At 37.6% G+C, this 72,089-nt stretch overlaps 2 protein-coding genes and 1 non-coding gene across 3 annotated transcripts; 1 reads left to right on the forward strand and 2 right to left on the reverse strand.

The window, feature by feature from the left end:
* Window positions 1–34,639: 34,639 nt before the first annotated feature.
* On the reverse strand, window positions 34,640–34,711 carry TRNAP-CGG (transfer RNA proline (anticodon CGG)). Its single transcript has one exon. It is a non-coding gene; the product is annotated as a tRNA-Pro (tRNA).
* Window positions 34,712–39,323: 4,612 nt separating this feature from the next.
* Window positions 39,324–54,167, forward strand: LOC108760913 (knirps-related protein). The gene is made up of 3 exons (XM_018507193.1): window positions 39,324–39,978; window positions 48,142–48,219; window positions 52,345–54,167. The coding sequence occupies exons 2-3, from the start codon at window positions 48,142–48,144 to the stop codon at window positions 53,494–53,496; spliced, it is 1,230 nt and encodes a 409-aa protein (XP_018362695.1). The 5' UTR covers window positions 39,324–39,978; the 3' UTR covers window positions 53,497–54,167.
* Window positions 54,168–60,638: 6,471 nt separating this feature from the next.
* Window positions 60,639–64,011, reverse strand: LOC108760973 (uncharacterized). The gene is made up of 7 exons (XM_018507301.1): window positions 63,936–64,011; window positions 62,636–62,829; window positions 62,307–62,524; window positions 62,057–62,239; window positions 61,449–61,527; window positions 61,204–61,382; window positions 60,639–61,116 (listed from the first exon to the last, which is right to left on the reverse strand). Exons 2-7 carry the CDS (start codon window positions 62,765–62,767, stop codon window positions 60,915–60,917), a joined length of 993 nt encoding a protein of 330 aa, XP_018362803.1. The 5' UTR covers window positions 62,768–62,829; window positions 63,936–64,011; the 3' UTR covers window positions 60,639–60,914.
* Between the last annotated feature and the right edge of the window lie 8,078 nt (window positions 64,012–72,089).

The raw sequence follows: 72,089 nt of genomic DNA on the forward strand, positions 1-72,089 counted from the left end.
GCGCAAAATGTATCACGTTTACGTCAGCGTGAGCACAACTGCAGCGTACAACTCGTGCGAGAGAGCTTGTCGATGCGTATCCGACTGTCCACGTGCCGGGCGTTGCGTGCGACACGCCCAGTGCGTGGCTCGAGCACCGCACGCATATACGTGCCGCACGGACCGAGATTTATGCCATTGGCTGCGAAGTGTACATCGTCGCGTTTATCGGCGGTCGACCGTTCCACGCGTGCGGATCGAACGAACGCGCACCGTTCGCTCGTTCGACCCGACACCCCATCTCCCGATCTATCATGCGACGTACCGCGAACGAGATCGGTGATCTTTCACGCCGTTGATCACCGCCTTCTCGATCAACGTGGTCTTCTTATTGTCTATAAAAGCTACGAAACTCGACATCTCAAAAAGAAATTATAGATTTTATTAAAATTTCATAGAGAATATATATATATTTATTAATATTTGTGCGAGTATAGCAAATTTAAAAAGAACAAAAAATTTACATTATTTGCTGTTTACTCAAAAATAATAGAACTATAATAGGCAAATAAATAAATAATAATAATTTTGTCTACTCTTTTTCGAAATTTGAAAGATATCTCGATGATATATTCTCTTGGATCTATTTTTCAAAATAGTATTTTACTTCTCATATTTCGAAATTATGATTTTTTCGAGACAATGGCCGATATTCGTAGTCGCGGTTCTTTAAAATCGTCTCAAGCATATAATATTAAGACGTCATAAATCGGGGGACTGTATGTCGTAATTATCAATTTTCGGGACTTTGCATGTTCATCGATAAAATCAAAACCAAAACGTTTGCTGCAAAATAATAAAATATTAAAATAAGCTATTATTTCCTAAATATTAAACTGACGGAAACTATTTTTTATTGTATAATTGTAAAACAAAGTTAATACAAAGTGTTTATTCGTCGAGATAGAAAACAAGACAGCCCATTCTTGGCAACTGTGAATAGCGATTCGTACAAGCATTCAGCGTGTTTCGATTGCATGCAACCGACGCGACGAGACGACGATTGATCGACGTGAAATCCGGTGACATACATTAGAGCGGAATGAAAAAAGAGGGGAATGAAAGAAAAGGACGAGCCCGCCAGTCTCTCGGAGCGGCGACGACTCTCTTTGTCGTCGGCGTCGTTCTGCACGGGCTTGCCGGATACGCGCCCGCTGCATCTGTAACGAGGGATGCGCACCTCCGATAGCCGGCACACCGCGCGCGCGTTGCATAAAACCGCCGGGCGGTTGCATCGGCAGTCGCGCTGGTTGTCGCGCTCGCAATCTCGCTCCCGTGCTCGCGCGCGCGCGCGCGCGCGTTACTTATCCAGCCCCGGGCATTGAAATGCAATCCCTCGCGCGGATGATTTATACCTCGCCAATGCCCGCCCGCGGGGCAGGATGTCGCACGTCCCTTCTTTATGTCTTTATCGCCCGTCTCGAAAATATCCCGCAGCGCGCGAGAACGAGCGAGCGAGCGAAGTTTGACACGTACGTATTCGCGCCAGAACGTCAACAAAGTCGACGATGATCATACTCTCAAAAACTGTAAGAAAGTATATTTAATCTTCGATATATTGGTCCTTTATTTCAAAACTCACAAAATTAAGTTTTCTAAAAAAGGGGAAAAATTAAGAGAGCGATCTTGTCTGATCTTTTATACATAACCCTACTAATTTATATAACTCATATAAATAAAAAGTAATTTATGTGAGACTTTTTGAATGAGTGTTTTATTTAAAGAAGTTATCTCACTGACAGATTCTCTAAGTATATCAAACAATTACTCTTTGCGTAAAATCTATTTGCCATGTTGTGTTTGTATTTCGGACCATATCATTTTCTGGCGTTCTACGCCAAACCATGATTCTAATTGACAATCATTTCCTTTAGCATTCCAGTGCTAAAATTTCAGATTGCATTTAGCATGCCGTGAGAGATTGAAACGAGATCTATGTCGGAAGAGTTCGTTGAGGATCAAGCTAATAGCGCTGAAGAATTCGCCGACTAAACTCGGAGAGAGAAAGTGATGTAAGGAGACGATCATAGAGGAGGCGATGGTTCCTTTGTTACTAATCTAAGATCACTGCCTAGCGGGCGGAATCACGCGATATCGATTGGATAAGCACGCGGAGAAACTCAGGGCGTCGTCCTAACGCGAATGGATTTCTATTGCGAGCTAGGGAGCCCGTCGCTCTACATCCGAACGCACTGGAAACGCCCGTGCGCGTAATAAGCCGGGACTTAAAAATTAGCATCTGTCGAGCCCGGAGACAATGGTTGATTTGAATAACAATGTTCGCTACCGTGTGGGCTTCTAACTCCTAACTATAGGTTCTAGACGCGACGCGAGTCCGTGTATCGCACTCTGTTATGCTGCGCGCCGGCGAGGCACATGACAATGCCTGGCTCTGCCTCCACGATTTCCTCCCGCGGTTCTATGTTCCCCTCGAGAGGCAAGCAAAAAGACGTTGCACAAATACGGGGAAAATAGCAGGCTTTCCACCTTTCCTGCGACGCACAAAGAAACGCAATAAATAATAATCAGTGTGCGTTTGTAGCGGAATATACGCGGAACATAATAAAGACTACCGTTACAAATCGACATTAATATAATATAATTATCACTGATTCTTGTGAGCCTTTGCGTATTTTATCTACCTTATCTTTATAGTTTTAAATACAATTCGGTGAGACAAGTACATGTTATTACAGTTTACTTGCTAGAGATCAGGTAGTATGATAGTATTTTTTTAGTATACACAAATTCATAATGTCAGATTATACTCAATTTGAGTTATTTTTAATCATTTCTGTAGATGATCGTCACTCTGTGGCTCCTACTTAATTCACATGTCGTTAATTTAAATAATATATTGAGTTAAAAAATGTATTAAATTTGACTTAAATTTAGTTTATTATTTACTAAGTGCATTCGTCAATATGTTGATCTTCGAAATTAAACATAAAAGTGGATTACTTTACATCCTAACACATAGGAAAATGGAAAAAAAATGTTGTTTATTTCAAGGGATTGGATTACCAGTGCTCTTTCATATAAAAGTGTATGAGTAGTGAATACTGATAGTCCTGGACATTTTCCTAATTTTTAAATAGTATAATGATTTTCTGTTTCACAATCTTATTTTCAATAGTTTGTTCTATTCATGTAAGCTAATTATCGTACTATATTTATGCTAAGTTCAAGTGTTGTAACTTTTTACACACATAATTTAAAGTTTTAAAACTTCTTCTAAAACTAATAGCAGAAAATTTTTGTGAGACTCATGTTTCTTTAGCGTCATAAAAAATATACGTGTTCCTATTACGGGTTAATAACACCGCGGTACGAACAGTTACGCGTAACTCACGTGTGGTATGAACTTATACGAAAGGTATACGAGGGCCACATATCGATGCGCGAACGGTTGACCCTGAAGTGTCTTCACCCTCTTGCTGGCGAGTCTTCTTTATGCTCGGTTACGCGTTACATACGACCGAACGTTCACGGTATACTCGTGAGACAAATATAGTTTGTGCGTGACCAGGGCGACAAGTATCGCATACCACCGTTCATACTCAGTTAGCCAATCCAGTCAATTTCGCTATGAAACACAACTCGTGTTAGCATCAGGTTTTTATTTGTAATAATTTATTATAAAATTAACTTTCGCAAAAATTCTGCGTATTTCTTTTTTTTTAAATCACATCGTGGTACCAAAAATATAGAAAGAAAAGTTTATTTTATTTGCTCGTAATAAATTTTTCGGCACATTCACAGATCGAAATTCGCGGTGAGACGGACCTAATGGATCCTTGAAATCTTTCAGAACACAGGTACCGACCAACAACGCCGACTCGACCCGATACGTGGACGCGCGTTTCCAAGCGCTAAAAACCGATCCTAAACACACTACTTCAACAATAGTCCGTAATCATTCCTTCTCGACCGCCGCGCTCACGGGCGGGCGGGCAGGTGCTCGCCAGCTTCCTCCTTGGGGCTATAAAATCCGGACTCTTCGACAGGTAAGAGCAGATAAGATAGAAGCGGACGACCTCTGTGTTTGCGGCACCGACGAATCAATTTGAGCTTCGACTCGTCAAGGGTTTATTGCGGGCGGGTAGATTGCGGGCGGATAAAGTTACAAATGTCTCTAACGAACGCCAAAAGAACGCCGCCGGATGTAATTTGGAGTAGAAATTCTATTGACGTTATAGAAGGATCGCATTGATAGGATGGGTCCCTTTGGTGAAACCGAGAGCCGGATTCGGGATAAGTTGGCATAATCGTAGCGATACGTCTTGTCGACGTCGTAGACCACGTTGTGTTTCGCGAACCTGCTCGTGGAGTGGGAGCGTATCACCTTACCTAGACCGTAGATCGTGCTGCTCGCCAGCTCCTGTTCAAAGCATTTTCTTCTTATTGGCCATGTACTGTCGATTTCTGGACTACCTAATCGTAAATCACGGCCGAGACGGCACACGGCGTGTACATACCTTGCATTCTTGAATATACACGCTGTAACTCGAGACGGTTGGCACAGCTGAGGACTGAATATGATAAGAGTAATTAAGGTCAATAATACATAATTTCTGTTCTCAAATCGGAAAATTCATTTATTAATCAAAATTTTTATTTTCTCTACTAGAATTATAACATATTCAACTAGAAAATTCTATCAATACGGTATTTTTTAAGATCGTATTGTGAATACACAACTAATCAGAAATAAAGGCCCTAAACGGTCAACCTGGACCTTTAATATTTAAATAATTCCGTATGAATGTATATACTCGTATCCAATCCTGAAAACTGCGCGCCGAATTTAATTTTTAAGTTGAAGCAATCCTAACAGAACTAGAACAATAATATTACAAATTAAATTGCGAACAATTTAATAATATTGATGCTCATAAACATCTTAGAAGAAAATTCTGATTTGTTTTTTCAACCGGAATTCCAATTAATGCAATCAAACTTTTTCCAGTGTAAGTTTTAACGCAGGAATATTTGATACTTTGAAAATATTCAATTGAAGAGGGCTCAAGAAGTACAACAATGGATTAACCTATATTTTCTCTGTTTTTAGCGATGTAAGTTAGCCCACTCCAATAAGTCTTTCAATTATTTGTCGACCTTCTTTTTTTTATCACGTAACATGCTTTTATTGTGATTAAAGCTGCATGTATAGTAAGTAGAAATTTTGAAAAAATACTTAATTAAAAGTTTTCATTGTTAACTCATGACACCGTTATGTTAAGCGACAAGGATCTCGTGGCGTTCGCTGAGACTTTAATTCTCCTCGATAACCGCAATGAATGCAACCAGCGCGATGACCCCGCCGCTTCTCGAAGAATGGCGCGCATTTTCGCCTCGCTCTGCCGAGCAACGAGAGAGCGAGCGGCAGGTCTCTCAATCTCGATGGCTGCAAAACGGTTTCAAGGTTCCCCCTAAGAGCTTTCCGCGCGCGAGGTAACGAGGGCGCGATGCGCGTCTCCGCGGGGCACAGGTAGGTCAAAACACTTGCACAAGTCGGTATCCCCGTTCGCCGGCGCTACGACACGTCCGGACGAAAGGAAAAGTGTAGATCTCACAAGACAGAGCGCATCGCTCGCCGGAGGTGTGTGGAGGAGCTCGTCGAGAGTGAAATCGTCGGAGAGGAGAGGTACCTACACAACAACACGGAGAAGAAGGATCACTGGATTCGCCTCGTCGCGTCGCCTGACGCAAGGACCCACGCCCGCATTGTGTTTTGCGTTCAACTTGTGCTCGCTCTCGCCCGTTCATTGTGCACAGGTCTCTTCTTCCTCGTGTTGCCATCTCGCACACCATTATCCTTTCCGTTCTCGTTCGCTCGCTCGCTCGCTCGCTCTTCCGTCCAAGTGGACGTGGCGAGCGAGCGACGGGCGAGCGGCGAGCACCGGATTAGGTGGGTAGATGCGTATGAGTCACTTGGAGCCGCGCGCAAGCGAGTGAGATTTTCTTGCATGCTCGTGCACGCGGAGAGTCGACGCCCTAACCCACATAAATCCGTGGCATATTACCCGTCCAGGAAAGGCCTTTTCTCGCGGCACTCTCGTGCTCACCGAGGGCCCGGCTGAACGAACGCGGCGGGCCGGTGGGAGGCCCGTCCGTCGCCCCTTTGTTCGCCCGCGGCGGATGGAATCTCGTCTGGCGTAATCGAGATTCTTTTATTAAGTCATTCAGCATCGATGATGCACGAACGAGGAGGCGTTACATTATATGCGTTCGAGTGATCGAAGGCGTTGCACTCACATTCGGCCGAAGATACCGCCAACAAGCGAGAACGGTAGCGGGAAAATCGTTACGAGCGCGGCCGGCAAATGTGAATCCTGGTGTTCGTAGCAAGTACATTTTAATCGATGCATCGAGAATCATATTCGATCGGCGAGAATTCATATAGATTTTAATATCAGAATAGCCAGTATTTCGCTAAAACTAAAAATTTAATTGTATTTATAAAATATTAAGTGTTACACTATAAAAAGAATTTGATTGCATTAATAAGAATTCTAGTTGAAAATGAACAAATTAGAATTGTCTTGATTGAATCTATTATAATTTTAGTAGAAATAACCAGAATTCTGACTGATATGACAGTATCATTTCTAGTTCGTTTATTTTCAATCAAAAATTGTCCTCAACGTAGGTATCTTGCAAGAAAAAAGAATAGAAACATATCTATCATATATTTCTGCAAGAATATACTTTTTTACATTGCTAAATTTCGAAACTTTTCAAGAACGCTGAGAAGTTGAAATATTCAGCGCGTCTTTTATAGATCCATGTTTGCAATTCTAGGATTAACAGTAGAATCACCGATGGCATCGCACTAGAACAGTCGACGGTGCCAATTTGATAATTTCCTATCCTTGTTTTCACTTAGAGAAGAATTATTTTGATATTATTTAGAATTATTTGCATATTTAAGTATTTTTAAGATTCTGTACTGCATATAACACAAAAAAGAAAAAAATTGAAATGATTATCGGAGCCAAAATGGCACTGTCGATTGTTCTAGTATGAAATAAGCGTGGGTGCTGGTGGCCGGATTTTTCTCTTCTAATTCGATCTATTCACTCCACGTGGCAATGCTCGACTTTTCGACGAGCGTGGGCCGCATCGCTTATTGCAATATGATCGATCCATTAACATGATAGAACATGATAGAACACCACTGATCCTCGATTGAAATCACGATAAGATGTAAATTAACAACCTACCTAGCTATTTCCCTCAGGTAATATCGTATTACTTCTCATCCTAGTCTTCAATTAAACATTTCAAAGATCCAAGTTTCTACAGGATGCCTGAAATTCTTTCCAAGGTAAAAAAAGGTAACTGATCTTTTGCACGGCAATCTAATCGCGCTGTACGAGCGTACGAGCGATCGCCTACACCGACGTACCTATCTAGCGCAATCAAGCGATTCAGATCCGACCGATCAAAGTCGGAACGTAGGTCGGCAAAGGGAGACAGAAAGAGAGAGGAGGATTGCCACAAGACGCGGGGTGATGCGGCGAGGGAGTGCGTGGAACAATGGGAACCACTGTCTGGGCATTGCCTGGCTGTGCCGCAACTCGCACAGGAGATCCGATAAGATAGGGAGAGGGTCTCTGTATCGCTCGTAGCCACTATTCATCGGCGCCATCGTCGTGGGCACCTCTTTACCCTTTTCACGGCGCGGCGTATTAGAGCCATTGTGTTATCTGTCATGTCGGAGATATCCGAAGGGCCAACACAGCCGGGACACAGTGCCCCACCAAAGGAAACTAGTCGCGTCAGAGGCGTGAAAAGCATCTCGCGTGGGTGGCACGAGGCCCGGTGCTTCTTTCAAGATCAAAAATCGATGACTGCGCGGCCGATCAGGGCATGTGAACCCTATTAATTCGCTTAACAACGATCCGATTATAGTTAATTAAGTTTGTCCTACAATCACAAGCGATCTTTCGTAAAAATGATCGGAGGTTGAGTCACCATGCCGTCCATCTCCCACGCCGATTACGTACGCGAGACTCGTCTAACGGTCGCGCACGATAACTCTTTCATCATCGGAAGCGATTGTTACCCGCGAGCGGGTCTCGCGAGTGAGTTCGTTTCCCTAATCGCGCTCCAGTAAGAATTGATTCCTAGGTGGCAGACGTGCGGCCGTTCGTGTATGAACGACGAGGACGAAGACACGTTGGGAGGAGCGCCTGCCCACGTGCGTGAAGAGTTATCTATTCATCCGTTCATCCACCTACCTATTTGACACCTACCCGCCAATCTGTCCATCCTAACGTTTAATGCGCTCACGCTGTTACTTTCGCGCGCCCCGAATTATTGTAAAAGGCCGCGTAACACTTGCAACGAGGCTCGCGCGACCGGGTCGCTCGCCCGAGTGACTGCTGTCGTGCAACAATGGCAGTGCACGCTCTGGCGTTTCTCATGACGATTAATCCGCGGACAATGCGCGGTTGCGCCACGACAATTAGCGACAACACTTTTGCCGACCGGCGAGACGGGCGAGAGTGAATTGTTGGAAGTGCGAGCGAGCGAGATAGAGAGCGTCGCGTGAGCGCCACACGCACTCACGCACGCACGCAGCCACGTATATACGTACGTGCTCTAGCGCAGACGCATTCGTGCACGTTACGCAGGTAGTCGCTCGTGTGTGCGTTTGCTTACGCTTACCTACGCCTCGCCGCTCGCGCGTGCCTACCGCGCTTTGCGTATGTAGAGCATGGGACCGCCATTGTCTATTGTTGCTCGTTTTATTATCCTCGGGTCATGGTCGCTCGCGCCGGCTTGGCTTGGCCAATCGAAATCGTGCTACCATCTAATTCTATTATTTTAAACAAGTATGCACCTTCAAATGTCTCACAAACCTGCCGCCGTCATTTAGATCGCCAATCGCGTAATAAAGAAAGCGATTACATTTTTAGATATTGCGCCTTTCGTATATAAAATTCTCTATATTTCGATAGCGTTTAATAGAATTATTTGGCTGCTGTTGTGATATTCTATACATACTTTCAATTCCTATATATAATTATGTAGTTGCATCCAATAATACTAATGTAAATATCATCAAGAAATAACGTCTTAATAATCAAAATTTACGTTTTTAATTTATAGCTTCAAAGGACTCTCACTGTAGTAAATCACGTCGATTAGAAATGAAGCAGATGAATTCGCTTGAGACATGTTTATTCACATCAAACATCCTACTATTACTAAGCGATATAGCTTCGTTCACAGATAGTTTCCGTAGCAGGAGGAGGACACGCGGCAAGGAAGAGCAAGATAGAGAGGTAAAAGAAAAAAAAAAGAAGGGTGGAGGATCCTTATAGGAAGAATAAAAGAAAAGGCGAGGGCGAAGAAGGCGTCGGAACGGTCGCCCGCAGTGCCGCTGACTATTTATCATAAGATCGATCGGTATCTCGAAACGATACCGGTCCGATCGGCGTCGTATCGATTCTTCTAAGGGCTTCAATTAACGTTATTAAAGCACCATTAATCTCCGGGTCGACACGATGTACGGTATGCACGGCATGCCGCGTCCTGCTCCGACCTCCTGCGATCCTCTCCCTGCATCCAATCCCGTAGGAAGATGCACAGATATGTATATGGATCGATTTCTGAGCTCGATCCATTTATTCTACGATCCCCTATCGCGACGAATACGTGTCAAATAGTTGAGTCTGCACTCACGTTAAAGTAGAACAAGTGAACATAAACTATCTAAACCATTCTTTTTGAACTTATGCATTATAAATCAAAGTATAATAATTATGTGACCAACCCTTAAACTTTTTTTTCTTAAAAATCTATAGTATACCTAACTTTTTTACAATACTTTTTTACTGCTTATAACTTTTTTTTATTGATAAAGGTATATACGTATATTTGCTTGTTTCTTATGGGCTGGCTTTTTGATTGAAAAAAAATTTGTTTACAATATATCTATTTTTGTAAAAGTTGCAAGCAATTGAATTGGGTCGCCATACATCAGTGTGTTGTTCTCGTAATGATGTTTAAGGATTAAAATTACTAGCATGTTAGTTGAGAAAAGTAAGTTATATTCAAGAGTTAATAGTACTACAACAGTGTTAACATTTTCTTATTTAATTCGAGTTGCGCGATTGTAGATATATGTGTACATTATCGTTGTGAAAAGATCATTATAGATCACGTGGGATTTTATTAAGAAATACTTTCCATGTAAAAGATACAGGACATCGAAATCCAATATTTTTGTCAGTGGCACAACCGTCACGCTTGGCGTTCTCCCAAATTGCATCCGTTGAAACGATAGCCATTAAGAATCTCCTTTTTTTTTAAATAAGAACTGTCGTTATATGAATGCTGTAATATCATGCAAGTGCCTGCGATTATAGTGCGAGCACCTACTGAGTGCGTTTGCGTAAATGTAGAAAAAGAAAAAGATAAAAGATGGATTTTACGAAAACTGCACGATTTTTTAATACTATTAGCATTATTTTTTACATCTTTTCATTAATTAAAAGATTTATCAATAGTACGATAGTAAAGAATTATTTGCGGAAGATTTTCACCGATTTGAAAACGGCTTTGATTTGACAAATAATCTGATATTGTATTGTGGAAAATAATTTATAGCCTTTTTTGTAAGATATTTTTCTCTCATCTATTACGTGTTACTTGTATGATTAAGAAACATGTTAACTTGCTAAACAGCTACTACAAGAAAATAAAAATTCCGCGAAATACGCTTTTGTATATTCTACATGGATCTCGCAACGTAAAGGCAAATGATTTCTTGTCTCAGTCAACGTACCAATATGACGGCGACACGCGGGCATAAAGTCGTGCACGACTAGCTTTCGGTGTCTCTCCTGTTGTATGTAAAGTCGCGTTAAGCGCGTATACCTACTCGCTCGGTCCGCGCTAATGAAGTAGACCAGACGTTGGGGCAAGAAGCGTGGTCCATACCGCACTACTGGGGCGTGGCTGCATACATGAATACGAAAAACGTGGTTCCCGAACGAACGAATGCACGAGGTCTGAGCGCTCTCTCGGAAATAAGGGGGTATAACGTCCCTCGGAAGGCGTCATCATGATGCGTTCGGTGAAAGTAAATCGCGCCTACGATCGCACAAGAACCAGAAGGAGTAGCTCGAGAAAATAGCATTTGTATGCCAGGTTTCATATGTATAGCTATAATAAATTGTACATGTATAATTTACGAGATATATCGCGAAGATGCGGCATTCTTCGCTCATGCGTCAGATTGTGTAATTATTTTTTTTTTGTATACTTATGAACATTTTGTTTTTCTGTCACTGATAATATATATCATGTTTATTTTTTTCTTTTTACTTATCGCCGTTAAAATCGCAGCATCAACATTTATCAAATGGATAATCACACATCTCATTAATGGAATAGATAATTGAGTTTGTCGACTAAGCTTGAGCTGTCTAGCTTCATGTCCGCTTTTACATTACGAAAACATAGTCTAAGTATATTGTTAAGAGCGCATCGTCGCGACAAGTCGCACGGGGTATTCGTGTGCTACGAGCCGCGAAGTTCCGTTTCCAGCGGTCCCAGCACGTAAAAGAAGAAACCGCCAGCTTGTGCAGCGAAGGATGCATCTGGCGCGAGGTCCCGGCTCGTCCTTGTCGATTCCGTCGCCGGAAACGCAGCCTCTTGACCCCCCTCTCGTAATCCCATGTGCGCAATACTTCCGGCAAACAGACAGATCACGTTTAGAAAGAGCTCGGATTCGTCCTGCTAAACAAGATCGCGATGTCTAGATAAAATTACAATTAGCCATGTGTGAAGCCTAAGCGCTACGAGCGTAGCAACATATTCAAAACATATCGCTGCTTTGATAGAAAAGTAACACATTTTAAAATCAAAAACTTTTTAGGATAGCATTTTTTTAAATTCTAAATTGGAATAACGCTTTAAGGAAAAATGGCGTAATTCAAAATAAGATATTTTTCAGTATCGACAACACTTCTTCTTCGGTACTTCACTTAGAAAATATCTCTTTTCTATAAACAATCATTGCAAACTTGACAAATGACACTTCTCTAGTTACAAATATATCGTTTTTTCAATAAAAAAAAAATATGTCTCTAGAGTTGATTTTTTCTGAGATTTAAAAAAATGCTAATTTTTTAGTTACGTTACTTTCCTATCAAAACGGTAAAGTTTTTTAATTGATCTTACTTATGTAAGTTTAAAAAAATTCTTTAACATATTAAAATAGATTAACTCGATATTGTCTGAGAGAGATAAATTTTTACAACACAAAAAAATGTATAAAATGAAAAGAAATTTTTCTACAGAAATTAGTTTAATTACATCCTCAAATAAATCCGAATGATAAGCACATCTTAAAAAGATCGCTTAATCCACATGCGCTATTGTACTTAGAGCCGGATTTCGCTTTGTCTAATCGCAATTACATCGAGCATGTCCTTCGCCGGAACTTTCTTGCGATCGCGATCGCGGCACCTGCCGCGGAGTAGGGATCGATCGAGAACGAGACAGCGGGACGACGTGGAAAGGGAGACGAAGCGGGAAGCAGAGAAGCGCGAGGAGAAGAGGAACGCGAGAGAGGATGTCCAAACGGAATCAGGATCGGCATGGGCAGAGAACCGTGCACTAAGCAGCCTCGTCGACATCCTGCCTTTGCCAGGATTGCGACATTGACTCCGTGGCTCGCGCACGGAAAACACTGTGTCTCGGGAGCGGAAGCAGATCTTGCGCAATCGGGCCGCCCATTGTCTTGAGATCCACCGCCGCGGCCGCGCGGGATCGACTTCGGCTTCAACATCGACGTCTTTAACGCTGCTCCGTACCAACGCGAACATCTCGTATCTATCGGGTCACGCTCGACCTTACCATGAAGCGTATCGATCGCATTTCGAACGAACGCGTTGCAATCACTCGGGGTCTTACATTGATTTCGTCTCGGTGTTTCGTCATTAATTCCCTCGACCGAAATAGTCTTAGTGCATTACCTCTAAAGCAATCGTGTAATTGCATTCGCTTGCACACGGCATCAATGCTTTTAGAACTTCGCCGTTGTTTGTTCCTAAAGGACTCTTTTATATTTCTTTTAATTGCAGGTGTTGCGCTAATATCGTCTCACAAGTAGCCGCAATTTACGGTGTCAATCAATCTCGCAGTTTCCGCGTAATAAAGTGCTCAGGTAATTACGATCACGAAGAGCGGAGACCGAGCGCTATACGACGATCTACGTACAAGTACGCAATTTTGCGAAGGACGCGTAGGCATAAGGTAATGCTCGCCAAGGTGTGCGGAACGATTGCTACACTATTTCCTCCTCGCGCAATTTTACACTTTGCGTGGTGCACATGTGGCTGTATAGCCGCTGAGCGCGGCGTGGGTCGGGCGCCAGAAAAGCCGCGCGTGTGAAATCTATGAATCACCATCGCACCGGCCGATACGTACACAAAGCCAACGAGTAATCCTTAGACGCGTCTCCTCTTCGGATAATTCCGGCGAACCGGAACGCGTTTATCGCGCCGCGCCAATTACTCCGTCGTGTGGGAGGATTATGTAAAAGGCCGGCCTCGGGAATGCACGCGAGAGAGGCAAAATAGGTGAAAATGTTGCACGACTACGTGCGTAAAATAGCAAAATATTTTTACCAAGTACTAACGAAAGTGTCTAATGAGCGGTTACTATTTTCGTCACGCACTTATCGCCTTTCTAACGTTAATCGTTTGTTTTTTTTTCTACAATCGTTTCTATACAATTACACGATTGTCGTTTCTTGCATTTCCTGTCACTTTGATTTTTTTTGCGACACTTTCTCCAATCGAAATGTGAATCCGAGTCGGCACATCGTTCTTGGAACGTAGCCGTCGCGATTAATTAAACACGTAGAGTCGCACGAGCGCACTTATCGCGAGTACAAATGGCAAGGCGGATTAAACTGACGTGCCATATTTTTTTTTAGAACCACTCCAAAGCAGTCGGGTGGCACGATCATAATCGAGACGAGCTTCATCCGGCAGTGCAGGTTGCTGCAGATGCGCAAGGATAAAATATTACGCGAGTGCTAGATTTAGAATGCGATAAGGAGATTGTTAATCTCCAGGAGGACGTAGGAAGAGAAGACGCGCGTACGTTTGTATAGCATTACATCGTGTTTCTGAGTGAAATCGTGTTAAAAGTGAATGTCAAATCCCGTTTCAATAGTAACTTACGCAAATGGTTAACATTGAAGTCTTAGACGACCATCCATAATGCAAATATCTATTTTGAGAAAAAAAAATATACATATATGTAATAATTTCAACTCATTCTTCTCTTTCATCGGTTTCACGCATTGGATCACCATTCCATATTAATATGTAAGCGGATCACTGTGACACTGTCACCTTTATTCTTATACATATATGGATGAATGAGCATCGGATTCGCGTAAAGTATCAATGTTAACGCATGAGAGAGGAGAGGAGAACTTGACCCTCTTCTCGTGCGCACATACGCATCTACATTAACCCCCTTGCCACGAGATCACATTGCGGCGCAAAGACGATTCTATTTATGCGCGCAACCGACTCGGACCTGGGGTTAATACGATGATATCACTCACGGGATATACTTACCTACTACGTAAGTCGATTAGCGCAGGAAAGCCGGAGACGAGTTTTGCGGTCGAAACTGAGCACCGTGGACCGAAGTGTATTTCCTGACGTAAAGAGGGTTGGATGATGGAACGTGAGGGACAAAACGGGTGAAACTAGTTTCCTAGCTCTTTCACAAGATCTAGATATTTAAGCTTTTAATCCGCTGTGGAAAAAGTCCATTTCTGATACTATCTGCAAGTTGTACGCATACGTATCGCGAATTAATCTGAGAAGGACTTATTCTTAGCAGGTATGTATATTATGTGTGGTTTACATCTGGACCAAGCTTAATAAAAAAAGTAATCGAATAAATTCAGGACAATGTTGACCACTTAGTCCAATAAACGATATACATCAGCAGTATGATAAAGAAGACGAATTTTTCTTCTTCCTTAATGTATTTGCCATTGATTTTTTGTTATTGTAATAATAATTTTATTATAAAATTTTATGTCCAATAAAAAAGATGATTAATTTATGAATATAGAAAAAATAAAGTGGAAAAACAATTTCAAGTCCGGATGCGTGGCTTTGGATCCACTCGTCTATAAAAAAAAACGAAAATCCCAAACAACTCTCGCATGATACTCACGAGATCAGCAATAAAATATATCTCGCTACATCGTAATTATACCGGCGAGCCCTAAATATTTCTCTCCGCGCCTTCCTTTCGATCTGTCGGAATGTGAGTCGCTCCTCTTCTTTCTCCTCTCCTTCTGAAAGGTAGTGCACGTTTCGCGCGATCACTCTTTCTTCCCGCTTACCCTTAACCTTTTTTTTCTTCCCTCCTCCCTTTCTCCTCGCGCTGCCCGACTCGTGAATACATCTACGAGTTAACGAATTTCGAGGCGCGTGAACTGGCACCCTTCTAATCCTGTGACTAACGTCCACGTCGAGAACAGAGCCGGCGCGAGCACGCGAGGATGCGGAGCGACTAGAGGCTTAAGTCTTAGAAATCCGCAGGATCTCGACTCAACCCTGTTTCAGAGATCCCTCGTAGGAAGGGCGCGGGATGCGCTGGACGACGTCTTTATCGTCTCGCATCCACCTCGTTTCGCTACAGGTTAAAATAACGACTCTGGCATTTCGTTATAGTCATATGTTTCACACGCAGTTATTTTGCAAAGAAACTTGAACATTTTAACTGATATTATTAATATTATGATATTATTCAGGCAACATTAATAAGTTCCTGTAAAATTATATTTCCAGTCATCCAAGTTACAAGTTTCTTTAATGAAACTTTCAACATATCAAATCATTATCATAACTTTACTGAATACGTATAACATCATCTGAAATATTCTCATTTGACAGTAATGAGTAGAATTCACTCACTTAGTTTATTCGCGTACTTTCTCTTAACTACAGAACTAGACGAAAGAGCAAAGTTGTTTTCGACTTGCTGTCTTTTAATCCATTAATTTTTACAAAATTTCATCTTCAATATATGTAAAGCATTTAATTACAACTCAAAAAAGTTAAGAAAGTATAGGCATGAACGTAAACTTGGATCTACGTTAAAAGAAAATACTGCTCCAAAATACTCCGAAGCGTAAGTAGCATCCATTTGAAAGACATGAGCTACTTGAACGAAAAAGCTTAATGACGTACTATTATTAGTCACATTGACAAAGCGTCGCGAAGCATGGAACGAGCTGAGGGCTCGTCGGCGTCGAGGGCGTCTCGTCGAAGCGGCGAGACGAGAGACTGTACTGTACCGCGTTGCTCTCTTTATTTTTCATCCTTTCTCTCTGCTTTACATACGCTACATAGTTACGGTGGGGCCATCGTCCTCCGACTGCTGCTGCAGCATTGCAACGATTATTGTGCCCTGCTACCTTCACACGGTAGCAACACGGTAGCAACAAGCGACTTCTTTTGTGTGAGGATGCTGCGCGGATGTCTCGCGGCGATACAATGGCTCGTTTCAGCAGCGACCGGATTTCGGAGTCCAGAGTCACTGAATGGACCATTGGACTGAAGGGCAGACACGGTTGCCAAAGCCAATGAGGTACATCACGGTAATAACGTGCATGGGTGTTAACGTATTAGAAGCGATTTCCGTTACATTGTTGACTGTTCCTGAACGTCGTTTTCCAAACAGAGCGAGCCAGACTTGCGTCTGCATTGCCTTTGCAGTGCTGAAAGATTGCAAATCATGTATATAGATCTAGACTGAACGTCGTGCTTTGTTATGACTATTATCCAACTCTTCTTCGATCTCTCGTAATATTCAATGCGATTCATGTCTCACGGCCGAAAATACGGGCAAGTCACGAGGCCGACTTCCTTGAAGGAACGTCCACGCCAATTAAACGAGCCGATACATATACTTGGCACGCAGACGCTACGTAATGGCGATTGCATTGCGCAACCTTGATTTCGCTCGTGCGTAGAACTATTGTCTGTGGACGATCGGCCTAGCCGCTTAGACAAACAAGTCAGCTTCAGCGCCGGTACGCAGATTCGCAGCAAAGGTAGTTAGTTCGTGGTAGTCGACTAAAATTCAAGGCCTTGATTGTACTTCCGCGGTCAAGTTTCGTCGACAGGCATTAGTTTATCCGAATTTCTTCAAGGTCGTGGCCACATGTGAGGACGATGTTCGTCGATTTAAGAAAACCTGTTCATATGGTCGCTTCGCACGATACATATTATATCTATATAGTTAACGCTCGTTTCGGTAATTTACAGACTAGTCTTGAGTAGCACTCATGTTGCGATAAGCGATTACGCAAGGCAGTGTGCTATGCCGCATTCATTGCCGGAGCCGCAACAAGGAATCATTACGTGCAGCCGGGCGTTACGGATATATAGAGCGGTATTTTACCGGCGTTTTAACAGAACGGTCTTTTCTATTTTTCCTACTTCTTTATGATTTCAATAATAAAAATCAGTTAAAGAAATTAATAAGTGAGTATATTCACAGTATTTTCGAAAGAAATATAAAGTAGAAATGTCGCATTTAAAATAAGTTACTAAAGAAAATACATCAATGTTCTTAGAAAAAATGTTGTTTAGAAAGTTGGTAACAATTTTAAGTCATTTTTACAGAAAATTAATTTTAATTCAAGTAAATTTATATAAATTTATATAGAATTTTTCCATTTTATTTGATGATATATTGTGTGTAAATACTGTTGCTGTAGTCACATGGACGAATTACGCAAACGAAATTGGATGATAATAAGGTATGGAGATAAAGAAACAGGAGAAGAGAGATGGACAGCAAGAGGAGGCGTAAGGAAGGAGAAAAAGAAGAGAAGGAGGTGGATCGTAAAGAAGGCGCGCGAGATCGCGGTAGCAATCGGCGGACCCATCATTAAAAATCAGTTAACCTCACAATTACCGTACGAGTCTCAGCCTATTAAGTGCGCGTAATCGGAAGAGGCTTTTTTGGAATAATCGTTCATGGCGAGCACACGGAGAAACGAGCTCGCACGAGCACCCGTCGATTATGCGACCACTTGGCGGGAAGGAAGCGCTTTGTTTCGTAGGAAAGGCACGAAGGCAATGGCTGGAGACGAATGGAGCGAGTCTGCTTCGAACAGCACATTTGCGAAATACTGATGGCTTTGTGCAAGCAACGCTTGATAAACTCGCTCGAGTCACGACAGAAATTTCCGACACTTTTCCGATGGCATATCCATAGTCCAGAAAAATTCCGACAAAGATGTACAAAAGGTGTCTTCTTTTTTTAGAGGCTTTCCCACTAAGAATCAAATAAATCCATTAAAAAAAAATTTAACCCCAAATTGTTTATCAGTAGCATTACATTGTGAACAATTTTGTTCTGGCTAGAATGAAACAGAAAATGGAAAATATAAGAACAAAGGATGTTTTTGTTAAGAGCAATTTGTAAAAACTTGTAAATAAAAAGTGTAAAAATTATTGCTTTATACAATACCTTAAAAAATATTTCCTTTTTAACTTTTATCATTATTAATGTTATAAAAAAAGGTAAATGTAAAATATGAGATGTAAATAGATAGTAAATATGAAACTTCAACGAACAAGTCCAGAGGCTTTGATTTTGTTTTTCTGGGGTCCTCAAAATGTTAATCTATAAATCTAAAACTTTATTCTTACATTATACATCCGGAGAAAAATTATTATATCTATTTATACAATAAATGATTTAAAAATAACAAGTTTTCTGTTTCCTGAAACTTTTACTTATTAAACTTGTTTGGTTTTTTAAAACATTCTTTAATTATTAAATCGATTTTATTGCAACCGATTCTTGTTCGATTTTCTAATCAATTTTTTTTCTTTTTCCATCGATTAAAATCATGTTTTGGTAATTTTTCGGTTGAGCATCGAAAGTACGCATGAAATAGTTAAGCGAGGAAGCTTTTATTTAGCGGCCTAAGTAGTCACTTACAAGTCTATAACCCTTTCTTTACGTACGTTACTGCTTCGTTAAAGCGTCATTTTCTTCTCTCCTGATTTCCAGCGTTCAAGATGCTCGGTAAAAGGCTATTTGGTGGAGTTATGCCCAACCCCGTTGCCGCAATAACTCCGTACCATATAAGACTACCGGAAGAGCCGTTTGCTCTCGATATGTTCGGTCGCTATATCGAGAACTCGAACAGGGCAAGAAGAAAACGGAGCGAGGGCCGATCGGCGATGAGTGGTTACGAGTTACAGACGAGCTTGTCGGCACTTAAGTGGCGCCGAATAGGGACGTGTAAGTACAACCTGGCATCGGCATTGACGGTGTATATACGTACATATCGCGAGAACTGACTGTGCCAGCAACTTCAAGGTACGAAAAGACGCGTTTAAAATCTACTTACCCAGCTTCAATTGAAGTGGAGAATCCGATACCTTAATCAATCCACTGACCTAACAATCTCGATAGCGAACCTGAAACGTTAATCATAACATATTAACTCTTAAACGTTAAATAGCACTTATTCTACTCGTTTTACAAAGCATAATTCTACAAAATAAAATAATGCAAGCTAGAAACGAATATAAAAATTGAGATACTGTTTAATACAATATGCAATGCTGTACAGTAAAAAACATTTTATTATGTTAAAACCAGTCCTTAAAATTTTTTAATATACTTGAGTGTTAATTTAACGTATTATAAATATTAATTTTAATCAAAAAATGTGCTTTCATTTGTTTCTAAATTGTATCAAAATGTTACATGTTAAATTTAATACTTTTCAACTGTGTACCACATGATCGAGATATTATATCGATCGTTTAACTAAACAAACCATTTAAACATGTATTTATTGAAAACGCTTTTTACAATTACTTCTCTTAGAACAATAAATTATTTAATTTTTTTTATAACGCTTACATTTCAAAGTAATGCAAACGTATTTTTATCGAAGAAATATTGATCTTGCATGCAATCTCGATAAGAGCAATCATATCATGTCACCCGCTTTTGTTAATCGCTCGCGATGGCAAGACAGACCAAGCGAGTCGCATGGACCAACAAAGTCAGAATCAGCTTGTAGGCCTCGGTTGTATATGATTAATGCGACCCACTGTGGCGAACGCAATATAGAACGACGTGCCTCATTTGCATTTGCGTTTCGAGGACCACCGTGTTTGACGTCGAAAACCTCTTAACGAGAAATTATTAAGGAACAATTAAACTCTCGACGAAACTTACAGTGTACACTGCCAACATCTCGCAAAACGAAAAACGTCCAAAGAGGAAATATTCAAGCGTCGTTCTTAATCGGTCTTGTGTTTTATCTGATGTTTCCTAATGAGATGTGTTTATTTTTCTTACGACAGTTTAACAGTCGAGCAACATGTATATCCATGTCCAATTTATCCAACTTTATAAATTGATCTAATTATTTTTTACTTGACATATATATAAGCTAAACAGAAATATATTTTATAATTTTCTGTACAATATTTTTTTATATATTGTTTTATATTGTCTAAATAGCTTTTTTGTATAGCTTATATTCTAATTATGCTAATAATAAATAGATACTTTATAGTCACACTCTTGTCTGAAAAAGATTTTTGTTAAATATTAATAAAAAGAAGAATTGAACTGTTCCTTATGAATTCTTCGTTTGTTTCGGAATTACTAAAATTGCTACTGCCCATACGGATTTTGCAACAACGTCGCAAGAGTGTTCCCAAATTATTACTTTATAAGAATAAGAGGTCTCGTAGGAAACTACTAACGCGCAAGCAGCGACACATATTCGCAACCGCGTGGGCGTTTATTGGCGACCCGTTTAACACAGGCGACAGTTAGTGGATTCAATGATCGTGTAATTGTCAGCGAGAAACCGGACTACCTCTCCTTCGCTTTGCCCGCAAGCTATTTTGCAAATCTTACGATTACTCCAAGGTAAGATGAAGTATGAGAATTGATGGAATACCACTAACTTCTTGTGCCAGTAATATCATTTATTGTCAATTCAAATTTATGCAAAACTGTTTCATAAGCATGGCTTAGCGCGAAAGGCAAAAAGTAAAGACATGTCGCAATATTTTATTGAAGAGTTCGCATTTTTCTACGATTTTCATAAATTACAAAGAGGACCATTCACTTAATGCGTTTCCTCAAATAATCCGAGTAATAAAGTTGAGAAAAATATGCTCGAATCAACCATTTTATGTAACGAACACTAATAAAAAGATTTTATATCCTCCGCGAGATCTCTCTGACTAGATTACCGACAATTTTCCTGCGATGTATTGACGATTTTCGCGTCACTCGGTAATCTCGTCAAGGCATCATAAAGATGCTGCTTCTCCCAGCTGGAAACCGTTTCTCACACTTTCCTATAGCTTTCCGCAACACGATAAGCGGCCGCCAATAGATCCGCGAGCTGCGGATAAAAATGATGGTCGCTCGTACGCTCAGAGATCTTCCGCGAGAAACCGCTCTTCCATAGAGATTCGCGTACACCCACGCGATGGGACACGCGCTTCCATGCAGGTGCATGCCCACGGGTTCGCGGGGGTTAATGCGTCGAGTAATAATTAAAACGCCATTTCGCGCACACGGCGGAGAAAGGCGCGCGATTATAAAGTCGCTGCCGCGCCTATCTTGTAACGGTTTGGTAAATGGACCTCTCTGTGGACGGTCATATTATACATATTGCGTCGTGTAGCGTCCGGTGAACGAATACGGAGAGGAAGATACGACGATGAGCGCGTAGATCCAATGGAGTCGCGGCGGAACGCTTCAGAGGTCGTTCGCGACCTCTCGAGAGACCCGGAGATTTGCCTTTTTTCTCGGATACTAGAAACCATCGACTTTCGGTCTAGTCGGCACTCGATCTTCCGTCGGTATCGTGCGCACGATCGGAGACGCGACGTTTTATTAAAAAGACCTGCGATTATATGTGTGTGTGTATATCCCGGTAATCTTAATAATGGCATCTCGGCCAGAGATATTCTTCGTAACATCCGACGCGCCGAGAAGGAAAATTTTTCAACTCGTATCGGATCATTTTGCATGCAGATGAATATACACGCGGGGGGCTGGTCATACGCAAGTACACATTATAAGAATGATCTTGCGCGGGCGCGCGAGCGCAAGCGCATGTCGCAATTAACACTTACGTAAGAAGTAATTGAGAAACCGCGCAGCTGCTATCTCGTGGGCAAGATGTACGTATTGAGGAGGTTTATAATAATTCGGTGCCGCCACGACGATCCTGACGCTTACATAGCGTTCACTTTTAGCGTCTACGTTTAATTTCTTAGCAACCGGCGCGACTAGCGTGATCCTCGTTCGATTCAACAATCGATCTTGTCATATCACTCGTTAAAGTTTCCATAACTCATACGTGTGTTCCTTCGGTAACGTAACCGCGCGTAAAGCGTTTATCTTGTTCCAAGCGATTTATCGACGCGCACCTCGTCTTCGTTGATGGAAAAATTGCTCACCTTGTACTTTTTCTGTTAGTAGACGTGGAAAGACGTTCTGCGTAATTTCCATAACTCATACGTGTGTTCCTTCGGTAACGTAACCGCACGTAAAGCGTTTATCTTGTTCCAAGCGATTTATCGACGCGCACCTCGTCTTCATTGATGGAAAAATTGCTCACCTTGTACTTTTTCTGTTAGTAGACGTGGAAAGACGTTCTGCGTATATTTTATATGCAGGTGCATTTAATGCAAGATAATTTGATATGTGTGGTTTGTATGTGTATTAAAAGGATCTGAGATCATTAGGTAATTATAAAAAGATTAATTGATATAAAGGTAAGAAACGCATGAGACGATTTAACCTTTGGATCAAATTTTCTTGAACAACGAGTAAGCTGAAATGTTGGTAAAGATTGGCAAAATGAAAAAAATGTCGAGAATTAATGAATCAATTTTATATATGACAAAATATCAAGATTACAGTAAAGTCTTTCTACCGATGCGAAATAAGACAGAGTCTCGTAATTATGAAACGTATTAAATTTAGTCACGATCGACGAGCGACAGCCGCGCCTCGGACTCTTCGTCCTAATCATAGGCGATTAGACGCGGTGAAGCGTTCACAAGGCATGACAAAGAACGAAGTGTCGATTCTTGCCCCTCGCTGGCAATTATTAATCGCACTTAGCGCTAATGACGACCGCGCGGCGCTCGTATATGTATGCTAATGAAGCGTTCTTCTATTTTCCATGAGGATAATATAACATTGGACGCCACAGTGATTAGCATCGGCTCCGTGGTGTTGGCCCCGGCCGATGAGGCGATTCCTCAGGACGGTCGAGTGGATAAGTGCAGAGGGGAATATTCCTCAATGTCGCATCGAACCGATGAAGACCTCACCTGGGTCTCACCTGGACTTCACCTCACGGGGGTGGCCGCGGGAGCCTTGACCGCATGCCGCTAGCTTAATCCCGTGTTTTAAGCACGAGAAGGCTTGATCCCGGCCACTTAAACGAGCGGTCAAAGTGCGATATCCGGTTACACGCTAACCGGCGTCAAACCTGAGAAATATTACGGCGCACGTTGCTTTTTCATATTTTCATGCATTCTCATTTATTTTCTTGCTCGTAATTCATGGCATCGTTAATAAAATGAGTGTTCTATTAGATCGGCTGTAAGGAAAGAGCAAAGTGTACACGGAAAAAAAAGATTAGTTGCAGCAATAAAAATTTGCGTGTGGTAGTTAAATTCCAGTTAATAACATATGGATACCTAACGTCGTATCTGCAAGGTCTAATTTCCATTAGCTGTGAGGCCTAAATATTATCATTGTAACAGACAAGCATTTGGCTATTATGTCAATCTATTGATCATTGCAGCAAATGTTTTCCGTGTACCAGACAATTTGGTAGCAAGTACAGTTTCAGCAAACCATATTTAGCTGTGATAGAGACAATTTTCTTTTACACGGACATATCCGATAACTATGACAACTAACTTCATGCTGCTAAATAATTGATGTGTGACAGACATACATACTTTGCTATCACGCCCTTATATTAGCTACAGCAGCAAATCCTTTGTATGTATTAGCAAATTTCATAGCTATAATAGCTAATGCAATTCAGCTAATTAGAATTAGCTGTAGCCAGCAACATTTTTTTTCCGTGTAGCAAAGTACGATATATGTATATCCTTTATTAGCAATTATGTTTATTGTAATTTAATATATGATCTTAATATAATTTATCAGTACATTTTAATGTATTTTGTAATGCCAAGCCTCTCATCCCCCTCGTGACACGCACGTCTGGAGCGTACCGCACGAGTCGCGTAATAAGATGAATAATTAATGGCATTCTCAGTAAAACAAACTGGAATAATTGTACACTTCAAATACCGATTAACTACGTAAATTTATAGTCCGTTGCAACGTCGCGTTGTACGACTCGTACGGCTCGCGACACGCGTGAAATTGATTTAATCACAAGCGTGCGACTATCAACGATGAAAAAATTGAAGAGACGCATTACGTTAAAAGCATTTAACCCTAAATGGCGAAACATATTTTATCTGAAATACGTTTATGTGAAAAGACATGGGAAACACCAATGCGCTCCTTCTAAATACTGTAAATACTCATTAGTTCGCTTTCGTTATTTTTTCAAGAATAGTCAGCTCTAGGATGTTTTTATATCCCAGTAACGAAAAAATGTGAAATGAATATTGTTTTCTTCCTTTTTGAACATTTTTCTTTCTTTTTTAACAACTTTCTATTTTTTATGAACCTTTAAATGTGCAATTATATCGAAAATCCGTGATAATAAAACATTATATATTAATTAAAATCTTTATTTTTTAAAAAACAATAATATACAATATATTGTTAATAAAAATAATCTTAATTGATGTATAAAAACACTGTAATTGTGTGTTTATATAAAAAATAAGATGACTACTCTCGGATTGAAAGCTGAGATTTTCGACGTTGGAGTATCGCATGAAACTTACTACAAAATGATTAAAGAACGGCCGGAAACTGTGTTGCCAAATATCCGCGGTGTACTATTCGTGAAGATAGTTATTAGCAGTGACACAAGACGCAATTAAACCGCGCGGACGAATCCCTAAGTACGCGATGCATCACGCATCAGGCGGAGCATCTCTCCGTGTTTCTCAGATGTCTCGAAGGTGAATTCATATGCGGGTGAGACGCGGACGCGCGTATAAAGGTAGAGAAAAATACATAATTACGAATAAAAGTTTCAATTAACTCCCGACTTAACGTGAGCGTCTCCGCTTGTGATTCATAGGCTATATAACTGTGCGCATCGTAGAATAAGCGCATACGGCGTGTGCACCGTCGAAGGATGGTGCTCCTTTCACTTTGTTTTCCCGGATGCCTGACTAGATATTAACCTCCCCGACGAAGACGATCCTTCTCCCTCTGATCGCGACATCGTGGCTCCATGATTACCATCGCCTAAATTTTCGGGACCTTCTGCGTTAGGTAATTTCAAAGAGACTACAATATGTATCCATTCCTTACATTTATCGATAATACATGCATTTATTTCTAAGATTCTACGTATATGTAACGTAAACTGCTGTAACGTATATGCTAAATATGTTCATTTATCAATAAAAGTGAGGTGTGAATATAGACCTAAGTGAAGATTGATACAAAGCCATCATTTAGTTATAAACTCATCTAATCATAAGATATAGAGTATATGATAATAAATTAATTCGTTAAAAAACCGGAGTATTTTGTATAATTGTTATTAAAGATAAGAGAGCATTTTAGTGCTTGTAAAAAGACTGGAGTAAAGCGCACTAAAAGATGGAACGAATCTCGGTCTGAGTGGTTCTCGCATTCTTCTAGCAGCATCCTTTTACTAGAATTTTATCGAGACGTTCATTACTCGCTTACAAGCGTAATTCGCGCGTCTTCCAGTACCGCGGTGTCCGGTCTGTGAAGCCGCGTGTATGACGTTAACGAGCGACGCGACCTGTAATGGGATTACTTTGCGTAAATCATGGAACTGCCCGGTTGGTTCTGCCGCGTGTCGTATACACCTATTACAACATGCCTTCGACGACTCGCCCCTTGACGCTTTGAGATACATCGGACGTTTAACCCTGAGGTCCGCGTCATTCTGAAAGCACCCGGACACTATGCGACACGCAAGTTTACCAACTCGTGTTGGCAACTTGCATGTTGCCATACAAAATATCAGTTGCAAAAGAAAATCATATATAAATTATATCAAAAAATTTCTATAAATATACTAAATATTATGTAAGTTCCTTCTTCCATTCAGCTTTAATAACAAATTTTAGAGCACTACTTAAGTATTATTTATAGTATTATAATAACTATTATTTACTTCTGATGTTTTCATTTTCTTCCTTCGAAAACATTGTCAGACAAAGATTATTGAAATGGAACCCATAAAGCAGAAGACAGGAAGACTAGTAACTACACTAACTATCTAGAAAAAGACTATTTTGAATGAAATAACCAGAAAATTGTGGAGTCTATTAAAATATCTCACTAGACAATATTAACCCTTGAACACCACACTGGGTTACGGTAACCCAGTCCGTTTGAAAAAAAGCGCGGCGTTTATGAACAGTCAGAAGTGTGGTGTGGGAGCAATGGAGGGAAAAAACTTTCTTTGCATTGATGCATTAAATCCCGGGATAAAAGCAGAAGAAGACTCCAGGGTTACCGTAATCCATGTGTGGTGAAATCAGGTGGCAAAAATAGTGTGGTGTTTAAGGGTTAAATGGTATAAAGTTCTTAAAGACTTAAGTTTCAGCTAGCAACAGATTTTTTATCTTCTTCTTCTTCTCGTGCCTCTTCTATCGAAGATTGGCGATCATTATGGTGATTTTTATTTTGGAAACAGCAGCCCTAAAGAGTGACCTCGTGCTCTGTCCAAATTCTATTATCTCAGGTTCCTCAGCCACGAAATCCTGCGACGTCCGGGAGTTCTCTTACTCTCGATTTTTCCTTGGATTATGAGTTGCAGGAGTCGGTATTTGTCGTTCCTCATAACGTGCCTAAAATATTCTAATTTTCTCCTCTTTTCTGTTGTAAGCAATTGTGAGTTGGTATTCATTTGTCTCAGGACTTCAGTATTCGGGACACGGTCTCTCCAGGGGATTCTGAACATTCTACGATATACCCACATTTCAAAGGCCTCTCTTTTATTTTCTAAGGCTTGAGTGACGTCCATCCTTCCATGCCATAAAGAATCACCGGGAACACATAATAGCGCACCATCCTTAGACGAAATTCAAGTTTCATATTTCAGCATTTCAGCATTTTTTCCATCCTATTGAACATCGATCTGGCTTGTTCAATACGACTTCTTATTTCCTGACACATCTCAATTGACAAGACATCCAAGGTATCGATAGCTGTTACAACGCTCTATTTGCACACCATTTAGGATCAGTTGTGCAGGGACATTTTCTCTTTTGCTGATCACCATTAACTTCATCTTTTTCACATTCACGGTAATTCCTGCTTCTCTACAATAGCCATATTGATTCTGTCCAATAATGCCTGAAGATTTTTTATATTATTTACTAAACTTATCTCAATCAATATATATACATATCAAATCAATCTTTTTTAACTTATATTTTTAATTTCCGAAATACTCAACATTTATTATAATTTTACTGAAAATTATTTAATATAATTGTAATTGTAATTAACTCATTATCAATAGATTTTTCTTTCCCATTTTACCAATCCTTTAATAGCAACACAGAAACTGGAATAACTTGCACTCGCGTAAAAAATTATCCTTATTGCTATTATTCACGCTTCGATGGTATATCGGACAATAATTTCACGAGCCGGCTAGAACCGTAGCTTATACATAAAGAAAAATAAATTAACGATTTGGTCCTAATTGCACGTTCAGATTTTTACGAGCAACCCTGTCGTACGCGATGCGTGCGAGATTACAAACACATCGAGCGAAGGAGTGTGAGAGAGGGGAAAGCATACGACATAGGGCTGTAATTACTACGAGCTTGCCCTCACGCGCGGTAAAAAATTGGGATAAAACAGTGCCTCTATTAATTACGTATTACTTAATCGCTGGCTTTTTCTCCTACCTTCTTCGTCGAGTAAAAAGCGAAGAAGAAGTGTAGAGAATAGAAGCACATTTACTATCTTCGACTGTCGATATGAAAGAACTTAAGTTCAAGAGATAATGTCCTTCTCTATATGAGTATGATTGCGCGAACACATTTTTGCCGAAACGTTCGTTTTTATAAACAATCGAGATAACTCCTTTTGTATTAACAACAATATCAATGAGCGCTGGGAGATGTGTCAGGAAATAAGAAGTCGTATTGAACAAGCCAGATCGATGTTCAATAGGATGGAAAAAATGCTGAAATGCTGAAATCTGAAATTTGAATTTCGTTTAAGGATGGTACGCTATTATGTGTTTCTGGTGATTCTTTATGGCATGGTAGGATGGACATCACTCAAGCCTTAGAAAATAAAAGAGAGGCCTTTGAAATGTGGGTGTATCGCAGAATGCTCAGAATCCCCTGGAGAGACCGTGTCCCGAATACTGAAGTCCTGAGACAAATGAATACCAACTCACAACTACTTATAACAATAAAGAGGAGAAAATTAGAATATTTTAGGCACGTCATGAGGAACGATGAATACCAATTCCTGCAACTCATAATCCAAGGAAAAATCGAGAGTAAGAGAACTCCCGGACGTCGCAGGATTTCGTGGCTGAGGAACCTGAGATAATAGAATTTGGACAGAGCACGAGGTCACTCTTTAGGGCTGCTGTTTCCAAAGTAAAAATCGCCATAATGATCGCCAATCTTCGATAGAAGAGGCACGAGAAAAAGAAGGAGAATTAGTAATAATAAAAAATCCAAAAAAACACAGGACAAATGAGAGTCAGTGTAGCAGTTAATACGCAAGATGTAATCTTAAATCTTTATTTCAAAAAATAGTACGTTTCGGTTCACTTTGGAACCATCTTCAACAATACAATTTCAAAATATAACTTCCATCATGTCCAAGGAAAAAATTACCATCAGATTAACAGATTTGAGGTTGTAAAATCTAATCGAAACATTAACATAATTGTATTATAAATATTTCATAACCATATTCCATTAAACAAGTTACAAATTAAAATTAAAAAACCGGTGACTCACCCCAAAACATAAAAGAAATTCGTCTTAACATTGGATAAAAAAACAATTAAAATTTGTTACCACTACACGGAGAAAATTTTCTCTTAGAATTTAGCCTGAAAATCATGATAATAGTGGGACAACATAGTATTTCAAAGAATTGTATATGAGTTTCTTTAATTTACTAATATGTGTCATAATAAGATATGTAATATATTTTATTAATTTTACTAAAGGGTATAGTATTATAAAATTTCAACATTTTAAAATATGTTACGCAGTTTATGATTCTTTATTATTTTAAAAGAATAGATACTACAATAAGTTGTCATGAATATATAAAATAGCTTATACAATTTTTACCATACAGCATGATATTTTTAATCTGATTTAGTCGCTTATAATTTTATCATGTAACATAGTAATTGATCGACTGTAATCGATATTTATCGGTTATTTTCGTTGTCGAGTGTGTCTCTGGCTACGCTAGAACTTATTTCAAAACATTTTACAATCTGCATTATAATTTTTATACACATATACTACATCATTTATAAAAAGTCTCTTGTATATTTCAAAAAATCTATCGTTACTGATAATATTTCATTATTGTCAAGTTGTCCCAAGCTTATTATCAAACATGATGAAATTTGTAATCAATTTTGCGGTAAAAAATAACGAAAAATTCTCTCCGTGTAGAGAATATCATGTTTAAACGCATATTAATCGCAGCTCGAAAGAAACATGACTAATACAATTTAATATAATAAGTAAGACGTGTCAGATCAACAAGGAAAATAAAAAAGAAGAAAGGACGACGTCAATACATAAACAGTGATTTGTATAAATCGACAAAACACATCTATTTAATGTCTTTTAAGAATTTTATGTAAGTGTGATGTATACCCCCACCCTCTGTATCTGAGCGTAAATTGAGACTTTTATTGCATGAGTATATAAAGGCACTCAGATATTAATCGTTTATTAAGAAAACGCTCTTCATCGCGTCATTCTCCCAATCGAAGTCATGCTCAAATTCAATCCGATGTTCTGTGATCACCGATTGGTTGTTACTATTCCTGTTAATATGATTTCGATGCTCAGCCAATCTAATTTTAAGTTTTCTTCCTGTCCAACATATGAGGCATCGCAGGATTTACATGAGATTTTATACACAACATTTTTTCTCTCTTCTCTTGGGAGGATGTCTTTAGTCCCTTAATCAAACTGTATAATTTATTTAAACTCGTAAAAGCTAATTTAGTGTTAAAGATTTTACTAATTCTTTTGAATTCCTCTGAAATTGAAATTTTTGGAATATAAGGTAGCACAAACCAAGAAGTTCAATCCCTCTTGATTTTATCATTTGATTTTTTCTGTCGTATCGTACCTTTATGAATAAGAATTTTTAAACGTGCATTAATAGTATTAAAAATTAAATCAATCGGATAATCATTTTTTAGTAATGTACTGATAATGTGTTCGAAATTTTTTTTGTAATATTTAGGATCCGAAAACGCTCTATCTGTCGTGTCTATTATCATGCCCCTTTTTTATGAGAGTGGATACGATGATAAAAAATTATAAGATCTTCCCGAATATGTAAGTTTATGGTACCAGTCAAACTCAATTAGATTGTTATTATTAATAATAATAATATCAAAAAAATTTATTTTGTTGTATGTGTCTTTTTGTATCGTATGATCTCACGATTATGCAAAATTTTTTTTTCAACTTTTTTTAATACGTTCGACACTGTCTATCAAAAACTTTCACCCCGAATTAACTACAATTGTATGACTCTATAGATCCATGAGTCGCACAAATAGTGATGGCTCCGAGGTTTGTGAAAGAACAGGTCCGTATGGAAGAAAATATATGTTCTTGAAATTGTAAAAAATTGATAAAATAAATAAAGCTAAAGCAGAAATATTACGAAATAGAACAGATGAATGTAAAATTAATGTATGATACAAGACATTATTTAACATTTCTTAAACTTAATTATGCCGGCCTATAGAACGGTTGATTTGTGATCAAGAATCCAATAAAGAAACCAACAAGGCAAAATAAAGGAGAACGGTCGCGCAACAAAATGCCTAAAAAAAACTCACGCATTATATCGCATACATATTCGTAACGAAAAAAGATATTAATGGTCCAGGCTCCATTTTTAACGCGCCAACGGATGTCGCTTCTCGCATAAATCATCGCGTTTCAAATATATTTCCCCCCACGAGTGACCCTCACAATTTTGGACGTGATCAGGTATGCGTGCACAGTAGCGGACCGGACATTTAAATAACCGAAGTTTACGATCACGATGCGTCCCGATCTTGCGAAACCTCACGTGTTTGCCTGCGTATATATTATTTGGCGGAATTTATTATCACGATAAATCGCGCCGAGGCTCACTTCAACGTTACAAAATTTCTATATGCACAATACAACATATATATGTATATATGTATACACACATGTAACAATATATTTTAATTCTAATTCGGTATTCCGACGTATAGACCGATTTTTCATATTTTATTTTTTTCATTGTCAAAAAAACCGCCGTGAGATGATTGCACCATTGATTGACATTTATAATCGCCCCACGTATGTGTGTTTGTGTAACCTTCGTTTAAGGTGTCATATCGATCGAGAATCTTGCGAGGACTTTCGGGACCGTGATACATTCATTTCCATCGCTACGCATCGGAGAAAGGAATAATTGTTGCCGTTCGTGCTATACTCGGTCATGCGTTGATTATCCTGCAACAACGTCTGATTAACGTGCAATTAAGATGAATCAAGTGGCAACGGCATTTCGATGAATCTAAAAACCACATGATCGAGCCGACAATTGATCACAATGCAGATCATATACGTATCGTCATATACGTTCTCCACACTCGTGGTAATCTTTACGAAAGAAGAGAATCCTTTTCCGTCAAGGTCCTTCAGTATCGCGTGTCTTCGTGCACTGCTTTCAACTTGCGTATGGCATATTTAACGTTCACCAACTGTGTCGGCATTTAGGTTTAGTCAGCAGAAATGAGTTCATCGCATGCATTTTCGACGTTGCGTATCAAATTGCATGAAGATCCGAGTATAACAATATTTATATTTCGCGTTACTAATTTTATGTTAAATCTGTGGTACCAAAAATATACAAAATAATATAAACATTTAGAAAATATGCACTATTTATTTTATTCTTAATAAAAAGTTGATTATTTACTTTTAATATACATTCCATCTTCGTTGAAATAGAATCACACAATATATTGTTATCAAATAGAATATTTAAATAATTATCATGGAATGTCGTACTATTCTTTTAGTAGAACGTACCTATACAGCACACTTTCTCTGGCAAAAATAAAAATTGGGACCTAAACCAAATATAAAGGCAAAAGCTTCTAGGAAGTGAAAATCGGAACGAAACATAAAAAAGGCGTTTACACCTCTCACATAATAATTTTACTCTACATAATAATTTTAATAGTCCAATAGAATTATTTTCAGAATTCTTTTCTGTATTTAGTTGAATCTTTTAGATACTTTAGCAAAATCGTTCTTTCCGTGTCTCATGGGTATACCATTGAAAGTTACTGGAATTAATCAGCTTTAATATTTGTTAAAAACATGAAATATTTATTTTTCCTATTTTCTATGCGTTTAAAAATGATTTGACGTGTTTCAACAGCTTTCCATGACATACTTTGTGAAAATAAACGGTGAGCTTATTAATGGTCAGTCTCTTATTAATAAAATAAGTAGTATATTTTTCAGATGATCGCATCATTTTGTCTATCCCTTGTATAGAAATGTAACCGATTCAAAAAATATTGTTATTAAAAAAATATAAAATGACATCTCATAATAATTTGTATTCCCTAAAACACGTTAAATTTATCGTTCTAAGTCATTGGATTGGAGCTAATAGGAGAGAACTTAGCCCCATTTTATTGATGAACTCTTAAAAAAGTAGTCATCAGATGGAAATCCCATCGTCCATCGAATAGAAACTCTGTCTTTAGAAACGCATTAGGACATCAAAGAGACCGATGTTCGAATTAGAGGGCACCGCGTGGATCCAACAATGAGACGCGCTTATGTCCCGATGTAAACCAGAATCATTAATGGGACATAATTCATGGATTACAAATCCTCGTTGCGCTAAAAAAAGGGCGTTACCCCCGATCGTACATTAATTGTCTATCACGCGCAAGGCAACTAACGTGCGTTTGCGCAACGCGACATGTCGAGAGGATTTCGTTCTCGGTATATCTCTTTTTATCTCGCGTGTCGCGTAGATAAGGAGTTAATTGACGTTGATGAGCAGCGTATAATTAACGACGTCACGGCGTGCGTAAATAGGAAATCGAAAGTGGAAGAGTAGCGGTTCGACGTCTCATTATAGACAGACCGACTGTTACGTAAGCAAAAGTGTGATTTAAAATTTGAAAGATTTGATAAAATAAAGACACATATCGATAATCGATGTTCTTGTTATTTATTTCTTAACTGCAACATATAAGTCCAGTGTAAGACATTTTATTAATTTTAAAATAGTATAATAATTTGGAATAATTTTATAATAATAAAAAGATTCATAGGACTCTTAAATATTATAAAATTGCAAATAATGTTGTAAAGGACATATAAGAGTCAAATAAAACGTTTAAAATTATACATATGTCACAAAAAATAAAATAAAATAAAATTTAATTGAACGTTAGTAAGAATCATTACATGTTTCGGCTTTATATCAAGCCATCTTCAGATGTTCCAACGCAGTTAACATTTCCGCAAGATATCCATTTATATTCGGTAAAATTACAAAAATATCCATGAATAATTTTATGTTTTATGTTTTTCAAATACAGCATCTCTACACTGAGAAAAATGTCCGTTCAAAAAGTAACAAACAGATATTTCCGATTGATTTTGATCGGATTTATAAGACTATCCGATCAAATTTATCGGATTTACAGGACTATCTGATCGTAAATCCGATCAAAATCAATAGGAAATATCTGTTACTTTTTGAACGGATAAAGCCGGAAATTTTTCTCAGTGTAAAAGACGTTCTAAAATAAACGTCTCTATGGTGTAAAAAAACATTCTATGTTTTAAGGACGTCCCTAGGATATCTACAGAATGAAATGTCATGTTTAGGCATTTTTAGTCTATTCATGTAGGCTAATTCATACTGTATTCATTGTATAAAATTTATGTATTGTTAATTCTTAAAAGAAAATAAAATAACAAAAAGCTTTAGAGTGGGCCTCAAAGACGCATATATTTCTTTAAGCCATAAAAAATACGTGTGCTTTTGTTAGGAATTAACAATTTGATGAAAGAAAAGTAAAAAATAAATACACCATGGGCTCGTCCGGGATTTGAACCCGGGACCTCTCGCACCCGAAGCGAGAATCATACCCCTAGACCAACGAGCCGCTTCGAGAGGCTCCTTCGTTATAAATGCTCTAGTGGAACCGCTACAATGTTATACTAAACTAATTAACGATCTTACAACATGATTGCATGAGATATATGTGATTAGCGTTCCACTTGCCGCACAAGTCCAGTCACGCTTGTGTGCATTCGGATTTGCGTTTATCTCGCAAGAACGGAAATAAACATTCTATATCTTCGGATGAAACACGTTTAAGAACTTAACCCAGAAATTTGATCAAAGTAATTATCGTCAAGGATATTTTAATGGAAAAAAACTTCACAAAGAATACATTCTCGAGTTTTTATTCTCTATAATCACTTTGATCAACTTCGATTATTTAATATCTTATCTCGCTGTTTGATACGCATACTCAGCAACGCTTAATAATGTATATTCAATTTCTCTAATTACTTTCTTTAAAATCTGTTTGTCGTAAATCTCAAATTGGTAACGGCTATATAATTTAATAACGCGATATTATAAGAAATAAATACTTCATAGCTAACATTACCAGTTGTGTCGGAGAAAATAGTTGAAATAGAAAATAGTAAATAGAAAATTAAAGTAGTTTGTTTAATCACATGAATATGGAGATATCAAATAAGTACCTTACTTAAAGTAAATATAAACAGTAGTAAATTATACTATTTGCCTTTTTTATATTTACTACGCAAAACTGATTTTAAATAGTATTTTTTGTAGATCTATACTTTAAATATTTCTACCGAATTCATTTCAATTTTCTCCCAGCTCTTATTACCAGATTCTTTTAAAAGTACATATGTACTTTTATGAAGATCTTAAATTAAACATCTGGTTTTATTAATTACAATTATTTTATATTTAATTGTATCAACACTGTTAGAAATTTCTCAATGAATTTTAATTGACATGTAAAGGAAGCATGTGGTTATGCACGAAATTAAATGTAATGAATGATGTAAATAAAAACTAAATTACAGTAGTTTTAAATGTGATGAACGTGTGTATTGAAATTAATGAACACATTATTATAGAAATTAATTTACACGTTAATGAAAAGTACGAGATTTGTAACTGAAAAGTAATTTACGTTAATGACATGTAAGAAACGTAAACGTATTAACCGTTAAGCGTTAATAGTATTAGACTTAATTAAAATATTATTAATATTCGTAAATGTAAAAGTACATTAAATTTCATTAATATGTACATTAATAGTTATTTCAATTATGATTAATTAAATGTCATTTATATCCGTAAATGAAAAGTATATTAAATTTCATTACACTTAATTTTTCAGTTACTGTAAACTTAAATCTCATTAACATGTGCATTAATAGTCCTTTCAGTTACAGAGAAATTAAACTTCATTCACCAATGTACATTAAAAGTTAATAAAATTTAAGAACATTTCTAACAGTGAATAAGGATTGTCAATAAAAATTATGTTTTAGAAATTTTGGTTTATTACATATCTATATTTAATGCATAAAGAATTGTACCCCCGTCTCCTGCCCTCGAATTATTTTTTTTTAATGTACATGTATATATATCCTTTTTTATGATTCAGGTTTGGTAATTCTTTTCACAACGTACAAGTAATACAAACTCGCCGCCTTTGTTCCATTTCCACCCATTTTCCTCATTTTTCAATCTACACAGGCACAAATGACGTAATGGAGCAACGAAAAAAAATTATTCCTGAGAGAAGAAACTGTATCACTTAAGGCCATGAAATGGATATAAAACGTACGCAATTGATCGGGATAGCGAGAAGAGACGGGTATGGCGAGAACATCGCCGAGGCTCGTGGCTCCATCTGTAGCCGGGGAGGTAGATTCGTGTTGCGTGCTATTCCCCTCCGACCTCTGCGCATCATTTCATCGTGGAATAACCGGCGTGTTTTAAGGAATGCATGTGGCCTACAACAAAGTTGAGAAAAGGTCACGAAGCGTGGGTTGCGCAATTACTTTTCATCGCGCGAGCGTAATTGCGGGACCCACGTTCGCGCAAGGAAAAAAGAAAAAAGAAGAAAAGGAAAGAGGGAAGTGGGAAATATTCTTTATGTACCCGTTTCGTCCGAGTCTTACTTTAAACGCAAAGGGCTTTGTGAGATAAATTCTTAGCCGAAGGCTAGAAGAGTTGCTTCTTGAGAACAGTGCCAAAAGAGAAGCGGGGAACAAAACAATAATGAAATTCTTTGCTGAAACCCGATACTCTATTCTATTACAATAATCATCAAAGTCAACCAGTGACACGCTACGTTTACCTGAAATCTTTCAAAGAAGGAGGAATTAAAAAGAAATTCTTTTTAAAGAGAAAGAGCTCAACAAATATATGTACGATATGCCTTTAAAGGAAACCTTTTTCTGGATTCATTCAAAATAAGCACAAGCTTCTCTGAAAAGATATTCCAAATACTGTTTTAGGGGGGCGGTTTGCTTTTACACTCGAACGGTATTTTTTACAATTAAGTGTTCTTTGATTTGCAAAAGTATTATAATTAAACAATTTGATTCTTGCGTCTCTCATTGAAAATTGCAGACTGAATTTAATTTTCTTGAAATCTTAAGAAATTTATTTAATCTTTAATTAGTATAAAAAAAATTAGTATCAGTATTAATTAATAATATACAGACTGTCATTATTGTATCATTTCCATTTTACCCTGACGCCTCTTTCACATAATAATAATAAATATCCTTTTCTTAATTAGATTATTCAAATTTTTTGTATCTAATAAATGTAATAAAATTATTACAATTATTACGTAGAAATATTTAATGACCTGTAGATTGGACATTGATTTTAGTTATTTGAGTTTATTAGAATATCCAATATGCCGTATATAACAAAATTATTAATTATTAAAAAATATTTGATGTTCTGTAGATTTTCTATTTCTACACAAAGACTTAAATTGTAAAAACATAAAAAAAAACTCAAAATAGGATCTGTAGGGCAATGTACTTCAGAATGCCGGTTCAGATTCCAGCGGGAAAAAAAGGATATATTAAAGGAAAAGTAGTAAACCCATTCAGTCCCGTTTAAAAATATGCGGTCTACCGTGCGGTTCTTTTAGTAGTTTCTTTTATGCCCTATTGACCATATTTCTGACGTGTGCAGTCGCTTCGAGTGATTCAAATTTACTATTGTTTCGCGTGCTCAGATTTAGTTTATTATAGCATAACGCCGTGAAGTAATGAAGATTCGATACATCACTATTATTTTAAATGCAGATAATTTATCATTGGATAAATTCGCGTCTTTCTTCGATGATGGGGAAATTTTTAAACGGTACAAGCAAGAGCAAATTTCAATTTTACACGGTCGAAATGTCGCTCGATAGACACGCCGAAGGAAAGTGGCGCGATTTAGGTGCACGCACGAGGAAAAATCTCGACGAACACGAGCAAGCGAACGAGCGTGATCGCTCGTTACAAGCACTGAATTTAATCGGCCATCAAGCACGAGCCGAGATCGCCATGCCGTCACGGTCGTCCCTCCAAGGACGTGTCTCGAGAGTCATCTCGTTACACGGATACGTATATATAAGTGCGTGATTTACTCGCTCTGGTCGAATCGTAGAACGGAGTAATACCGCGCCGTGTGTAATGCAATCGTTTCGACGCACAGCGCCGAGAATCGACGTCTTGCATTAAATGTCACATTCTAAATAGCGAACCATTACGTAAAGCAAACTGCCGTAAATCCTTCCCTTGATACAGAAGCGTACGTATCGTCGTCATAGCCGTCGCGGTCGCAGCCATGGGACTCTTTCCCACGTTATATATATACTTGCTCCTAAGAAAGTCACGAAAATGACCTTAATTCGCCGACATTAGGCAGAGAAAAAAAAGAAGGCGACGAAAACGAAAGTAGATCTTTTTTTTTCTTGGAGATTAATCACATAATAACGTATATCGAAAAATTAGGATATTTAACTGATGCCTCCTTTTTTGTTCATATTATACATCATAAGCTTTGGTTAATTTCGAGAAAAAAAAAAGATTAGTGAGTCCCAGATCTTCCTACTACGAAAAGAGCCAATTAACTCTAACGACGGTTACAAAACGCATAGCTGTAATAAAGTAATTTGTAGCAGTTGTTCTTGTTGTAGTGATTATATTACTGTTTACACATACAAAAATTTATTTTTAAAACATTATAAATCCGTTCCACAAATAACAATTTTTTGCATTGTGCTTTTTATACTTTCTAATTTTAATTGCTGTTTTCAACTGAAACATGATGAGGTAGAGTATAAAAAAGTCTCTCTCAGAAGGAATAAATAAAAAAGTGTGGCTCGTCAATATCGCAAACTTGGAGAGTCCACAAGTGATTATACATGTCGTAGATATATTGAAAAGAATAGGAGGTGACGTGAGGAAAGGAGTAGGAAAAGGCGAGAAGAGAGGGTACCAAGTGAAGCCCCTCCCTCATCAACTCCCACCATGAACCGGAGAAGGATTATCCGGTCCCTCCAGCAGAATCCCCACCAAGTGGTCTGACAGGACCCACAACCCACCTGTACCACTCGGCTAGACTGTGCATGCTTCTCCCCTGATCTGACGCACAGTATGCCTATAAGGCCCATTCGAGATATACTTACGAGAGCGCACGAGCGAGCCGCGCAGCAAACGAGCGAGCGAGCGAGCGGAGAACCGATCCGGCAGTCGAAGTGGGACCACGGAAAATAAACGTGCAGAAGTGGGGGTCGATTCAAGAATCGATGTGGACACCCTCGCCTACCAAAGTCATTCACCTAACGGTCATCGGCGCGTCAAGAGTCTTCATCTTCTTCCGTTATCCGGTCTCGCCAATCGCAAAGACTCACGTTCGCCATCGGTCGATTTGCAACCTGTTGTGCGAAAGAAGTTTTAAGTAGAGTGACGGAGTTTAAATAGAAGATACATACAGACATTTCATCTAATCCGAAGTTTCGGAACTGCCCGCAAAAATAGAGTGGTGACTTCTCAACAAACGAACAATTTCGAACAGTGCCTTAGTAAAGTTGTTAAGTTGTTAATTATGAGAGACTCTTTTCCAAAAATGTTCTCGTTTTAGTGAAAATGTAGTTGTGTGACTGATCGTGCGTTTTTGTGTCATTTTACTTTTACCTGTGAACGCCTGAGGACAATGGACAAAATCTTGCTAAAATGGAGAAGTGTATCAGGAGACAATTCCTCGAGAAATAATTGTGATACAATGGAATGCTCTATCTGAATTCGTTGCCGAATAATGGTCGTATCTGCACAACGTTAATCCATTATAACAATAAAAGTACGTAACCTTTTGTGATAATCTAATTGTTTGAAAGTTAAATTCAGGATTTGTGCACAAGAAACAATATTGCCTATCGAAGTTTTGAACGCGACATCATCGCATTACTCTTAATATTATTTTTCAGAAACATCAGTTTAATAATGTGTCAAAAAATTATGTATATACAGAATGATTTACAAGACATTTATTTCAAGCCACGTAACATAGAGACCGCGATACCTCATTCAGCGATTTAGCTTATTGTTAGCATAAAATATATCCACATGGAAAGAATGATTTTGCTGAAAGATCTAAAATCTTGCTGATCAAATCTGAAAATAATGTTGTTGAACTATAAAAATAATTACAGAAATTAGGAGAAATGATCAATATGGTGCAAAAAATATTGATATTCTAGCAAGATATTCAAGTTTGAATTTCTAACAGATTTTGATGGTGTAACACAATTCTTTTCAGATCCGTATATAATCCAGCAAAATTTAAAATCTTTCAGCAAAATCATTCTTTCCGTGCAGTTAACTTTCAACGCGCGTTATCGTCTGTTGAGTGCAATAACTAATTTACTAGATGTGCTTGCGCTCGAGAATCGTATTTGATGCAGTCTTAATGATATTGAACCGTGTAATTCCGCGTCATGCCTCGGAAACGACAGTGTGATCGAGCACGCGAGAGCGATGAGAATCCGCCAGGCAATCGGTTCGTCGCGGATTAGGCACCGCGATGAGTTTTCGGTCGCGGCTCGTCAGTCCTGATGAACGCGCGTGCGTTGCCGACCCGTTCGTCTTCGTAAACCGTGGAATTTACTCGCGGCATCGCGCCGCGACGAATCGTCCGTGCGTTCGATCGAGAGCCGGTTACGACAATAGAATCGGAAATAGCGCCGCGGTGCATTGCGTCGCGCGCAATGCGAAGGCCGATCGGTAGAACGCGCGCTGCGGAACGCCGCTCCGTTTCGAAAGAACGGAAGTCACTCTTTGCAAACTAGAGCCATCGCCGAGATGAGGTTGCACGATGCCGGAATCGCTTCCCCGCGGGACGATCGATTGCCCCATCGATAAATGCTCATCTAAATTATTTGCGCGAATTGATGAGCGAGTGATCGAAACGGTAGCATCGAGAGATTGCGAGAAGAATCGCCGTCGGCCGACGGGACGTTTTGGTCACTGCAATTCTATTGAGATAAGTCTTTTCGCGAAAAATAAAAAAGAAAGTCACATTTGCTCACAACAAGAACCCTTATACATTGTACGTTTTTTAGTTTCGACCTTAACAAGGTAACTCGTAAAAATAGAGTTATAAAAGAACCCTTCGAATATATTTCCCGGTTTTTTTTCTCGTAAAAAAAATTCTCTATGCTTAGAACAGAATGCATAAAATGGCAAAACTTTTCACTAACGAGAAAGAGTGAAACGAACATTTTTTTGTCGGCTTAAAAAAATGCGATAAAAAATATGCCAGAATACCCGTTTTTCTTCTTTTTAAGAAGACCTCTTGCTTTCTCCTAAAAAAAATAAGTATAAGGACATTTATCTTAGATTCGTAAGAGTTAAAAGCCAATTAAAATCGTTTGTGTACGCTTTTGGAAAAGAATTTTGCTTTACCATTTCAATGTTTTGAACTTTTCCTTGTTACATATGACATCATAAAAAAATCACAACGCAAAAAATTTCAAATTTGTGTGAAAGTCATGCATTTCCGATTACTTATAAAGCTGTTATTTGTTAAGTTAACAGAAAAAAACCTTTTTCTCGTGTAAAAAGATATACCTGATTTATAGATTTATTGAATTCATCTTTTCACTTTATCTAAACAAAGTGAATAAAATATAAGTATCGACGCTATTGAAAAGACAATATTTTTTTCCTTTATAATCATGTTTTTCGTCTCTTTTGAGCAATTGCGTCATATCTCTGGAATTTCTTGAAATTGTGTAGTCTACTTCTGTCTTCCGTAATTCTGAAGTATCGACACTACTAGCTCCACTGCGAGATGCAGAGCATATAGACTGGCTGATTACAGTTTTATTTCTTTTATAGTACGTACATTCTTGTGCGACTCTGTTGTCACGTGTTTTGAGGGAGGGGAGGGGGGGGGATTACGATCGTTTTATAATTGTGATCATAAAATTCTTTTTACTCGATTTGTTAAGATTCACTGCGCTTCGATGTTTAGTTTAGCGAAAACATAAAATTATATTGCATAATAATGTAATGTTATTTCTATTTAAGTAGTTTTTCTCTCTCGTTATTGCGTGCCTTTCCTTTAACAAGCAATTCGATTAAATTACAATTTCAATTAAATTTAGATTAACCCTTACCATACCATCTACAATTTGGTCACTTCAAATCTCTTCGTTTTTTCACCTCTTCAAAATAATAAAAAAAATCTCTAAAAATTCACCAACATACTTTCAACTTTCTAGAATAAATATTGACTCTTTATTTTGGAAAATAATAAAACGTAGTATATAATTTATAATTACCGAAAGACTCAAAGAAACTTGCACGAACAGGAATCGCTCGGTCACTAGTTACCCATATTAGTACGGTAAGGGTTAAATTTAATGCTGTGCGCATAAAAAAATCTCATATCAAAAAGTAAACTCTACTCTATCCTTCTATGAGAAAGGTCTTTTTTTATGATAAAAGATATAGTGGGTGATCGAGAAGGTCAGCATGGAAAAGGAGAACAAACGCAGCGCGATTCGCAGAAATTATGACGATCGGCCGCTTTATAAGCATCTTGACAGATGTTCACCTCGCAGCCATCATCAATGATGATCGGGCAGAGACTTTGTGCGGGTGTACGTTACGATTCTCACGGCTCGCCTGGATCTGCTTGGCACAACAATTGCACGTGGTCCACAAGGTCAAGCCTCGTGGCGGTCCCCAACGATCTTGGCGATGATCGTTGCCGCCGAGATCCGCTGGTAGTGATAATACGTACCAAGTCTTGTCGCCGTATGTCGAGAGCACCTTTACATCCGCAAAAGCGGACCGCCATCGTCGTTCGACGCAAATCGAAGTTATCCGGATGGTTTACATTGCCAGAGCTCGGGTTCGCATTCTCGTGTCCGGGTGTTGCGATTGCAATGTCTCATTACGATTAGCGTAAAAAAGATAAGAGTCAAACTCTCTCGTTGCCGCAAGGAAACGTAAGATTGTCGGAAAATTGAAAGGAAGAAGACACACAATAATAGCTCGCAATCTTTAATACCGCGTCCAGAGTCGCGCGGGCTATTACGATTACAGAGCCGTGAATCAGCTATTTACATGCGCCGACCACGGCGGCCGGAGATCGGCATAACAAGTGCGCGGCGACCACTTATCGTCGCCGGACGTAATTGTAAAATTCCCGATTACGCCGAATAATTCTCGCGAAGCAAGATAGGTAGATACTAGATAGCTTTTATTAATCGCTGGGTAAAACCAGAACATCGTCCACAGGTATCGCGAATATATAAGAAGCATTTCTATCTTCTTGTCTATTTTTATCGATTCTTTAATCCTCAAGATTTTTATCCTTAATATTTCTGTAAAAATTATTTTCAAATTATGTCGTATTTATATAGGGACGTTATAAATAAATAATATAGAATAATAAATAATTTTATAAAGTAAAGTATTAAAAAATACATAGAACACACACTGAAAAAACAGTTTTGCTAAAGTATCTAAAAAAACTAGATACAAATATAAAAATAATTTTGTTGAACCATCAAAATAGTTATAGAATGCTTAAGTATTAATGATAATTCCGTTAATAAATCAAACTAATCAAGATTCCTTACAAATCAAAGAATTGGAAAGAGTAAAGGCTTTCTCTATTTTGGATGGCTCAAATAGTGAGTCGAAACGTACAAAATTGAATTTATAACATATTAATAGGTATTAGTTAGCATTGCGCAATATAATATCCAGCGCTGACTCCTAATGTCCAATTGTATTTTTCCGTTATTTTCATTGTATTATCATTAATGAATTGGAAAGAGTAAGGGCACTAGGAGTCGGGGCAGAAGACGTCGCGCAAATAATACACTTATAAAGAGTGAAGAGCTAATTAGCGCGTTTTAGTGAATAAAGAAGTTTCATTCTTTATAAGTGTATTATTTGCGCGACGTCTTCTGCGCCCGACTCCTAGTGCCCTTACTCTTTCCAATTCATTAATGATAATACAATGAAAATAACGGAAAAATACAATTGGGCATTAAGAGTCAGCGCTGGATATTATATTGCACAATGCTAACTAATACCTATCAATATGTTACAAATTCAATTTTGTACGTTTCGACTCACTATTTGAGCCATCCAAAATAAAAAATTCACCGCTTATCACACTATAAAATCTGTCGAACTGCGTCTCGCACAATCGTAGTTCCGACCTTTAATAATGCAGTCACAGTGGAAATGTGGTGAGAGACAATTATCTTCAACATAATCTAATATTGTGCCAATCAGTTGCTTAGCTGAGTGGAGCAGATAGTGAAACTCAAGCTAATAATATTGCAACAAGATATTTTTAAAAAAACTTAAAATAACAGGAGCACTCTCAATATTCAAAATACGAAATGTGATGTAAAAGGCTAATAAGAGTCAATAAACTATAAAAAGTCTACATTGTTCGTTTAACAAAAGTTTAATAAAATATTTAAAAAATAGAAGAAAATACGAAAATTAAACACCGCAGACTACAAATTAATGACATGTTTCGGCCTTATATTTAGGCCCTCTTCAGATATACATAAATTCGGAACGCAATAAAAAATTTTATAAACAAAAATTGAGGAAGCGACGGATTCGTTACATAGTTAGATAAGTGTTAAGTCAGAGAAACGGAAAAATTGCTCGTCAAACGATTGGATGACCGGTTGTGAAAAATTTTTTCCGATGTTCTCAGATTCCAACAGTTGAGAAAATACATGTTCAAGTCAAAATAATAGTCGATAATTTGATGTCAAAGGCAGTAAAATATTATTTTGTATCACAAATATATGTGTACAACGTCCGATGTATAAAATGAATAACCGTCTAACTCTCTCGACGGACACAATTACTTACTCATATACTTATGTACATCTGACACTTATGTACATCTGAAGAGAGCCTAAATATAAGGCCGAAACATGTAATTAATTTGTAGTCTGCGGTGTTTAATTTTCTTATTTTCTTCTGTTTTTTTTTTGTATTTCATTAAACTTTTGTTAAACAAACAATGTAGACTTTTTATAGTTTATTGACTCTTATTAGCCTTTTACATCACATTTCGTATTTTGAGATATTTTTTAATAGATGGATATTAATTTGCGTAATTAATGTATGCTCGCCAGAAACTCATCCCATCTCCAACCACGATCGCATGCATCGTCAATTCATTACCACAAATTTAAAAATCACTTTAATCCAATTAATGATAATGTCGCAAACAGTTTTAAAATTACAGCAATCAGCTTGAATGTCCTACATACACATTTTAATGAGCCAAATAAAATTATTTTCAAAATTATTTTATCTATATTAACTTTAAATATTTGAGCAAATTGTTCTTTCTATGCAAGAATGTACAATTTATTGATTATTTATAGTTTATAATCTAATATTTTTAATTTTCAAAATATATATAATTATGTATGTTTCATGATTTCTTTCATTATTACGCGGAATCTAATCCGTTAACCCAATTTGATTTTATCTGACGACATTGTGTTGTGTTCTGTTGCGACATCTCGGCACGACAACAATATCATTTAAACATCGCAACTGCATCGGCATGGAACGCATTGCCATGCATAGAAATCACCAAGTGAGACTTACCTGTTACCGGATGCACACCTCTAATCAACGCAGGTTGCCATTGATCAGGTGCTGCCGTTGGATCATATCTGTTCATCATCAAAGGAATATCACGCAGCCTTTATCTGTGAAAAATTCAAGCAATTAGACTTACAAAATAAGAACTTTTGAGGTTGTCGCTAATGAAATTATACCGAATAATTCGACTACGGTTGAGAGACGCTCGGCGACGTCGCTCGGTTTTGTCGGTCGTCGAGCGCCATCGAGCAAGCCGCGATACCGCCGATTTTTCGACGACGTTAGAAAAATATCGTAAACTGTGATGACAAAACGATCACGTAAGAAGAGATATCTACGCCCTGAACGTGACTCGAAATAATAAAGAATAAATTATCAGACGAGAAACGGATTTCACATCAAACAGATCGACCACCGTGAAATATTCCCGCGACGGTGATTGTTGCGTGGCGCGATAGGAAGTTATGAATGCATCAAAGGAAGATAAAAAAATATATAAAACTACAAAAAAAAACAAACACAGAATTGCAAGCGCGAACCGCGTAGGTATGCCGCAGCAGGAACGACGGCATCCGTAAATGATAAGTGTCAACGACTGTTGGGTGTAGGTCAGGAGAGACTCCGTTGATCAAACAACGTAAATGTCTTTTCCATTAGTTGAAATTTACTTTCCCATTTAGCGACAGTCCGTCACGTATGAAAGTCGTTAGAGGTTGTGCCCTGAGACCGCGATGAACATCTGGGTCATCATTATTGTCCTATATTTTCATGATCGTTAAACATTTTGATAGAAAAGTGCTCAAGGAATGTAGGAAACATGTTGCAAACGGTCGAACGAAAAGAGATCAGGGAAACGGTACGTAATAAAAAGAGGAGACATGTGAAGAAATATTATGATAGGAGATCATCCCGTCTGTTTCCGATCACGGTATCGTTTCGCTGGCATACACCAATGCACGTTGTGCAAGAGATCACGGCGTGAAATAAGAGCGACGAGGTGTGAAAACGAGACCGCGGAGCCACGGTCCGTTTTCTGGACGATCGACCAAAGAAGGCGAAAGGAGTTGGCGAGGAACTCGGTAGGAACGGGCACGAGAGAGAAGGAGAGATAGAGACAGACGAGAGAGAAAAAAAGCAAGAGCGCGCAAGAGTTTTCCGCTCGTTGAACGTAACACACACCGCTTTGCCACGATCCAGCGATTCGCGCTCGCGCTGCACTGCAAAGCGGCGCATTATGCAACGCGCTTCTTCTCTTACTCAATCGTGCGCTCGATCGGTGTAGGCGAACGATAAAGATTGCATCGTCGACTTGTCAAAGATACCGCGCGTCCGATCTACTTTTCGTTTCCGTCGTGAAGGAAGCGACTCGTTAGAAGAAGCATCGTAGTAGTGTCGCAAATAGTTTCAGTATACTTAATAGTCCGTTAGTTTCTAATATTTCCCAACAACGTTTTCTCACAATTCGTAGAATATCGTTCAGAAAATATTTAATACGAAAATAACAATGTAACATCAAGAACTAAAGTGAAAAACTAAATAAATTATTTAATTATTAGGGCAAAGATATTTGAAAAAATTTTCGGCGCAAGTTTTGCTATTGTCATCTTAACATTGTTTTTTAATATCAAAAAGACAATACATCTAGTGAATTAATTTAGATATCGTTGTACACAATTATCTTGTTTACAATTGATAATTTTGGCTACATATATATATATTTCCTATATTATCAGTGAAAATGTTCAGCGTCTTTTAAGAAAACTTCTATATTTGAAAAGTCTGAAAAATAGAACAATACATAACATATTAGGAAGATCATGATTACAACTTATGTCAATATCAATTGGATTTCCCCACCTGTGAGTCAATGCTAAGAGAAAAAATAAATTGAAGGGCTTACTATAACAGTGGGTTAACCTATATTTTGTAAAATAAAAATGTGTGTTAAGTCTACACATTGGAAAGCATAGACAAAAGGAACGGGAAAGAATAACAGTATTACTACACGGTTTCTGATATATTGAAATCTGTTATTCCCTGTTCTCCTATTGCTTTTCAAGTGTGCTGATATCCATATGTTTCCCATCTCACTTTAACTTTAGAGTTTATTTTCTCCATTTTTACGAAATGTAGGTTAATCCATTGTTGCAGTAAGTCTTTAAATTATTAGAATGGTATCATAAACACTTAAATAATACTAACAACAAGATTTCTGTCCGGATGTCTTTAACATCAAAAATGTTTTTCTGATTTAATTGTCGAAGTAGTGTTTTCACGTTCCAATGCAAAATAATTTATTTGGACACAGCCAGTTTGTCAATGCACTCAGAAATCAATTATAATTCTATTGCAGATGAACCAACAGTGCAAGGTGTGTGGCGAACCAGCGGCTGGCTTCCACTTCGGTGCATTCACCTGCGAGGGTTGCAAGGTGAGTCTTACTGTTTAATTTTTCTCTTTCTCTTTGTCTTTCTTTTTTCTCTTTCACAATTACGCAGCGCAAGAGTAAATTCAAAACCAATCAACACGCGATTATATATAACGCGAATTTTTTGGTCTATTTAAATTTAAATTCACGTCACTACGGATCACATCTCGACAGTAAAATGCTTTTGAAATCTACTTTTTATCTAACGTTTACTTTTTATATAAATATTTAATACTTACATTATATAATTATACTATCATTTACAATTTTTTAAATTAAAAAGTATTATGCCAGAGTTTTTCAACCGATATATCACGGCTCACTGATATATCACAAAAAATCTCCAGTGTACCGTAAAAATTTTAAAGAAAATTAAAGAATTAGAAATAAAAAACTTAGTAAGCCACGAATTAAAAATTATAAAAATTTTGAAAATTACTTAAATTATATTATGTTTACGGTATCTAATAAAAGATGTTGACAATAAGTACTGAAGTGTGTGCACCTAATTTTACATCATTATTTTTATTACTTCGATAAATTTAGCAACTCGTTGTTTAATGTGTCGTTAATTGAGAAAGGTTGAAAAAACGCTAGTATATGCAAATTGAATGAAACATAAATGATGACATAAGATCGAATCCGAACTTGTATCTTGTACTTTGCGTTGTATGCTCGAGATATCCATAAAGAGAGACCCGCGTTCCAGAGAGTCACTCTACCGAGAGGCAATGGACGTAAAGGAAATCAGTCTCACCGTCGAAAAAGCGAGTCCGCGATCGAGAGGAAAGAACCTTGTTCCTGATCCATCGCTCTAATAGCCGAGTTTTCCTCGTCGGTTTATTTACGCTCTTTCTCGGCCGCCGCCGCGATGGAGAACTGCGCTGCCAGGGCGACGCTCTTTCCCGCGGTTTCGCAAAAGCCCACAAGTCGGCAACGAGCGATCGCTTTCACGAAACGCTCCGTGGCCGAGGTTAAACGTTCGGCCAGGCATGCGTGTCAACCTGATCCGAGGTGGTCCGAAAGCAACGAATGTACGTGCGCGTGATTCAGTTAAAACGCAACAAACTGATCTCTGCGTCGCATCAGCATTGAAAAAGTCGCTCGCTCGAAGCGTGAAGCGCTCGAAGAACGAGCTGAAGCGAGAAAAACGTTGACGAGAGACGGGGGAGGATCGCGGGTCGCGCGGAGGAAGGAGAGCTGACATGCTACGATGGGCCTGAAAACGAAAATAACGAAACGAAACAATGTCGTGCTGACGTAACCGTGAACTAGGGCGGAAACAATTGTGGCGGACAAGTGCGAAGCGCCGGAAGCGGCGTCTCGAGACGGCTCAGTAATCAGAACGAAAAAGGGGGACCACTCGCGTGCGCCTAAAATCCTGCTCCCTTTTCCTGTTGAATAATTAGCCCTTAATTAAACTCTTAAATGTGGAACTACAAACATCGTAGCTGAACGCTCACTATAAAAGGCAAAAGAGGCAGGATTAAGGGAGAAATAAAGAGACAAGTTTATTCCGAATAATTATCAACTTTTGCTCATTAGCATCACAGCCGTCGGCCGTTGGTCGATTCAGCTATCTCTGAATCCATTCGAATTTGTAAGTGTACGGCGAGATACCACTTTAATTTTCAAAATTTTTCGTTTTTTTTACTTTGTGAGCATACTATTAGGTGTTAAACTTAATTCCTGCCGTTTTACGTCTCCAAAATTGATTTGTTTCGAAGGGAAATACCTTAATCAAAGTATTATTAATAAAGTATTATTAATTAGTAATAAAGTAGAAAATGGAGGAAATTACTTTGATTAAGGTATTCATTCATCTTCCCTTCGAAAATCCATTTTGGAGACGAAAATCGGCAGGAATTAAGTTTAACACCTAATAAATGAGTTTCCCCAAAGACCCAATAATTGTCCAAACGTAGTGCTACGAAACGAGCATAGCGTACGGCTTCCAAGTAGGACCGTTTGCATAACTTCAGCGTGCGCGACGAACGAAGGGGGACGTACAGCCGGGGGGCCCGGGGAAAGGGGAACAGATAATAACGGTAGCATTTTCTCAATTGTGTCATCGCTTCTGAAGCGTCGCGCGTTCCTTTTCTTCCTCGCGTAAGCGTCGCCCCCGGCAAGAAGGTGGAGGACAAACGACGACGACATCGACGGCGAAAATAAGTGGGACGCGATGCCGGCCCATAGGTCTCGGCAATGCGCGCATCGGGACCACCAGGCCGCAGGAAGAGCTCGTTTCCAGGACAAACGAACCAGAAACGATTAATAATATGGCGTGCGTACAGGCAGAAAAAGCGAAAGTGGACAACGCGGCCGCGCGCGTCCCTTTAAACGCTCGCCGATTCGCGATGTGACAGTCTGCTATGCACCGAGCGACATATAAACCGCGACGATTGGGAAATTCTAGCCATCAATCCAAGCGAGGCGAGCCGAAACTATGGTCTCGCAACGACCTGACTATAAAAAGCGATAGTTTGCAATAGCGATACATTTTAAACCGTTTAACATCTTGCACAAAATTAATATAATATATTATTATATATATTTATTCTTAGAATAGAGAGAGAGAGAGAGAGCATTCAGCATTCTGTAGAATATTTTCTCCGCGTGAAACGCAATTTGGCAATTTATTGTTTTGTTTTATCAAAGTGTAGAGGACCTATCTTGGAATTAAATTAAGACCACGCCATTATTATTGTGAGATATATAGAGCGATAGTATTTTTGTGTTTCCCTTTATGCAAAAAGAGAGAAACAGAGAGAAAGAAACATAAAGGATAGAGTGGGGGTCGTTGTTCCCCATCTCCGGTACGAAAGCAACGAGCGTAGTGTCGGAATCACGTGGAATTGCACCATTTGGGCAATTAGCACGAGAACAGCAGGCCGCACGCGCCTCCGACCATCGACCCCGCCACACCTCTCCTCTCCCGCTCGTGCGCCATGAATGAGACAACGAGAGTGTACGGTTACACGCTAACGACTCCGGCGTTGTACTTGTTACAAGTGTTACAATGCCGTTTGTTGCAGTGTCGCGCCGATAGTTTCCACAAGCCTTTCGTCTCTCTTCGCCGTTCTCGCTGGAACGTGGCTTGCATGATGATTCCAAGATACCGTTGACGAATCGATGATGAATCCATATAGCATGATTTTATTTTTTATTCATATTATTTTAAACAGAAGCATCGCATATTCCTAGGAAACAGAAAAATCGGTTTTTGCTGAAATATCTAGAAATTTTAATCAGGAAAAGTGATGTAAAAGGCTGATAAGAGAGTAAAAAAATTTTTTTCGACCTAAATATAAGGTCGAAACGTATAATTGTGGTTTTGTAGTGTTTGACATTCTTATATTTGGCTTTCTAAATATTGTGTATTTTTATCAATTATACTTATGTCAAACGATTAAGACTTCGTAAGAAAAAAAATTTTTTGACTCTTATCAACCTTTTACATCACTTTTCCTGATTTGAATATTAAGAGTACTTTTTAACTTCTAAAAATTTAAGTAAATGCAGATCTGATAATAACTTTGTTGGCTCATTGAAATAATTACGTAGGAAACTCGAGCATGATGAGAGCGATAAGTTTTGACATTCTTACAATTTAGTTTAATTGTCATCATTATTTTGAACCCAACAAAATTATTTTCAAATTTAACTAAATTTTTAAATACTTCAGCAAAACTATTTTTTCAACAACTGTTTTTTTACAACAAAAATTATTCCCAGAATTACAAATTGATCCGTAAAAAATGCGTTGTATACTTGAAGTCCTTAGTGTTCCGAAGAACTTAAAGTTTTGAAATTTAGCAATGCTGTAAAAAAAAATATCCTCGCAAAAATACGACATACACATTTCCATTCCTTTTTCTTATACAATAAATATGCTATATTTCTTCCATTTAATATTTTACAAATAAAATTAAATTTTTACTTTTTGTATATAATTGAATGTTTTACTGAAAAATGATTTATTTACGCGTCTTCTAACGTAATTCATATTTTTTTAAATATTTTATATCACTGCATCAACTTGATACATTTTTAAAGCGCGCAAACGAACCCATTTCGTATGCAGTACATCAATGCTAATTAGCTCGACCATGGTTCTTATTGTTGCAGTCTTTCTTCGGGCGCTCCTACAACAACTTGAACAGCATCGCCGACTGCAAGAATGACGGCAAGTGCGTGATAAATAAGAAGAATCGCACCGCGTGTAAATCTTGCCGCCTAAGGAAATGCATCTTCGTCGGCATGTCTAAATCTGGCTCGCGATACGGTCGCAGGTCAAACTGGTTCAAAATCCACTGTCTATTACAGCAGCAACAGCAACAAGAACAACAGCAGCAGCTAGAGCAACATCAGATGCAACAGCAACAGCCACTGCAACAGCGTCAGCAGCATCAGCAGCAACACTACCAACCGGCTATTCTCATGTCGCATCAACTATCGCAACAGCAACGTAATCCAACCAGTTCGCCTATCCATGGTATTCATGGTAATCAGTGTAGGGACGAAACCTTGATGTTGAACGCGGACGACTATAAAAACTCCAACTCACCTAACATAAGTTCGCCCGAGTCCCACAATAGCGACAGCTCCGTCGATGTCTCTGAAAGGAGAGCGGCCTTCGCCGGACATCCCGGTATCCGACCGCTTCCGCACTTGCCACCAGTTGATTTGTCTGCTCTGAGTCTGCCATTAGGCTTTCCTCTCAGCGGTATGTCTCTTTTGCCGTCGCCTTTTATACCACCACCTAGCATCGCCATATTTCCACCCTACGCTCACGTATATGCGACGTCACACAACACACCCCATCATCTCATGGCGAATCATCCGTCCAGTATGCCACAACGTTCGCCAGTGACTACGAGCGATGAAAACGACGAACCCACAACTGCCACGACGTCGACCGTGACAACGACCACAGCTACGACGACCGCGTTAAGAATCTCAACGTCGTTAGCCTATAACAAAGACTCCTACGAAAAAAATAACAATAACGACCGATTCTGCTTAGACATGGTCCTAAAGAGCGAACAAACGTCGGAAAGACCGCGGAAGAGAATGCTCTCCGAAGATAACTCAACCGAGTGCAGCCCGGAACGGGAAGTCACTTGCTCACCACCGCAAGATAATCCGATGGATCTTTCCATGAAAACCGTCGCGACACCCGATCGTTTACAAAAGGAAATAGACGATGAAATAGACAATGCCAGTGACGCAGAAAATTCAGCTGCGAAGAAACCAATAGATTTAACGACAAGATCTTAAGATCTGATTATAATTCGAAAGAATGAGGTGAATTGAGATGAAACAAGGATGTTCTTCTTTCTTCTCTAATGGATATCTATTCCTATTGGGACAAAGTGTGTATCACGCTTTATTTAAATTTACTCACCTATAGTTCGTCGGTTTTATTTTATTTCAAAATCGGGAATGTGTTTTGTAATAATATTATTATTAACTTCACACGGAGAATGCAAGGGGGAAGAATGTTTTTATCTCTCATTATTCTCTGGTTAGAAGATCCCGTGTTCACGAATAGCTTTCTCGATTACGTGATTGTCCTGTCGTTCATATGCACAGGATTGCTATGGATTAACTTTCGAAAATTCGTATCGTTTAACATTAGAAATGGTACGCCACAAAGCCAAATGTTTTCCACGGCTTATCTCTAGCTTTATTTAATCAAGCGCGATCGTCGTTGAGCGCTAATAACAAAAATTACATTCCGTTCAATAAATGCGGACTCGAAAAGTGATTTGTTTATGTCGATTAGATTTTTAAATAGCGAAATAGTTCATTACATTGATGAGGCACTTGCGTTGGTATGCATATTTTATCATTCATTGTTAGCGAGAGAACGAATTTCATATTAATTCTATATATATTCGAATTGCAGACCAAGAAAACAGTCTTGAAGAATAGCACTGCTTCTTCCAGTTCAATAGAAAAACCTTATTTCTTTTTTATTCTTATTCTCTCTCTCTCTCTCTCTCTCTCTCTCGTACAATTTTCTTCTATGTAAGGATTATATGCCGGAATGCACTCTTTATTCAACACTTAAAATTTTTTTGTGCAAATTTAAAGCTTTATTATCATTATCGTATAATTTTTTTGTTAACTTCTTAAATTGATTCAATTATTTCTAACATATGTTGTACTTTGATAATGTAGTATGAAATAAAAGTAGAGTTGAAAAAAAGTAGTGGGAAAATTTTGATTAAAAAATGATCATTAGAAATTGGAAAATAAGTTGACATACACAAATCATTGTACACATATATATACATATATAATATACATAAGTATACGATTAGTTGTAGATATATCTCGTGATTTAGAAAAATTAATAAAATATATTCGATTATATTTTATTATTGGAATGTTTTTATAGACAAACGAAATTCTTCATAAAAAGCTCATAAATAACAGAGCTAATAAAAAAAGTAGATTAATGATGGACAGATTTTATTACTTTTCCATTAATTATTGCTCGTGTAAATTTTTAATTTCTAAAGTATCTGACATGTGAGAACATAAAAAAATGGTATTTCAGTTGCATTGTTTACTGAAACAAATTCTTCAAAAAGTGTAATTACATTTAATTAAAAAAATTAACAAAATTTAAAAACATTATAATGTTAAAAAAGCCTATTATATTATTCTATGAAAAAAATTTTTTAATATAAGGATAATTTTCTTAAATTTTCATAATGTCAAACCAAAATTACAATTAATTGATTACACGAGACACACTATATTTGTATTTTATTTATAATTTTATTCTTTTATATTTTGAATATTATATCAGTTAATATATATAAAATATTTTCAAACTGTTTTTTATACATTCTAATGTTAAATCAGTATTTGTACGCGAGCAAAGTCATTGAAAATATGAAATCTGTTTATTGATGGTAGTCAAAGTGAAAAGATAGTTGTATAAGAAATTTTTTAAATTGTACGCTTGTTATAATAATAATAAATATAATATAAAATTTCAAAAAACTGTTGTAAAGTTTCTGCATAATCTAAATGAAATTACGCTGATCATGACAGCAAGCCATATTGAAAAATTTTACTCTCAAATCAAAATACAAAAATTGTTGATTTTATGAAGAAATAAAGCTTGACAACAAAATTAAAAAAAAATTTTCAAGTGGGATATTAAAATCAGCTGTAAATAAGTATTCAAAGAAAACAGATTGTCTTTCAACGGATTTGCTTTTTAACAAAATTTCAAATATATAAAAATATAGTGAAAACATAAAAGTAAAAAGATAAATTTTTTTAAAATCACGATAAATTTTTTATTTTCTTAATCATGTCAGAATTTTCATTTAGTTCATATAAAATATATATGAAGGAAATTACGTCACGAACTCAATGATATATAAAAATGTAAAAAATTATGAAAGCTTTATAAAAACAAAATGCAATAAACTCTAGGATACTAGCAAAATTAATAATTAGTATATATCTAAATGCCTTTTAGATATTATATAAGTTAAAGAATTCAAATTTATATTTATTTATTGTAAAATAAAATAATAATTTGTAATGTTAACTTATATAATTTCCATTCTTTGATTTCTTGTTTTGAATGATACAAAAATGTATATTTATGTTATTAAAAAGCATTAATAAATATACTTTTTTCGTACAAAAATTTTGTATGGATATTACTATTTCGTTTTTTTAATAATATAGCGTACCAAATAAATATTGACGCAAGAATTATATAGCCGTCTAATCGATTTAAAATTATTTTTATATCCCTGAAAGCATATGTAACGCAGGACACATAATACACAATATATATAAAATGTTATATATATGTATATATATATACATATACGTTTACATGGGCATGTGTGTGTATGCGTGTTTTCATATGAAATTGTATTGTGTGTGATAGAAATGTTAGATCTTGCACATATGTTAAATTCGAAAGGTACAAATTTAAAATAGCTCACTTTTCACTCTATGCATGGTCACGGTGTTACGTAAACGTGAAGTAATAGGATAACAAGAGTGATAAACAATAGGAAAGCGAAGTAAGATGTAATAACATTGAGCACTGATGGCGACATTAGTCATTAGTATTAGATATGGCCATAATATTGTCACGGTTTTTCGCGACGTCGGCCATAAACATGTAGAGAACTGACGTTTAATGGGATTAATTCGTTTATGTTAGTATTATAAAAAATTAGAAAATTGATCACGTATACACAGCAATACTTTCAAATATACAGTATTTCTAAGTCTTATTGCAAATAAACAATGCAGACGAATAAATATAAAGAAATTTAACAAGGGCGCTTCGTGCAGCTGTACATGCTACGTTTGCAAAATCCAGTTTTAAATAAAAAATGTACATATAATATCAATTGTAAATATAATATTGTAATTTTCTGTATTTCATATTTTATTTTATATATTATACATATGTATAGTTCATTTTATTCTATATTTTATTATAGTCTCAATATGAAAACTCTTCATTCTCTAAAATACTGGAAAATTCCGTGAATAGATTTTTCACGCTCTTAACTCTAGAAAATCTATTCTACAAGGATAGCACGTAAAATTCCAATATGTAACAATATTTATATAACCGCGAAAACAAAAATAGGAATTTTATCTCTGTGCCTATAGTACAAACACTCACGACTCAGTCGACACTAACGAAAAGTAAGATAAAATCTATGTTATAATTTCGCACTCAACACTATAAATGTAATATAATACATGGTGTTATATAACTGTTATATTGTTGAATGCGAAATTATAACATAATGTTATGTTACTTTTAGATGGGGAGCATGTAACTGGCACAAAAGAGCGATGCAACGATCTGACAATGAAATACGCACGTGTTGAATGGGGCCGCGCGAATGGCGTGTTTCGCAGCATCCCCTAATTACCTTCTCATTCTCGCATACAACCGAAATCTCGCGAAATCTTGTTTTGCACGAGTCTGAACGCGCGAGCACGCGTGCTCTATTCGCACGAGCGAGTGTAGAGGAAAGAAAACAAAAATTGCGACGGCCGACGTCTCAATTCCGAAGCAGGCGAGCTGCCGATCGATGCTTGCTTGTGCAACAACCAATCGCCTTTAACGAGATTCCGCCGTTTTAATTAACGAGCGCGCGAGCCAACATCGTTCGCTCGCTCATTCGCGGTAATCACGCGGGACGAAGATGAACGACGGAGGACGCGAGCGTCGTCCGATGAACACATCACGGCGCACACGTGTACGCATCAATGTACAGGTATAAGACGTCGGTAGCCGTTTTATCTTACAAACGCCAGCACCGATGTTGTTTCCGGTACGACGGCGTTCTTCGTGAATCTCTCGTCCTCTCGTGGTACATACATTTGATAGCGAGAAAGTTTCCACGAGACGAAATTTAAAGAAACTAATAGTGTAGTTTTTATTTTTTATTATTTACCTTTTTTTTTTTTAAAGATAACGGAATAGCCACTTTAACAGACTACAGGTACATACATACAAGATATAAATTCAAGAGACTTGTATAATTTCAATTCTTATGAAAATTAATTAAAAATTTTAAAGACGGAAATCTTGTTGATAATCATGGTATCATTAAAAATACATTTTGAATGCTTTGCTTTTAATTTTTTTCTTAAGACATGTGATTTATTGTCTTTGTAATTTTTTAGTATATTTACGTTTTGTAAAACATATGTTTTACACATATGCAAAACATATATTTTATACATATGCATAATATTATGCATATGTATAAAAATTGTATAGTTTTAGCTTAAAATCTTGATTTTAATTTTAAGTTTGAACGGCACGTGCTATCCCTTTATTTACGATAGCGATACTCATACTTAAGAATTCCTCAAGGACCTATCTTTCGCAAATGAATTCGCGAAGAGTCATCACGAATGTCGAGAATTTCGGGGAGACGTTTTTTTCTCTGCGTTTCGGTTCTGGATTCTCACAACTGTCACGAACGATTTTCGCAGTCGTTTTGTTCGGTAACGTAACCGCCGAACACAGCTTCGCTTTTAAGGCGGAGTTACGGTGCGATTTGTAGACCCGTTCGCGACCAGTAGTGCCTTTCTGGAATTTAAGGCAGGCCTCACGAAGGACACACAGATTCATGATCCGGTAGACGAAGAATCGTTCGATTCGTGTAGCTCCGACTACGTGTCAGGCGATTGATACTTTGAGATTTTCATCAAAGAAAAGCTAATGACAATTATACAATGAGATTGTGCGTACTTATTTGTAAGACTAAAAGTTGAAGTTTTATATCGAATTATAATACCAAAAATTAAATGTATATTTAACTAGCGTTTATCTGGATAAAAACATAATTAATAATATGTAATTATATATATTAAGTTGTTCAAAAAGTTGAAAATTAAAGATCGATAACATACGATAATTATCGCTCCCTTACTCTGAAAGTAACACAACTTAAAAGATTAAGGGCCATCATACACAAAATGACATAAGCTGCATAAAGCCGCTGGACCAATGAGCATTTTATATAAATCGATATGACGTTTTTTTATGTCGGATGCTCATTGGTCCAGCGGCTTTATGTTGTAGTTATGCAGTTTACATCATTTTATCCTTAGTTTCTCAGAAAAGAAGAAAAACTATTTTTCTACTTGATAGAAAAATATTGACTAGTTAAATAATAGGTATCGACAGAAAGAATGTTCATTAATATGATAAAATGTCATTTTCATTTCACAGCCCTTAAAAAATCACTTTTTTAGTTACGATTTTTTTTAATCACTTTTTTCAGTTGCTATGATTTTGATGATAATTTATAAGGTTAAACAAGTTTATTTTTTATAATTGATAGGTAAATTTTACTTAATTTATTCATAATAATAATTCGGAAATTACATTTGTTGAGTTGTGTCACTTTTGAAATAAGAAAACGATATGTTCTCTCAAGAAAAAGCGATTTTAATTTTATTATAAAATGTACAATTGGAACACAATATTTGATATTAAAATATTTTACGTAACACTTGAACCATTATAAAAATAAAATTGTACTTTATTATAAATGATACCAAGTGCTGTATAATGTGTTCTTTTAAATAGGTATTCTAGAATTTTATGTCTTGTGAATTGCATTCACATGGATTAGGATATATTATACATATGAATTCATGTATATAAAATTCATATTTTTAAATATGTATTATCATTCTTTTTCACATTTGTTTAATCGCCATTCCAAACTCACATTACTTATTTCGATACTGTAATATTGTGTTGTATAATTGTAAGATATATATAATTTTAACGTATTGATTAGTTATCGTTAATCACTGTTAACATTGCGTCTCTCATTAGGCACTTCTTGTAGATCGAATATATAGTCAATAAAGGCCAGTAATGTACCAGCAGTTATAAGAAATCGTTTTATCCCGAACATGCTTATTGTATTTATTTCAATATTTTAGTCAAACGTAACTGTAATATGTAAAACATCTCGTATACATCATTAGACAGCGAGGACAATCTGTAAATAAATGATCAGCATATTTTGTGGGAACGGGACCGGGGCCAGTAAGTACTTATTTGTATTATACTGATGTAGGTATTATATAATAAAAATATTATTTTTTTATCACTTTGTAAGATATAATATAATCCGTTTATATAAAACACATATCCATTCCTTTAATTTAAGCAATAAATATTTTTTCTGTGAAATTTACGAATACTTAAAATAGTGATTTTTTTCTCCTAGTTAAACAATTATTACATATCGAGCGTAATAAAAGACAGAAAATGATTTGATATTATATTATTATAACATACACAGAAGTATTTTTCAAACACATGTTAGTAATATTGAATTTAAAAAATGATAAAAATGTTCTAATACTGTCTAATTTCATAAAAGGTATGTAGCATTACTTTGTTGAAATATCGTATTACAATTTTGTCCCTAAAATCAATATAAAGGATTGAATCTCACATTCTGATGATATATACGCGATAATTCACAGCAAAAATCCACGGAATATACGGTTGTCTAAGTTAAATTTACAAATATAACTATTTAACGTGATAATGTCAGACGACAGATGGCCGTATTTAGTCGTAACTACAATATGAATATTCAAATAGTGTGCCAGGAATATTCAAACGATTTCACGAGTACGTCCTCATTGCTTATACTTACGTGTACAACATGTTTTTTGCAATGTTCTATTTGACGAATACAAATCTCTTACGTATAATTCTGCAAAAGTAGTACGTTTGTACTTTCTTCTATCGAATATTTCTCGTATAAGCACAGAATCATAGAACTGTTATGTCTACGATTTCTCGATAATCAGATGCCGACGTCGAATGAGTATTACGGAAGTACTAAGAAAGTAGGCTTGACATTTATTCGAGAGATACAAAAAGTGTAAGTATATATATATCTGATATAAGTAAAACATAATTATGAAGATACGAAGATAAAAAGTAATCAGTCTTTGCTTATGCCGCTGCTTGTGTATGTATGATTATAAAAGTACGATTTGTGTGATGAATTATCGATATAATTATTTTTCGGCGTAAAATATGAAATAATTTTCACAAACGGAGAGTAAATCACTATAATGCAAATATTTATTACAAAAGCGATGTATATGCAAATGAGTTTATCACAGCAACTCATTTAATGATTGGATTTCGGAGCAGGATGACTTGGGGTGAAAACCTCGTAGTCGATTACCGAAAAATGATAATCTCCCATAAGTAACTGATTAGATGCGTGATCTCCATCGTAACTATGTGGGAGATTGCTGTAGCTTTCCTTGTTGACATTGCAGTTGCTTGCTATAAGTAAATCAGCCCCGGCACCAAATATCGGCCCTATGCTGTAAAATAGATTACATTAAATCAAATTAACCTTGAGAACTCTATAGCGATGATCTTCTGAAAAATCACGATGGTTCGGTTCTTACTCCGGATGATAGCAGATAGCAAATGATTTCTTCACGATGTCGAACTTTGTCGGCGGTACATCTTGATTATTTGTCAACGTGAAAAGAAAACTCTTTTCCGAAGCGATGTACTGCGCCTTCGAGTTAGTTTTACCCCATGGAACATCGCTGAATCCTCCGCATATCTCACCACGTACTCCCTGAGACATAATAGAACGCACTTTGTAACTAGTACAAGAAAATCTGGATGGAAATTTTGTACTTACCAGCACTATCACATACGTCGGACAAACGTTATCACAGTGTCGATGAAAAGACGCTGCTGAATAGCCATGAGTAGATGCTCTGAAAGCAATGCATGTTATTAATGAGAGAAATGTTGTACTATTTTTTTTGTAGAACATCTATCAATTGCTTATATAAATTGAAGGAGCAAAATTTCTTTTCAATCTATTTTCCAAAATTGCCTTCTGTTCTCCAAAACTTCAACATCTTCCCTGACCCATGCAATTATCTGATTTTAATATCGTATGTAGTTTATTAAAGAGCAGAGTGAAAAATAAATTTTCTCCTCCAATAATTAATTAGAAGATGCTCTGTATTATTATACTGTCTGCATATAATGGAATATATTTTATTTTACAAGTTCCACATACTTCGTCACAAGCGTCAACATCTTCTGTACAATTTCTACAATTATGTAATCAATGTTCAAAATTGATGCAAGCTATATACAGAGCACTGAAAAGAAAATTATCAACGCGTACTGAAATATTCAAGAGATAGAAATAAATTTACAATATTATTACCGGTCATGTTATCTGATATTGTTACTTTTAAAACATTTTCTACTTAATATATTCTTAAAACCTACCGATAAACTAATCGCCAGCCCTGTTTCGACACGCCGTACCACTGATTCAAAACCCGCTGGAAACCGACCTTGTCTCTGGAGAGAATCTGCGAGCCCGGGAAGAGAAACGGGCTCACTCGTGGTTGCAGTCGTTTGTCAGAGCAAACCTCCGAGTACTTGTTCGGCAGAGCTGCATACCTATACCTAAAGCGAAACGTCGAGATCGAAGGCGATACCGCCAAACGGTGAGTGCCGCCCCGTTAGATCGTACCTTAGAAATTTCGAGCCGCTCGATCGATCGGGATTGAAAAATTCGTACCTCTCCAACGACATCTCTATCGGCACCGCACCGGTTGGCTCTACCTCCTCCGCGAACACCTGGCTGTCAATCAACAGCAATCGTACGTGATTTATTACACCAGACAGGTGCTGGCACACTCTCATGCGCTCTTCTTCAGTCCAGTGCTGCGTGGGCTGCGTAACTCCTGCCTAAAAGTGTTTAATAAAATTAATTCACAGTCGAGAAAGTTTGCCTAACTTCTAATAAATAAATTCGGAGCACTTCAAAAAAGATAAAATAGAACTTTAAAAAAAGCGAACCTGATATTTGGCCCAATTTAGAACCGCTCGCCATACATCTTCTTCTTCCAAACCGAGATAATCTGACGATATCAATTTTACTAAAGCATCCTTTGGAAGATTGCAAAACGCCGTTGTCTTCACTGTATCCATGGCATTCTCACCGATAAAAGCGAAACATTTCTCGATAAAAGATGAGCAAGCAGCTTTCCCGCCTGAAACACAAGAATAAGAATAGAAAAAAAAAGTAACAAAGAATAATTTTATAATTTAAAGCTTCTCCCACTAAATATATTACTTAAAATTAAATAAAAGTTGACTGATTAAATTTGATTGATCCGTCTCTTAAAAATAAAATCACTAAAATAGTATCGAAATAATAAAATTACTAAAAAAATATTAAACTTTATTTAATTTTATTGCCTTTATTTATAATTACAGTATTCATAATTATAGTAGTATAAATATCGAAATGAATTTATAATTTTTGGGATAAATTAAATAAAAACTAATTTTCGGAATTGATGTAAATAAATCTCAATGGTTAACGAAATTTTTCATTAAAAATTTTTTCAAGAATTTAATGATATCTTTCTCACACATAATATACAATTCAAAAAATTATTCCTATTAAGAGTGAATAAATGATATAAGTATTATTCTCATTTTTTATATACTGTCTTGTAAAACACATTTTATGATAGTTTTTATTAAATTACATTATTTGATAAGCATACGTTTAAATATTACTTTTATAGATATATGTCATTACATTATCTCTCTGTACTTTTCTATATAAATCATTTTTTAAGATCAATATTTATAAATGTTATAGGTAAAAATAAAGAAAATGCTTTAGAATACGAAACTATTTTAATAATTGTTAATATACATTTTAGTCATCTTGGTTATCTTTTCATATAATACACGTTCAGAGTAAGTCACAAAAATTCTACTTTATGATGAACATATTGACATTTATATTCTTAAACAGCACACAATATTACATACAATTAAAACTAAATATCTGTATGCATAAGATAAATTAGATAGTGTGCATTCACATAAAACACCGAATGATCCTTTTCTCACAATGGGATTTAATCATATCTCGCATTCGTTAAGACTCAAGACACACATAATCAAAACTTGTGTCTACTAATATTCAGGTAACAAATACAAATTCTCCATTGATATATTCATCTATCACGCGATACATTTCTTTTCGCACGCCTAAAGAGTTATCGCAATATTAATAATCTCCCTGAGAGTTTCTCTCGTATAGTCCAAGAAGAGATCCCGAATTCGGAGCCGGCCTTACCCGGCGCCCGCCAAAAATCGACGCCGGGTCGAGGTTATGTTCTTCCTTAGTTCGCAGTGGGATTGGTGTTTTGTATCAGAGTGATATTGTCGCCTTTCAGCATAATACGACCCAGCGGCTTCCTGTTTTTCGTCTTCTGATGATATTCTTCGGCATCGTCCAATACCAGGTTCATGTACTCGTCGAAGCCGACAATGTGTCCCTCGATCCGCAGGTTAACGTTCTCGAACAACCAGACTTGCACGCGAGAGCGATTTTGCAAATAGCGAAATATCAAATTGATGGGCTGCACCATCACCTTTTGAACTTTTTGTGGCCCTTTGTACGACATTTTTGCGTCGGTATTTAAAAACTGGGTGACAAACAGCAAGCAATATACTCTGTAAGAGTACTCCGAAATGCTTCGTAAACGTGTAACGCCGATAGTCGTCAGTCGGAGATTAAAGAATGTGGCGATTATGGCCGATGGCGTCGTTCGTTGGCCAGGTTGGCCTCGTCAAGTTTGCCAATAATACCAACGTAACAATGATGCCAACGTAAGAATGATACCAACGTAACAGTGCTGCACGACTCTAGTCACTTTCGATTTCACAAAAATTTCACTACGATATATCAAAAAATTTCATTTTTCGAACAAATAATTATGATTAACGAAATAATTACTTTGACTGTTTCTGGCATCTACAAAAATATATTATTTCGACGCTAAATAAGTATTGCGAGCTATTTTGAATTTTAATACATCGAGAATTACAAATTATCATGTAACGGTGATGCATCTGTAATTATATAGTATTTATTTACGAAATATTAATTAAAATTCTGACAACATCAAAAATAAATTAATTTAAACGAAATTATTAATTACAGATCTTGTTGATATCTGTGATATCTTCTATTATCTACCGTCATCTCGGCGTCTCTAAAATAGCATTATTTAAGCATCAGTGATTTGTGTTCTCGTAAGATAGCGCCACGTAATACCAAAATGATTCATGTGTAACCCCGGATCTACAATAGATTTTTAAGCCTAAAGGGCTTCACACATGAAATGCATAACAGAGCATAAGCATAACATAAGACTGCTGGACCAATGAGCATCTAGCATAATGTCGCTATATTGATTTACATAAGATGCTCATTGGTTTAGCGGCCATATGCTGGATTCACACTGCATCCGATTTGCGTCGTACGATGCTCTGCAACCAATCGGAAAACAGGATTCCGATGGATTTTGCTTGGTACATCGGAATCCTGTTTTTTGATTGGCTGCAGAGCGTCGTACGACGCAAATCGGATGCAGTGTAAATCCAGCATTATGCTCAGTTATGCTTTTCATGTGTGAAGCCTTTAAGAGCCATTCCACACAACTTGCATAACCATATGCATAAAGAAAATTATCGAATCACATTTTTGTCATAAAGACAAACATAAAATATGATTGGATGATTTTTTTATGCATATGTTTATGCGGCTATGCAAATTTGTGTGGAATGGTCCTTAAGGCTGCAGCACACACTTTTGCATAACGCATAAGCGAATCAACTAATCAGAATCTTTCCTTTCCTCCCATTCCATGGAAAAGAAGAATTTTAATTGGTTGATTCCTTTATGCACTATGCATTATGCGTTAAGGTACAATTTCATGCAGCGCAGCTTTGCTGGCGAAGGGGTGATCCCGATTGATCACGGCTCGATTGGACACCACCAATCACAGCGACTAGATGCCTAGGAGCTTTGTAGTCTCAAGCGCTGTGAGTGGCTCGTGTCCAATTGAGCCATGTCCAACTGGGTGCCACCCGCTAGCGAAGACCCCCCACTCCGTCGATTCATGCGAAAATGCGTAGCTAGCCAAGCTTAGCTCAAAGTTCAATACTGTCCAACTATGAGCGAAGCAACGCTGACTCTGGCTGTGGCTCACTTAGGTCCGTTTCCACCAACGCAGATCATCTTTAATCTCGGTTCAACTTACTCTTTGTCTTTTTTTAGTTCTAAAGATTAGAAAAAGACGAAGAGTAAGTTGAACCGAGATTAAAGTTAATCTATATTGGTGGAAATGGGCATTAATTGGCCAAATATTTCGAAGCATTTTTTGATTGGTCAATTTTTGGAATTGTTTGTTCAACGCTTCTTTATTCACGACATAGCAGGAGTAACTTCGCCAGCGAAACTTCGCTCCATGAAAAGGTAAGAGGGCTTAGCGAAGCATTGAACGCTGGCTTCGTTGTCGGCGGAGTGGGGGATCTTCGCCAGCAAAGCTTCGCTGCATGAAATTGTATCTTTATGCAAGAGTGTGTGCTGCGGTCATTAAAGCTGCAGCACACACTTTTGCATAAGGCGTCGTCTACAATACACGGAGTAAGAAGTAAGAGTAAGAAATTGACCAATAGAATCAACTAATCAGAAGGTTTGTTCGCGTCGCATGCTCCATGTTCCAACATACTCCTACCATAGCTCCTACTCACTCTATCAAGCGCGTTGGAGTGAGTAGGAAAATCAACTAATCAGAAGGTTTGTTGGCGTCGCATGCTCCATGTTCCAACATACTCCTACCATATCTCCTACTCACTCTATCAAGCGCGTTGGAGTGAGTAGGAGCTACGGTAGGAGCATATTGGAACATATTGGAGCATGCGACGCGAACAAACCCAGAATCTTTCCTTTCCTGCCATTCTATAAAAAAGAAGAATTTTAATTGGTTGAGTCCTTTATGCATTATGCATTACCCCGGATCTACAATAAAGTTTTATGCTGGATTCACACTGCATCCGATGTGCGTCGTACGACGCTCTGCAACCAATCGGAAAACAGGACACCGAAGGATTTTACTTCGTATCATCGGAATCCTGTTTTCCGATTGGTTGCAGAGCATCGTACGACGCAAATCGGATGGAGTGTGAATCCAACATTAAGTCTTAAGCCATAAGAAATGGACGAATCATAATCGATTATTCACCTGGAATTCGACTGTAGTTGGTCAATTTCTTACGGCTTAAGGCTTAAAACACCTTTTGTAGATCCAGACTAACACAAACATACAGGAATACACAAAGTGGATTCAATTGGAACAGAATGTGTACGCTGTGCACGGTTGTACGGAAAGTCCGTGCGGATTTTTAAGCAAAATTCAAACGAAAAATTTTTATTGTTAAAAGTAATTTTATTCTGTAATATATGCACCATTATTTTGCACAATACTTTTCCATCTTTTGAGTAATTTCATAATTCCCCTTTCGTAGAAGTCCTGGGGTTTTTCGGCGAAGAAGTTGTCCAAGTAGTTTTTGAGGAGTTCCAAAGAAGCAAAGTTTAAACCATTAATTGAATTTTGTAGTGACCAAAATAAATGATAATCTGAGGGTGCAATGTCGGGGGAATATGGTGGATGAGGCAAAACATCCCAGCCAAACACCAATAATTTTTGTCGAGTCTGTAAACTTGTATGAGGTCTGGCGTTGTCATGATGAAAAACGACGCCTTTCCTATTGATCAATTCCGGACACTTTTTGGCGATTTCCACCTTCAATTTATCCAACTGTGAACAATACTTGTTCGAATGATGGTTTCGTTGTTCGGTAGTAGCTCATAGTACACTATCCCCTTCCAATTCCACCAAATGCAGAGCATTACCTTCTTTGGATGTAAGCCTGCCATCGAAGCGGTCGATGGCGGTTGACCTCGCTTGCTCCATGACCTTTTACGCTCGACATTATTATAAATTATCCACTTTTCGTTGCCTGTTATGATACGCTTCAAAAATGGATCGTATTTGTTGCGTTTGTATAGCAAATCGCTGATGGAAATGCGATCAATACGATTTTTTTCAGTTAAGTCGTGTGGCACCCAAACATCAAGCTTTTTTGTAATCTGGAGCTTATTTATATGTTCGGAAACAGCTGATTTGCCAATGTTTAACCTTGCTGCGATTTCCCGAACTGTGATTTGCCGATCGGAATCGATTAAAGCTGTAATTTGGTCGACATCGGTGGTGACTGGCCGGCCAGAGCGAGGAGCATCTTCAATATTCATTTCTCCTGAACGGAATTTAACAAACCACTTCTGGCACATGCGATCACTTACGGCATCTTCCTCGTATACGGCACATATTTTTTTCGAGTTTGTATCGCGTTCTTGCTTTTGCGGAAATAAAAAAGCATTATGCATCGAAAAAACACATTATTTCCTTCCATCTTTAAGCTGATTTCAAATAAACAGTTTTTAATTTATTGGGGTAATTAATATCACTAATTGTGCGTTGAAATGTCACTAATCAAAACACGAAAGCATCTGACACATCGCATCGACATAAACATATGATATTCGCCTTCGAGCGACATCTGTTGAGAAATTCGCACGAACTTTCCGGATAACCCATTTCGAGATAGAGTTAGATTAAATGTAGCTTTTTCCGCCTATATTAAACAAAAAAAATAAAAATGCTGACCACTCAACGTCTTCCAACCTCATTTAGGCCGGAATCAGACTATGCATTGAAAATCGAGATTAAAGATTAAAGATTGAATTTCACCAACAAAGAGAAAGAAATTTTGATTTCTTTCGTTCTGATTGATCTTTCAATCTTTCAATCTTCAATCTTATGCATAGTCTGATTCGGGAGGATCCCGTTTGCCTACAGTTCTGATTGTACACACCACTCACATCAACTGGTGCCTAGTAATTTTTTACTGTTTTGCCAATGAGATTATTTTATTTTTAAATTGGCCAATCAGCGATACATGTGTGCAATATGCGATGTGTGCAATCGGAACCTTCCCGTCTGATTCCGGCCTTATAGCCGCTGCAGTTAGTAACATGTAGTTGTCACTAGAAAACACAAAGGCTGCGTTCAGGAATTACGCCTAGATAACTCTAGGATGCAATGATAAATCACATAGCGTTTTCGGCCCGGCCAGGTTTGCATCAACCTGGTTGGATTAATGGTTTTGTGCTCTCCTATTGGTAGAGCGGGTGACGTCAACCAATAGGAAAGATTAATCCAACCTAGGTTGGTGCAAACCCGATCGGGCTAAAAACGCTAACAAATTAACAAAAAAATTAATAAGTTTTTACAGACTCCTTTAATTAGAACAATTAATAAAATCATGAAATATGTAATACAGGCAATAGGAGTCAACGCTGGTTATCAATTAACACAATTTTTTTTAATACTAAAAATGTAAACCTTAACTTTGAACGTTTCCACTCATGGTTTGAGTCTTCATCAGCCATCTTTCACCCTAGCGCAACGACTGGAATATTGCATGACAAAATGATGTCTTCAACGTTTTTCATCTCAAAAATTTAACCGTTTACTGTTATGAGGTTAGGTTCACATACTTACAAAGTTAGAAAGCTGAGTGGCAATGAGAACTCAAACTCATACAGTCGACGCTTCTACACTGAACAACGAATCTCTCTTATGTAACATTTTGTAACTCGTTAATATGTTATAAATTATCGTCAAATTTTAAAAAATAACTGCGAGAACAATATGTGTCTTGTCATTTCAACAGTCGGTTAAATGATTGATCTAGGAAACATTTTTGTTATAATATACGTAATGTAACCTATAGCTTAGAGTTATCTGGGCGTAATTCCTGAACGCAGCCAAGCTTACAAAGCCCTCGACTGAGTACAGATGTGTAGTGTTGTGTCGACGATAACAGACAATTGGAACACAATTTGTGTCGCCGTGTGCACGAAAGTGTCTAAAGATATTGCAATTGGAAAGCACCCATGATCGCCTCACGGGGTGATCCCGATTGATCACGGCTCGATTGGACACCACCAATCACATCGACCGGTGCTTAGGAGCTTTGTAGTCTCAAGCGCTGTGAGTGGCTCGTGTCCAATTGAGCCGTGTCCAACTGGGTGCCACCCCAAGAGCTCACTGAGCGCTCAGTGAGCGGTTGTGCTTCTGGAGCCTTTATTCTTGAGCACATATGAATAATTTTCGCATATAAAAATGACAGTTTCTCGATTCTGATTGGTCAATTGTATACGGAATTGCTATTTTTGTATGCGATATTTGTTCAAGAATAGAGCCCCTGGATGTACAATCATAGAGCTTATGTGTGCCTTCCAACAAGCGACACAGTGCGACATAGTGATCATTTCATCTTTGTTTTACATTGGCAAACAACAAGGATATAATAATCCATTGTGTCATTTGTGTCGCTTGTTGGAAGGCATACTATATTACTAGAGAGGGAATGGTCTATCCAAGCAAAGCAATGAATGGAAAGTGTGAGCAAGACCGAGAGACAGAAGATGTATATTTCTGTCCTGCTCAGTAACTTTTCTTCTTTCTGCGCATATGTCAAAAGAGGATAAAAGAGGCCTTCTTCTTCTTTTGGTTTCCCCTTGATCGGTTTTCCGATTCAAATTTAGAGTCATAGTACCATGCAGAAATAACGAATCTTATGATACAATGAATAACCTCCTCGGGGAGCAGAGGTCTCAAATCGAATGATCAATAACTCTTCTTTGAGGTTAAGTTGGAGATCTTATAAAAAGAGGTCTAAAACATGATGTAAAAAGACAGGTGAACCATTGCGCATATGATGTCACGTGTCGTGACGTAACGATCGAGCCAATAAGAAATGCCCAGAAGTGCAGAACGAAGTGGAGCAAATGTATAGTAGGGGTCCTATTCCTGAACAAATTTAATATTGCATACGAAAATAGCAATTCCGTATACAATTGATCAATCACAATCGAGAAACTCGTCATTTTCGTATGCGAAAATTATTCATGTGCTCAGAAACAGGGCCCCAGTGCAGCCATATTGAATTCTGACATCCTGGGCGATTTCTGATTGGCTCTTTAGACGACTGCGCATCCAAGGGAATAGTTCACCTGTCTTTTTACATCATGGCCTAAAATAAATCTTCTGTTTCTCAGGGTCTGCGCACAAAGATGATCGCAACTGAGTCGTAATCGTAAGTCGTTGTCGTAGGTCAACGCACAAGAATTTTACGTATGTCGGTTACGTATATCCTATTGCGTCAGTTGACGCAAACAACTGGCGCAATAGGATATACGTAAACGACATACGTAAAATCCTTGTGCGTTGACCTACGACAACGACTTACGACTACGACTCAGTTGCGACCATCTTTGTGCGCGGACCCTCAGTCTTGCTCACAGCTCGAAGTCCGTATTCCTCCTCTAGTAGTATAAGCTCTATGAGAAGCCAATAAATCTAATTTATCATCTATCTATCATATTTCTCCTGCTCTCGATATAAAAAATAAAACTCCTAATTTTGAACCATAGATAAACTACGTATACACGGACGTCCTTAATCCTCAATCGGGTTTAATAACATCCGTAGTTAGAAACCAATCACATTCGTTCCATTCTTCAAAGGAACAGTTATGATTGGCCAGTTAAGAGTGTCCGTAGTCATAGTTTGAAAGATTTGCAAACGATCTAACTGATATAATTCTACAGCTTATTCGCGTTACAATTGTACAAAATACACATTTCCGCTTTTTTGTCTCTTTTGGTGGTGTATGGTAATTCTTATGTATCTATGTACGGAATCCATAGACGTTGCTCAAGACTCGAGATGGGCTTAAGCTAGTGCTTGAACCAATCCGAGAGCCGTATTAGCATCTTAAAGACATTGCTTGAGATTAAGACCGAACTATGGATTCCGGCCTGTTTATTTAAATCTTTATAAAGAAAGTTTAGATAAAACATCGTTGTCATTGTAATTTACGAGAGAAAAGGAAGTGTCTTCTCATTCATTTTATAACTAATCTGAATTGTTTGTATTTCAGAATTGAATGTCCAACTTCACGCCGCCCACTCGGCCGCCATGACAGTTTAGTTGACATGTTCGGAGCAGTTCGGAGTCGGAGACGGAGTGCGAACGTTCCGCAATTAATCGCGAATTTATTACGTTAAGAGTGGAATAATAAACACAAATTTTCGTTGGAAGTACTGACTAAAACGGCGGACAATCGCCGGAGCATGTCAGTTATTGTGGATCTCCGCAATCAACACCATTTCGCCAGTTATATATATTCAGCAGTATATTGTATCGCGATTTGAAACCGTCCCGGTGAATATAGATTCCGATGCGATTGATACATGAAGATAATTCTTCCTTTGAAAAAAAGTCGAATAAAGCTAAATTGATTGATCGAG

The sequence above is a fragment of the Trachymyrmex cornetzi genome, unplaced genomic scaffold (genome assembly GCF_001594075.2).
Source record: "Trachymyrmex cornetzi isolate Tcor2-1 unplaced genomic scaffold, Tcor1.1 scaffold230, whole genome shotgun sequence".
Taxonomy (NCBI): Eukaryota; Metazoa; Arthropoda; class Insecta; order Hymenoptera; family Formicidae; genus Trachymyrmex; species Trachymyrmex cornetzi.

Bases quoted from the DNA above. Each gene is read 5' to 3' on its own strand.
- LOC108760913 (XM_018507193.1), top strand. From the start codon at position 48,142: ATGAACCAACAGTGCAAGGTGTGTGGCGAACCAGCGGCTGGCTTCCAC. The intron at 48,220-52,344 runs GTGAGTCTTACT...TTATTGTTGCAG, and splicing joins TCACCTGCGAGGGTTGCAAG to TCTTTCTTCGGGCGCTCCTA.
- LOC108760973 (XM_018507301.1), bottom strand. From the start codon at position 62,767: ATGGATACAGTGAAGACAACGGCGTTTTGCAATCTTCCAAAGGATGCT. The intron at 62,525-62,635 runs GTTCGCTTTTTT...AAACACTTTTAG, and splicing joins TAAATTGGGCCAAATATCAG to GCAGGAGTTACGCAGCCCAC. The intron at 61,117-61,203 runs GTAAGAACCGAA...TCTATTTTACAG, and splicing joins GCTATCTGCTATCATCCGGA to CATAGGGCCGATATTTGGTG.